This window comes from Nicotiana sylvestris, chromosome 9 (assembly GCF_000393655.2).
Source record: "Nicotiana sylvestris chromosome 9, ASM39365v2, whole genome shotgun sequence".
In the NCBI taxonomy this organism is placed as follows: Eukaryota; Viridiplantae; Streptophyta; class Magnoliopsida; order Solanales; family Solanaceae; genus Nicotiana; species Nicotiana sylvestris.
Window position 1 is genome coordinate 64,106,666 of NC_091065.1, and position 72,089 is coordinate 64,178,754.

Below are 72,089 nucleotides of genomic sequence, written 5' to 3' on the forward strand. Positions count from 1 at the left end.
AGACACACCAAATAGATAGAGTAAGAGAGAGTTCACAAAATAAGAAGAAAATACTATGTGAGGTAAAATATATAGAGTTCGAGCGGTATTGTAGTGTTGTGAAAAAAAATATTAAAAAGGGGTTATTTCATTTTGGCCAGACTTTTAGAAAGAAATTTTTTTTTGAGTGAAAGCAAAAGTAGTTTTTGAGAAACACAAAAATGTAGTTTTTTTCCGAAAGCACTTTTGAGAATACTTAGAAGCACTTTTTAAAAGTTTCGTCAAACACTAATTGCTGCTCAAAAGTACTTTTCAAATTAATTAGCTAAATACAAATTGCTTTTCAACCAAACAACTTTGAGATTTTTTTCTTTAAAAAATAAGCCGATTTGAAAAGTTTGACCAAATAAACTTTATATTTTGAAGTATTAAACATGTCATATCATTTTTATAAGCGGTTTACGGAAGGTCAAAATTATAAATTTAGGGCTTTTTTGATACGAGGTATAAGAAATAATTAATTCTGAAATTAAATTTGATATGAGTTATCTCATGTTTGGTTGGAATAAAATCGGAGTATAACTAATTTTCGGAATTAAATTTGAGATGAGATTATCTACGTTTGGTTGGAATAAAATCGTGATATAACTAATCTCGAAATTAATTATTCCAGGATTTTAGTATTTTTTTTTATCTGATCTCTATAAAAAAACAATATAACTAATCCCAAAATAATAAATTATGGAATAACTTATTTCTACCTCTTAGGCGATATAAAAAGATTCTAAACACATTAAAAGTATTAGAAATGAGCTCCACTCAATTACTACGATAGAGTGACCGGGTAATACTTTATTTACCGCTACCGTAATTCGGTGAGATAATATAAATTTTCCTAACAGCTTCGGTACACCTTTTTTCGCAATTTCCAAACAGCGCCGGTATCCATCTCGAGCTCGGCTGAGAACAAGATGCAGGCAATCACGAGAAAATTAGGGCACCAATCTCTGAAACATTCACCTGCAATTTCATCTTTCAAGTCTCTCTACCCCCCCTCTGATGATCACTGTATGTATCGTTTCTCCCCTCTTTACGCATTTCTAGGGCAACTAAAGTTTTCATTTTTTCTATGAATTTTCCTAAAAGCGGTGATCTCTTATCGGATTGAGTTCTAGTGTTTTTTTTAAATTGTTGAGCGCATTCTATTATTTCAGATTGTGGTTCGCGGTTCGCATCTAATGTTGCCACCAGTGGTGGCGGACATCTAGCTCGCAAGGGAACTGGTGGAAGATCATCTGTTAGGTAAAATACCATACGTCAAACCTTTTTCTTTTTATTTCTGGGTTTTATTCTTGTTTTTAATCTTATTTCATATGTGTGTATAGATGGTACCAACTTGTTGAGACAGTGGTTTAATCAAATTGGTACATTTGCATTTGGTCGAGTGTTTTCCTGTGTAGGGATATGTTTAAGATTTGATCTCTAGATTTAGATAACTGCTTGCTTTTGATAACCTTTGGATAACTACTTCTTGTCCCAATTTATGTGATGCACTTTCTTTTTAGCCTGTACGAAAAAATGATACTTTTCTATGTTTAGAAATAATTTAACTTTAAATTTATCAATTAAAAAAGAAACAATTTAACTTGAAACTTCCATTTCACCTTTAATGAGGCGATTTATAGACACAAAAATATCTATGGTTTGTTTAGACCACAAGTTTCAATAATCTTCATTCTTTCTTAAAATCCGTGCCCAATCAAAGTACAAGAACAACAAAGCCAGTGAGTTCCCACAAGTGGGGTCTAGGTAGGGTAATGTGTACGCATACCTTACCCTTACCTTAGGAGGATAGAGAGACTGTATGCGATAGACCCTCGGCTAAAGACAAGATGAAAAAAAACAGTGACAACAAGTGATAACAACAACAAGATATTAAGAAAACTAAGGCGAAAGAAAGCACTCAAACAGTAGGTTGTACCAGCAATTCAAGAATAAAGAGATACCATGCTAACACTAATACTACCGGTTTGAGGAAGAAAAAGGGAAATGCTCGACTGCCTACTAACCTTCCCCCTAATTCTCGACCTCCACACCCTCCTATCAAGGGTCATGTCCTCGGTAAGCTCCAGTTGTACCATGTCCTGCCTAATCACCTTTCCCTAATACTTTTTCGGCCTACCTCTACTCCTCCTCCTATCCACCAAGGTCAACCTCTCATACCTCCTAACTAGGGCATCTGTGCTTCTCCTCTTCACATGTTCGAACCATCTCATCCTCGCCTCCTGAGTCTTATCCTCCACGAGGGCCACTCCCACCTTTTACCGAATAACTTCATTCTTAATCTTATCTAATCTGGTATGCCCGCACATCCATCTGAACATCCTCATTTCGGCTACTTTCATCTTTTGACTATGAGAGTTCTTGACTGGCCAACACTTCGCTCCATACAATATAGTCGGTCTAACCATGAATTTGTAGAACTTACCTTTAAGTTCTAGTGGTACATTCTTATCACACAAGACACCAGAAGCAAACCTCTATTTCATTCACCCTGCTCCAATACGATGTGTGTTATCCTCATCCATCTCCTATTTTCCTGTATTACTGTCCCAAGGTACTTGAAATTATTTCTCTTGGGAAGACCTATGCATCAAACCTCATATCAATGTCCGCTTTCTGAACTTACATTCCAAGTATTCGGTCTTGGTCCTGCTCAACCTGAAACCTTTAGATTCTAGGGTATGTCGCCAAACCTCCAACCTCTCATTAACACCACCTCGCGTCTCGTCAATCAGAATCATGTCATCTGCAAATAGCATACACCATGACACTTTTCCTTGAGTGTGACGCGTCAGTGTGTCCATCAAAGTACATCACATAAAATGGGACGGATGGAGTATTTGTCTTACGAGTCAAATTATGAGTATTGAATTGAAAGGGGCCTCAAATAGAGCAAAATGGAAATATGGAATTTATATAGCGACCGTAACGTTTGGGATGAAGGGTAGGATAGTAGTTTTTGTAATCTTATACTATTCCACTAAATTTGATACATCATTTTTCGTTTCTTAATACTGTGATGGATTTTTGTCTGTCGTTTTTACTCACTGTCATTTTAACTTGCTTGTTTGGGATCAAGTCATAGTTGTTGTATGATTTGGGATTTCATGTTCTTTTTGCTTATTGGTTCTCTTGAATACCTACATGATGAGTTGTAGCTTTTTCTTCATGTTTTTATTCGTGCAGATTCTTTGTTTCATTTTGATGTGTGCAATTAGAAGTATGTGTTTGTTAATTTTATATGTTCTGTGAATCCATTGTTTGTAGTGGAATCGTTGCTACAGTCTTTGGAGCTACTGGATTTCTTGGGCGTTATGTCGTCCAAGAGCTTGGTAACCTCATATTCCCTTCTCTTTAAATCGTATCATCTATAGGACGAAGTTACTTCAGCTAAATAGTGCTTGTTTTCCCTTTTTTGGTTTTTAGCTAAAATGGGCACTCAAGTCTTGGTTCCTTTCCGTGGATCTGAGGATTCTCCTCGTCATCTCAAGTTAATGGGCGACTTAGGACAGGTATACTGACAGTTGTGCTGCCATAATAGATCTTCTTTTATTTTATTGTTATCTGTTCTTTAAGTATTTTTTTAAATGTTTGAGCTTTATCTTAAGCGAACAGACATGAGTTATGATTACTTATGAAAGTGCTTCTCATTTTTATGAGGTTTCTGCCTCTCTTTGTTTAACTTGCCCAGATTGTTCCTATGAAATACAATCCCAGGGATGAAAATTCAGTTAAAGCTGTGATGGCAAAAGCTAATGTTGTGATCAATCTCATTGGTACGTCTTCTAGAATTCTTAGTTCGTGGTCCACAAAGATATCTTTTTAATTATTGCGGTAATTTTAACTCTATGGTTCCAGGAAGGGAATATGAGACCAGAAATTACAGCTTTGAGGAAGTCAACCACCATATGGCTGAACAGCTTGCAATGGTAGGTTCTGTTGCTATATTGCTTTATTCTGTACTTAGATTAGGTGAATATCACTGAAGTAAGCTTCATGTTAATTTTGAAAATACTGTCCGTTGCATTTTTTGGGTGACCTGTTTCTGTTTCTTGATAAGTAAAATGTTGTCCAATGCGTCAACTTGGGTATTAATACTTGAAGACAATCTAAAATTAAATCATCAAGTTATTACAACTTGTTCCTTTGGTTTCTGAGAGTGGTATCATCATCTTCTCTTTACAGATCCTGTGGTTCTCAATACTGTTGTTTATCTTAACTTGAACTTTGGTATTATTTGGACACACCTCTTTTTCTTCTGTTGTTCAATGTTTCTCTTTTCCCCTTTTGTATGTCATTGTTCAATATAACAGATTCACAAAGATAAAGTTCTGTGTACGCGTGTGCAGACTGACAGTGCATCTGCCTATCTGCTTATCTGCCTTTCTGATCCTAGTTTGTGCGCTTTGTGGAAAATAGAATTCTTCTGACCTAGCAAAGAACATGAATTTTCACTTAGTTTCATTAATAGGGTGGGAATTATATGTTTGAAATATTATTACCTTTCTCATAAAAAAATATATAATAAAAAATGTAATCTGGAGATGATAAGATTGATGGTGATATGATCATTGCCATGATATGAAATGATGAATCTGATGTTGCTTGCTTACTTTATGGTGTGCATATTTCAGGTGGCCCAGTTTGTGTCTAAGACCAAGTCCAAACCAATCATAATGGCTTCAAATTTTAAAGCCAAAATCAAACCAAGAGTAGTGAAAACACGCTGTCTTTGATCAGTTTTTAGAAAATCAGTTTATTATATTATATTTTGTTTGGAAACGATTTTTGAGCCAAATTACTAAGAACATAACTATGGATGTAAAGAAGATTCACTTTTTAATCAAAGAGGCTTTAACGAGTACAACTAAAATATGATAGTTAAAATATGCATAATAACAAATTCCTCCAACAACTCGAAAAGCTTTGATCTAGTGATAAAAGCGCAACACATGCTGTGCGGGTTAGATGCATGTCACGGGTTCGTATCTGTTACAGATAAAGGCTTGGTATCTAAGTGGAGAAGGGTAAAGGATGATCCACTGAGCTTCGAATCGTGCGCCACGCGCCACTAACCCTTGATGATTTCTCAGTTATAAAAAATGGAGAGAAACAAATTCCTTCAACTAAAATGTTTTGTTGTGAATTCTCCACTTTTTGTTAGATTACTTATAGATGGGAGATTCTCTCATTATTAATAAAATTATTTACCTTGTAAAAACATAAAAATCTTCGGAACCTAAAGTTTGCCATTACCTAAAGTAATGTAAATTTTGACAGCCTCAAAAAATATTATTTTCTCAGATGGACATAATATGAGTTGTTTGTAAGGAATCTCGATGTTACACTATTAGCTGCAAATAAAGGAAGAAACAGTCTTGAAACAAAACGGCTTATAGGGGAAGAGAAGCCAAATGAACACGTTAAGATATCTAATTTGCTAAATATAAACGAATTTTGGAATTATATATATATATATATATATATATATATATATATTTAATGTAGCCAAGGTAATGTGGCACCTCTCTTAGGCCAAGAACTCTATTTATCGTGGTATGAGAGAAATGCCACATCATTTTGGTTATGTCTACATATATATAAAAAGAGAGAGATTTCATGAAGACAATTGTTTGGGTATTACCCAAAAGTAATGAGAAGTTCAGTAACAAGGATACTAAGAAGAATTTATAAGAAGTGTATACAAAAGTTTGTTGGTTGTTTCATTTTCAAGAGCAGTCTAACTAATTTTGGAGAAATTTCAAGTTTGATTTGGATTCAGTTGGTTCTTGAAAATCATTTGCAACCCCTTTTGTCACACTATTTTTGCTTAGGATAGAGTGGGTATGAATATATCCTATGTGCGGTGAGGAAGCAAAGGAAAAGAAGAAAATGGAAAGGGTTGCATATGCCCAAAAAGCTTAACAAAATTTTATGCAAGATAGCAAATATTTGGATGGACCATAATATGAAAATTTTGTAATACCGAGGTTACATTATTAATTGCAAATAAAGGAAAAAAAATAGTTTTGAAACAAATACGACTTATGGAGAGAAACCAAATGAGGTTACATTATTAATTGCAAATAAAGGAAAAAAACAGTTTTGAAACAAATACGACTTATGGAGTGAAACCAAATGAACACGTTAAGATATCTAATAAACTAAGTATGAATAAGTTTTGGACTTTCTATTAATCTCTCTCTATATGTGTGTGTGTATTATATAAAGCTCGTTATAACGAAGGTGATGTGGCACTTCTTTTAGGCCATGATTTCTATTTATCTTGTCTGAAGAACGGTGCCACATTACCTCGGCTATGACCAGCTCTTTGTATATATGTAAAGACTAGAGAGAATATATATATATATATAGAGAGAGAGAGAGAGAGAGAGAGATTTAATGAAGATAATTGTGTGGTATTACCCTTTCATAATTATTTACGAGAAGTTCAGAAACAAGGAAACTAAGAAGAACTTGTAAGAAATGTATATAAAAAGTTGGTTGTTATTTTCAAGACTAGGGAACCTAATTTGGGAGAAATTTCAAGTTCAATTTGATTCAGTTGGTTCTTGAAAATCATTTGCAACCCCTTTAGTCACGCTATTTTTGGTTAGGGTAGAGAAAGGGATGTGTCTATCCTATGTGTGGTGACGAAGCAAAGGAAAAGAAGAAAATGGAAGGGTTGCATATGCCTGGAAAATTTAACAAAATTTTATGCAAGATGGCAAATATTTGGATGGTCATAATATGAATTGTCTGTAATGAATCTCAAGGTTACACTATTAATTGCAAATAAAAGAAGAAACAATTTTGAAACAAAATGACTTATGGGGGAAGAGAAACCAAAGCAACATCGCTAAGATATCTAATAAATTAAATATACATGACTTTTGGACTTTTTATTAATCTCTATATATAAAGTTAGTCATAGCCAAGGTGATGTGGCACCTCTCTTAGGCCAAAAACTCTATTTATCTGTCCTAAGAGAGATGCAATATTACCTTGGCCTTGACCAGCATTATATATAGAAAGAGAGAGATTTTATGAAGATAATTGTTTGGGTATTACCTTTCATAATTATGTACTAGAAGTTTAGTAACTAGGAAACTAATAAGAATTTGTGAGAGACCTATACAAAAATTTGTTGGTTGCTTCATTTTCAAGACCAGACCAACTAATTTCGGAGAAACTTCAAGTTCGGTTTGGATTCAGTTGGTTCAGGAAAATCAGCAACCCCTTTAGTCACACTATATTTGGTTAGGGTAGAGGAGGGCATGAGTCTAACAAAGAAAAAGAAGAAAATGTAAGGGTTGCAAATGCCTTAAAAAGACAACAAAATTTATGCTAGATGGTGAATATTCAGATGGACATAATATGAATTGTTTATAATGAATCTCGAGGTTACGCTATTAATTGCAAATGAAAGAAGAAACAGTTCTGAAACAAAACGAATTATGGGGGAAGAAAAACCAATTGAACACGTTAAGATATCTACTAAATTATATATACATGAATTTTGGGTTTTTTTTGTTAATTTTTACACAATTATATAAGTGTGTGTGGGGGTATATAGGCCAAGAACTCTATTTAATTTGTCCTAAAAGAGGTACCACATCACCTCGGCTATGGCCAACTTTATGTATATATATAGAGAGCAATTTGATGAAGATAACTGTTTGTTTGGGTATTACGATTTCATAATTATTTACAAGAAGTTTAGTAACAAGGGAACTAAAAACTTGGTGGTTGTTTCATTCTCAAGACCAAACCAACTAATTTTGGAGAAATTTCAAGTTTAATTTGATCCAGTTGGTTTTTGAAAATCATTTGCAACCCTTTTAGTCACACTATTTTTGGTTAGTGTTGAGGAGGGCATGAGTCTATCCTATATGCGGAGATTAAGCTAAGGAAAGAAGAGAATTGAAGGGTTGCATATGCTTTCCAACCCGTTTAAATTAAATTCACGTTTACTTTGCTTCTGGTTCTACCAAACAACACAAGTAGGAAGGGTTAAATGCTTTACCAGGAAAAGTAAATTACCCAGTCCCCTTATGTCATCCCCTCGTAGGCAGTTTACCAACCGCAGAACAATTTTGTTAATCAATAGATCATCATCATTTCCAAATCTCAAAATATGTTGTAACTTTACACCCTTATTGTACTAATTGAAAACAATTGTTTTTTCATGACATCCTAAATGGGCTAGAGAGTATCGGTTCTCTTAGAATTAAATGTCTGCATCAATCTCTTGCCATTGCCATAACCAACCATGACACTGGCGACCTTGATGTCTTAGCTTCCATTTTCACGTCAAATGACGTGCAAATTAGTGATCCTTTCTTCTGTCAGCTTTGTTGCTATAATAAGATGCTCTGAGGTTTGCGCCAGAGATGGATGACTAGGACTTAACATATACTCTGGTTTAAAGTACTGGAAATGACAGAGAGAGAATTAAATGATCTACTACATTCACTATTGTCTGCTCTTTCTTTTGAAGTTGTTCATGAAGAGTGTTTTGTCTGTACTAGCATGTACTTCTTTTGTCTGCAATGTTTCTGGTTGCATTTGATGATCTGTGACATTCACCGTTTTCTGCTCCTTTTGAAATCGTTTGTGAAGAGTATTTTGTCTGTAGTAATATGTACTTCCTATGTTGGCAGATAGCCAAAGAACACGGTGGTATCATCAGATTTATTCAAGTTTCTTGCTTGGGGGTGTCTCCTACATCCCCATCTAGAATGCTCAGAGCTAAAGCTGCGGCGGAAGAAGCTGTTGCACGCGAACTTCCTGAGGTGAAACATAGCCAAATTATGTTTAATCTATTACATGTACCTTTCAGGCTGAAATTATGCTCTTACTCTTCCCCCTACCCCCACCCCCACCCCCACCCCAAAAAGGAGACGTGTATCATATGGACAGCCTTATTAGAGGCTCGTACAATGTGCACTTAAGCCCTGAAGTTCAGTTAAAGCCTGGTTTTGTGCTTAGCCTCACTTGAGCGGCGCTTTATGAAGGTGCAAATGTGTGCACCTCATCAACCACTGGCACTGTCTTTGAGAAGGCAGTACTAGAAAACAAAATAGAACTGCATCTTTAATTTTTTATGAATTAAGCTCATTGATGGCATCAAGAAGATGCAAAAGTAGAATAAAAGAGAATCCAACGAAAAATGAGTGATCTCCAATACATGAGAAGCTAATATAAGACCAGGGAGCTGACGAAGTTCAAAGAATTGTCAGGGGAATCTACAGGGGACAAATTGTGCCAAACTAAAGAGATACATTAAGCACCTAGCTTTAATAGAGTGATTTGGAGTTGATACACCATCAAAACACCTTCTATTCCTTTCTGTCCACAAACACCAAAAGAAGCTAACAGGGATCAGTCTCCAGATTCTCCTGATGGCTCTATGAACTTTTTTTTGATGAAGTAACTTGTTGATGGCTCTATGAACTTTCCGTGCCTCCAGTTTTCAAAGGCATCTTGATATCAAAAGTTAAGAAAAACATTCTCCACAAATCTGAATGCATCTTTTCATCTAAATAAATAAGTTTAAAATGGCTTTTAAGCTTGATTGACATAATGTTTACTTTGTATATTTCGCTTAATTATAATTATTCAATTCTTTCATCCAAAGTTGTTATTGTGTTTGCAGTTATCTTTCCTTGCTTTGCTTGTATCTATTTTTATTTAATTTCGCTTCGGGAAAGCCCCAACAAAATTTGGCGCTTTCCTGTGCCTTTCGCTTTTGATTCTTTCTCTGATTTCAGGTTGAACTTATCAGTTGTATTACTTCCTGCACCCATTTCGACCCCTAGAGGCCCAAGAAGAAAAAGAGGACAAAAAACTACAGTAAATGACTAGAAATAAGAAGTAATAGAAAATGAAATCAAAACTGCAAGACAATTTGTCTGAAGAAAAAGAATTCTATTAGTTACATAACTGAGATCACAATAATTACAAAAGGTGATTTTTTTTTTTCTTGATCAAGGAAATGTATTTTATTAAATAGGACCGAGAAGGTACACAAAAGAAGATGACTCCAAAGAATTCTAATTAAGTTATAAAGAAATTGTAGATCTCAGAGCAGGATCTGGTGTTCCTGGAGAAAGGAAATGGAGAATTGGTTAATAGTAAGTGGGAAATTTGGTTTTTGTTGTGGGGTGGGGAGGGGAGGGTTTCTTTTGGGGGGGGGGGGAATCAAACGGCAGTAGGGAGCAACAGTCGGGAGTTGGTCGTGAAGACCAGTGGGGTAGAGTAACAACCAGGGATGGGGATGAGGGTGAAGCAGTTTTGGTGTATAACACACCACCAACTTTATGGCCACTGGATGGAAAAATTGTCACCACAGTGAGATGCTGGGCCATAGTGGCTTGAAACAGAACATGGGGGAAGCAGAGAGGAATAGGTGAGGAGGAAAATGAATTGGAAGAAGTTCCAGTTGTATACTGGGAAGTTTTTGCACCACGTAAACATAATTATTATCAGAAAAGGAATTTGAAGAAGTTTTCCCCTAACCTTGTATATGTGCAGGTAAAAACCATTTCCCTTTTGCTTGCTTATAAAAAGAAAGGAAATTGTCATAGCCTGATGGATATCTTAGGTTGCTTTATTTAGTTTGATTTCTTCAAGTTACAACGTGCTTACTCCAGTCTCAAATGTTTTAAATTTAAATCATTGTTCTGGGGTGAAGTTGCTGATCTGCTCACTCATCTTCAGGTGACCATAATGCGTCCAGCAGTGATGATTGGTACAGAAGATAGAATTCTGAATCCATGGGCACACTTTGCAAAGAAATATGGTTTTATCCCTCTGTTCGGAGATGGTTCGACAAAGTATGTGTCCGCAACAATTTATTGTCATTCTGGGAGAATTTATTTAGCATCTATGGCTCATGCTCTTAGAAATGCTTTTGCAGAATTCAACCTGTATTCGTTGCCGATGTTGCTTCTGCAATTGTTGCTTCTTTGAAAGACAATGGTATCAGCATGGGAAAAGTTTATGAACTTGGTGGCCCAGATGTTTACACTATGCATGAATTGGTCAATATCTGCCCTATTGTCCTCTTTCCTTACTGCTTTTCCTGTTTTTAGTATCTCATTCTTTAAATTAAATTGTTTAATGGAGTTCTGCTGATCATATTTTGCAACAGGCAGAGCTCATGTTTGATATGATCCGTGAATGGCCGCGCTATGTGAATGTTCCTTTTCCTATTGCTAAGGCAAGTTCTTAAATGGATGGTTTCTCTATGGCTCAATAACAACTTTTTGTCACTATTTATTTTCTCGAACCAAGTTTTCAAACACATCTGCTTCTATATTCACTTTATATGTTTCTTGTCTTGTAAGTGGGTCTATCTGTTACTTTAGGTGTCTCATTTTTGGTTTATGGAAGTTTTGGATTTGGAAACCTGCTCGTATCTCTGGGTATGCGAATGTTGTAGCTCTTAGCTAAGTGCTCCTTATGTTACCTGGTGCTGCCTGCTTATTGTACATGATGAAGTTGGATTTCTAGATACAATAGAGGAACTACACTTTTTGTAATTATGTCTTTTAGCACTGGCTTAGTGCAAGTACTTATAAAAATTTTAATTACTTATAAATAAAAAAAGGTGCTCCGTATGGTACCTTTTAGGTGGCACTTTAGGTTTCTCCATTCACTCTAAGTAGTAAAGAATTTATAGGAACCAATATCAGGATAGATGCTATAGTCCAACTGCATATATGACAAAGCATATTAGGTTTCTCCATTGCAGATCAGATGTAATGGACCCAATAGTCTGTCTTTCAGAACTTGAGATGAAGTAAACTCAATTTGACTGCATTAACAGTAAGAAAAATTTAATCATTTTGACTGCATTAACAGTAAAAAAATTTAATCAATTTGACTGCATTAATACAACAATAGCATGTAAATGTGATATATGGAGCATGCTATTTATTAACTTGGTAAACTTGCACAACCAATTTGACTACATCAATCTAGCAATATGTGACACATGGAGCATGCTATTTATTAACTAGGTGAACTCTACGAATTTTTCTACTTATTATTAAAAAAATTGCCAATATTCTTATATTAGCGCATGTACAAGGACTATTTTATTTGCAGTTTGAATTGAAGCAGAGATGTAAATATATTTTAAACTTTAACAGCAGAGTTTGGGGTAGTTGGTGATAGAAAAAATGTCGAAGGTATGGTAAATGGAAGAATGGATCAAGTAGATGATATCTAGTCGAAATTAAAGGAGTAGTTGTTACACTCACAGCATTTGGTGTTTGACGGGAGTCCTTTTATTCTAGCTAGAGAATTGTAATTTGGTGTAGGAATAAGTGTGAATTTCGAACCTTTAGCTTTAGGGAATTCCCATTTTTGCCTTTAAACAAAAATTATTTGGCATTGGCCTGAAGTAGAACTAAACATATTGGGAGATACAAGGGATTCATATAGCCAATTCTAACTAGTATGGAGTTGAGCCATAGTTGATTGGTTGATTGACTGTGTGGAAATTTGTTTGGGGTAGGGGTTTTTTTTTGGGGGGGGGGGGTCATTGTGAGTTTTTATATAATGCGTTAAAAAGTCAAGAGAATTGTCAAGAACATTGTGTTGAATACCTGAATACTTTATGAAAAATGTTATGTAGAATATTCTTTTTTTTAATCAGAGTATTCTTCTTTTTATTAGAATATTCTTAATGGTTATGTTATAAATTGAATGTTGAGAGGGTCATTATGAATCCTCTTAAAAAAGAGAATCATTAAGAATATTATGTAGGGAGATCTTGATGATTATGTCAAATTGATAAATTTCATTAGCTCCTAACATTCTTGCCTACATCAATGATCAAAGTTCTGCTTCAGTGATCAACAAAAGTTCTTAATGTTCTTTTGATAACGCTGTTGTCTGCGGCAGCTAGCACGACTACTTCAAAGGACACCGACATTCTTCCACCAATAGAGATGCTTAGGTAGATTGGAAGGAAAAAATAAACCACCTAGATTTTTTTGAGAAAAAATGAACCATGGGATTCCATGGTTTTTCATTCATGCTTCATAGACCGTTAGGCCATACTACAACAACAACAACAACAACAACGACCCAGTATAATTCCACAAGTGGGGTCTGGGGAGGGTAATATGTACGCAGACCTTACCCCTACCCCGAAGGGTAGAAAGGCTGTTTCCAGGAGACCCTCGGCTCCAAAAAAGCAACAGGAGACGATATATTAGTACCATAAAAATGCATAATAAAATAACAGCTTTATAAGAGATATGAAATACAGAATACGAAATACGAAATAGATGGCTGGTATAGTAAAAACTAGCAGGTAAAACCCTGCATCAATAGACGACCAATGACATTCTTAGTCTAACTCCTAACTGGCTAGTCTCACTCTATTGTGCTGTAGAAATATTCACAACTTTCCCCTAACCTACAACCTTAATGCTCGACCTCCATAATTCCCTGTCAAGGGCCATGTCCTCAGTAATCCTAAGTCGCGCCATGTCCTGTCTGATCACCTCTCCCCAATACTTCTTAGGTCGCCCTCTACCTCTCCGCGTGCCCACTACAGCCAGTCGCTCACACCTCCTCACCGGTGCATCAGTGCTCCTCCTCTGAATGTGCCCGAACCATCTGAGTCTTACTTCCCGCATCTTGTCCTCCATGGGGGCCACGCCCACCTTCTCTCGAATATCTTCATTCCTAATCTTATCCATCCTTGTATGCCCGCACATCCACCTCAACATCCTCATCTCTGCTACTTTCATCTTCTGGATGTGTGAGTTCTTTACCGGCCAACATTCAGTTCCATATAACATGGCAGGCCTAACCACTGCTCTATAAAACTTACCTTTTAGTAACGGTGGCACTTTCTTGTCACACAAGACTCCCGACGCTAACCTCCACTTCATCCACCCCACCCCTATACGGTGTGTGACATCCTCGTCAATCTCCCCGATCCCCTGAATAACCGATCCAAGGTACTTGAAACTACCCCTCTTGGGAATGACTTGAGAGTCAAGCCTCACTTCAACTCCCGCTTCCGTCGGCTCAACTCCAAATTTGCACTCGAGGTATTCCGTCTTCGTCCTGCTCAACTTGAAACCTTTAGACTCAAGAGCATGTCTCCAAATTTCTAGCCTCTTGTTGACGCCGCCCCGTGTCTCATCAATTAGAATAATGTCATCAGCAAATAGCATGCACCATGGCACCTCCCCTTGAATATGATGAGTCAGTGCATCCATCACCAGGGCAAATAGGAATGGGCTGAGCGCAGACCCTTGGTGCAACCCCGTAATAACTGGAAAGTGTTCAGAGTCGCCTCCTACTGTCCTAACCCGAGTCTTAGCTCCATCATACATGTCTTTAATCACCCTAATATAGTTACTCGGGACCCCTTTATCCTCTAAGCAGCTCCATAAGACCTTCCTAGGAACCTTATCGTACGCTTTCTCCAGATCAATAAACACCATGTGGAGATCCTTCTTCTTATCTCTGTACTGTTCCACCATCCTCCTAATAAGGTGGATAGCTTCTGTGGTAGATCGCCCCGGCATGAACCCGAACTGGTTGTATGAAATAGACACCGACCTTCGCACTCTCATTTCTACCACTCTCTCCCAAACTTTCATGGTATGACTTAGTAATTTGATGCCCCTATAGTTGTTACAGCTCTGGACATCACCCTTGTTCTTATACAACAGAACCATTGTACTCCACCTCCACTCTTCAGGCATCCTATTAGACTTGAATATAACACTAAACAATCCAGTAAGCCATTCCAAGCCTGCTCTACCCACACACCTCCACAGTTCAACCGGAATTTCGTCTGGCCCGGTAGCTCTGCCCCTTCTCATCTTACGCATTGCCTCCATGACTTCATCGATCTCAATGTCCCTACAATTACTTAATTCATGGTGACTGTCGGCATTCCTCAATTCCCCAAGTATAATATCCTGATCCCTTTCTTCACTTAGAAGTTTATGAAAGTAGGTCTGCCACCTCTTCTTAATCTGGTCATCTCCCATCAAAACTTTGTCGTCATCATCTTTTATGCACCTCACTTGGTCCAGATCCCGAGTTGTCCTCTCTCTCGCCTTAGCGAGTCGGAATAACTTCTTCTCCCCACCTTTGTTCCTTAGTTCCTCATACAGACGAGCAAAAGCTGTCGTCTTAGCCTCCGTCACTGCCATCTTCGCCTCCTTCCTAGCTACCTTATACCTTTGACTGTTCTCTCTCTTCTCCTCCTCGTCAGTGCTCCCTACTAACCGCAGGTAAGCCGCCTTCTTTGCTTCCACTTTACCTTGGACAACTGCATTCCACCACCAATCTCCTTTGTGGCCACCATTGTGGCCCGTAGATATCCCTAACACCTCTCTCGCCGCCTTTCTTATACAGTCCGCCGTCGTCGACCACATTGTGTTTGCGTCCCCACTACTTCTCCAAGCTCCCATTGCCGATAACCTTCCTTCCAACTCTTTAGCTTTATCCTTAGTTAAGGCGCCCCACCTAATCCTGGGGCGTCCTTGTACTGACCTCTTCTTCCTCCTTATCCTAATACAAATGTCCATCACCAAAAGCCTATGCTGCGTTGAGAGGGTCTCACCTGGGATAACCTTGCAGTCCTCGCACAACCTTCTGTCGCATCTCCTGAGGAGGAGATAATCAATCTGAGTCTTCGCCACCGAACTTTGGTAAGTAACCAAATGTTCATCCCGCTTCGTAAAACTCGAGTTCGCAATGACTAGATCGAAAGCCTTGGCAAAGTCCAACAGCGAAATGCCCCCTCCGTTCCGCTCCCCGAAACCAAAGCCGCCATGCACCTCAGTGTACCCACCTGCGGATGACCCGATATGACCATTGAAATCTCCTCCTATGAATAACCTCTCAGAAGGCGGTATACTACGAACAATCTCATCCAACTCCTCCCAAAAACGCCTCTTAATATCCTCATCCAAGCCTGCTTGCGGTGCGTACGCGCTAACGACATTTAAGGTACCCTCACCCACCACCAACTTAATAGTCATTAGTCTATCATTCACTCGCCTGACCTCTACCACAGACTCTTTAAGATGGCTATCTACCAGGATACCCACTCCATTCTTACCCCTCAGGACACCAGAGTACCACAACTTATACCCATCCACGTTTTTCGCCCTCGATCCGACCCACCTAGTCTCCTGGACACACGCTATATTAATCTTCCTCTTCTGAAGGATTTTCGCCAACTCTATGGATTTACTCGTTAGTGAACCTATGTTCCATGACCCGATTCTCAACCTATAGGCTCCCTTGCCCCCTCTACCTCCCCTGCTACCCGTCCCACCCCCTGACCCCAGCCTCACACTCTGCCCCACCCGAGGACATGCCCTTATTCTATCATCCCAGACTGCAGCCACTACACCTACAACAATCTAGAGAAGACTCGCTAGTGCACAACGGACAACAAATCAAACTAGGAGGAAACAAGTGGTAACTAGTATCCTAGTTGAAAGGTTTAACTATTGCGAAGTAAAGTACCAGTAATTTAGCTAACACCAAAAGGGAAACAGTAAAACAGGAGGTACCAACTCCCGATAACAAAACCTGTGGCTGATTTGCTGTACTCGAAATAGTTGTACGCTCACGCACCACTTCCTACCGCCCTTTGCTGACACTCGCCCAGGTTGCTCTCCTTCGCCAGTGCTCGTGCGCCCAACTTGTCTCCAATACTTCGAGAATTCCTGAAAACACAGAAAATACCACGACCCAAAAACCCGAAGGAGCTATCACCGCTACCACTGGTATAGCCCCAACAATATAAAATGTACAAAGAAAGGAGAAGAAGAAAACAAGAATATAAGGGGGTGGGGGCAGATTTGGGACGCAAAAGGGGTGGGGCAAGAAGACCCGATACAGTCAGTTAAAAAACAGCATGTACTCCTTTAGATATGTCTACTTGAAACACCCAGAAAGAAATGACTAAAAATTTCAAGAACCGTTTCACAGTCCCTTGATTTTAAAAATGACCTTCAACTTAAAGCCCAGAACAAGAAAACTATAAAACTCATTTTTTGTAACATACCAGCAAAAAAAGTTGAATTAATCCTGAAAAGTCAAAATTCTAAATAACTACACCATAAAACAACAAGAACAAAATTGATATTGAAACAAAAATATTACTACAACAAAAAGCTTTAAAATTTTATTTTAACCATGAAACAGAGTATATAGCACGCATTTTCACCAAAATATAAACATAAAACTAACACAAATATCAAGAGACCAATCTTCACACTAACACAATAGAGCATTAAAATATATCTAAAAACGGAAAAATAAGTCAAATCTGAAATGATAAAAAAAGAAACTCAAATATCAGAGTTCGATTTTGAGCAAAACCCAGAAAAGAAAATTCGACTTTGACCGAAACCCAGATGAGAAAGTTCAATTTTGAGCAAAACCCAGATAACAAAATTCGATTTTAAGCAAAACCCAGATGCTAAAATTCAATTTAGAACAAAACCAAGATAATGAAATGGAGCTTACCGGGTTTTTCAGGCTTCGATAGTGAACCAGATCTAGGGTTTCAGCAGGAGGGAGAGAGGAGAGAGAGAAAAAGGTAAATCTTACGGTAAATCTTACGGTAGGCCATACTCTTGGTGCAAAAAAGATTGATAATAATAATAATAATAATAATAATAATAATAATAATAATAATAAAATTATTATGTTATTGCAATTAGGCATCTCAAGGACTAGAAAACTTTTTATTTATTCTCGTAGCTCAAAAGTTCTTTCTGTATGAGGAGCTCTATTAAATATTATTCATAACCAATTCACAACGAGAGGGCTGTGTGTGTGTGTGTGTTGCTGTGGCTGACAGAGTGTGTCAGGGTTCATACAATCTTGGTAAGACTTACATAGTTCCTCCTACAGAAGGGCGACCATACATCATCCCACTAAAGTTATTCTTTGTTTTTATAGTTTTATCATTCTTGCTATTTGGTGACTGTTCCAATGGCAATCTCCTCTTCTTGTGTATGTCTCTGATGTTCTCCCTTGTTCCAACTAATTCTCATTCATTTTACCAAGCCGAACACAATGGTGAAAATTTGTCCCTGAAGTCATTGGTCATACAGCTTGAAGTCTCTGGCTCTCAGCTCTAGTGATGTGTCTGTCCCATGTGCTTTTACACAGCATCAATTGTGTAGGACTAGAGTCATCAGTGCTCTATCTTTTCTTAGTGATATTCATGTTATCGTCAAATCATCACTAGACAATATCGTGGATTCAATGATCTGGTCAATCTCTTAGTAGTCTTGTCTGTCAACTGCTATGCATGTCCCCTGCACAGTATATCTCGTAGATTTATAATAGTACGATGGCCAAATCAGCGTCGCAGATTAAAATTATTGTGGTGTCCGTTTCTGATTGACAAACTCAGTTGCTTCACCACATCGAGCTTTTGGAGGCATGTTGAAGGTCAAGAGAATTTTGAAGAATGTTGTGTAAACTATTAGTAGTGTATATGTTTTAGTTAAAGTCAAAAGAATCACTAAGGATTTTTGTGGAAACTTCTTAAAAAAACATTTAGAATCTCAATAATTGGAAATTTTCTTTGGTTCATGTAAATCAGCTTCTTGTATGGGGAGGTTTCTTGTATGTTGTTAATTACCACTTGCAATTAAGAGTTTTCTCCCTTCTCTTTTCACAAAATGCAAAATAGCTCTCGCTCCTTTTCAAATTGAATACTCCTAAGTTTTATGATCGATTGTGCCAAAGAAAGTCCAATCTCCAAATAAAATATTTCGCATGTTATTACCTGCACTTATATACTTAATGAGTCACGATCCTAAAGCAGTTTTGGTCAAAAGTATGCATCCTGTTTTAGTTTGTTAAGTATTGGTTTCCTTTCATTGCAATAGTGTTTAGGGCACAAACAATTGTTTGGGGATAGTGTTAACAGACTTCCAGAGCCAAAGGAACTAGGGCAATTCTGTTTTATTTTCTCTCTCTCCCTTTCTTTTATCGTCTAATTTTGTAAATTAGGACATCTTGTCCTCCTTGGCATTCTTCATTTGATTTCAAGTTAACTAATCTCTATGAAAAAGGAAAAGAAAACATTTTCTCATTAGCCTGCTTCAATTTGTATTCCAACTAAAGAAATTAGAACAAGGTTATCATAAGGGAGGAGGATACAATAAGATCTTCAACTTCAAAGCCGATTAAAGCATTTTTCCGTATCTCGTTTGAATTGTTGAAGTTATGGAGGTGTTCTTCCGCGTTCTCGTCTCAACTTTGTTGTGCTTATTTGGTCACATGGCATTCAGTGATATGCAACCGGTGGAGGTGCTTGTTCTGTCCTTGCTGATAGTTCAGGATAGCATAGGGATCCTTGCATATGAATCCTGTCTGACATATTTACATTTTGGGCTGTTTTTATTTCAGGCTATTGCATCTCCTAGAGAATTTTTGCTTAACAAGGTTCCAGCTCCAATGCCTACCCCTACGATATTTAATCTGGATGCAATTGAAGCCCTTGCCACGGACAACATTGTGTCAAAAGATGGTTTGCCTTCTTATCTTATTTAATGGTTGGTTTTCTTTTGGCCATCTCATACATACGCATCCTCACCGTTCAATTTGTGGTTATTTTTCAGCTTTGACTTTTGAAGATCTAGGGCTTGCGCCACATAAAGTGAAGGGATATCCGGTTGAGTTTCTTATCCAGTATCGTAAAGGTGGACCAAATTATGGGTCAACTGTTAGTGAAAGAGTGTCTCCTGAATCTTATCCATGAAGTTCTTTGGTCTAGCATGAACGCCATTTGGACCTTATTAGGAAGATTGGTGCAGGTAGTTGTTTCCTATGTTACAAGTTCCTAACTGAGAAGTGTATTATTCTGTTCTTAATTTTTTCTGCCTGCATTGTAGACATTTTCATTGATCAATATATACATTTGTCACCAGTTATTTCAGCTTCTTTTACAAGATTTCTGGAGTACAGCCGCGACAACGGGAAAATAAATGCAAAGAGAGTTTTTCAGCAAATGCAAGTTGTGTAATGCTGAGACCTACACTCTTTTTGGGAAAGATGGAGTTGACTATGATTTTAGGTGTTTTTTGTGCCGTTGTCTCGAGGAGATTGTATTTTCTTTTTCGAGTTCACTTCTGTGTTCTCCCTTCTGTATTTCACCTAAGTAGTAACCAAGAAAAGTTGGAACATGATTGTAGTGTCAGGGTAAAAAAATATTATTTCAGTGTATTCCTTCTGTCCAACTTTTGCCATTGCTGTTCTTCTATTTGGCTGTTCAAATAACCGTGTAAGTCTCCTAAATAAACAGAATACATACTTAAATCCTTTACAATGCCAATGATGTCTTCCTGGTGGGAAATGTTTTTCTTTTCAGCCTATGTAGATGGGAAGTGCAGCCATTTTTCATGAACATTTATTTATGCGTCTTGTGCGTTCGACAACTAGTTTAAATCTGAACGTCAGATGCTTCACTATTTATACCTTTAGCCTGTATTCTCTCATCAGATGTGAATCCTGGAAGAAAGTATTGATAAGAGTGTTGATCAAGTTATTCCAAAAGGAGCATATGCTTTTCTTGTTGATTTAGGAAACTACTTTGCAGTTCATCCTGCAATATAAAACAGTCTAAAATTAGTGACCATTTGCTTCTGCAAAGTAGAGACAATTGCTATCTCTTGTATTCATCGAAAGAACTCTTCATGTCAGCTGAAAGCCGATCATTCGAACATGTCAAATTGGAAGGAAGAAACGTAGGTGCGACGATGGTCGCACGTCGTGGTGGCTGTCCCGGTGAATCACTTGGCTGCTGCTGCATAAACATCTACATAAGCAATAACATTCAGGGAGTCAATAATTCCATCTTGGTTGGCAGCAAGGTGAAGATGGGGGATCCAGGTGTATGCTTTTCCATGAAAGATGTGAAATTTGATAGAGGGTTTCGACAGGGGAAGAAGAGGGACAAGAAGATAAAGGGTACACATCTACTAATCTTATTGATGTTGCTATTCGCGTTTGTTGCAATTTTGTTTCTAGTGTCATGTTTAGCCATGTGATCTATTCCTTTGTTGGCTTGGGGGTTGTCCGTAGGGCCCAGATATAATTCGAGTTTTGTAGGTTCAACTAAATTTATTGCTTTCGCTTTATATATAGACAAATACTAGATCTTGAATTCGTATGTGGACTCACTTGTCGACATCATAGTTGGTACTGAAAATCAATCTACAACCAAGTTTTTTCAGTTACCATGTGCTCATGCCTTCTTTGTGTTCGTGGGGCAAATTGGATCTGGTTTCTGTCTCTTTCTCTGTGTTGAAAAACTTGAAATTTTCAAGAGAGAGAAATTGTTCCAAAGATAATATCATGGCTGATCAATGAGCCTACCAGATTACGAATATCATTAAAGGAATAATTAGTTTCTGCTGTAGGGGACATTACTAGCTAGAAAGGACTTAACCTTTGCTCCACGGGAAGTACGTGTCATCTGTGTTCTGTGGAGAAAAAAATACGTGGCTTATATTATCAGATGAGCCCAAAATTTTCGATAGAGAGGCAAAGGAAAAGACAAGGGTTGGTGTGAAGAGGAGCAGTGTTCGGGGTGGGGGATGAAAGCACATGTTGGCTTTCGAAAGAGTAAAAGGCACAATACTATTACACACCAACTCAAAATTTTAGGTAGCGTCTTGACATGGATTTGATTGTAACCTGATTTTTTTTTGGTATGTTACGTTGAATTATTATTATTATTATTTTTTTTTCAAAAATTGATTATATTCCATGAATAAGTAATGTTTTTAATTTTTTTTTGAAAAAAAGTAACCAAAATCTATGGTCAAACCGAAGCTTAATTTTTTTAAATATTTGCTGTCTGAAATCAGCCGAACCGACTCATAGTGACAGTGCATCTAACGGCGATAATTGGGATAAAACTCTTGTTATCAGTGGCAGAGCGTCCACCACTTTTGTTTAAGGCGTTAATTGACACTTTTTCGGCGAAAATTTAGATTATGTACCTATTTTTTTTTCTTCTTTTTAGCATATATACTATTCCTGTTGAATCCTCTTGGATGTTTTATATATTTATTTTTTTATATTTTAATTTTTCTTAGTAAATATTTTGCTTCCGCCGATACTTGATATATGAGGTAGAGAAAGACAACACAATTAAAAAAAAAAAGGAGAAGAAGGATGACCATTACATGTTTAATTCCTTGGATGGTCATTCAAATTATAATAATATCCAACTAAAATCATTTTGATCTTTTTAGAACAAAAAAGTCATTCAATTATTACTTTTTGACTCAGAAAATACAAAGCACATATTTTCATACCATGTCATACCAAAACCTTATTTGTTAGTAATTCTCATTTAACTCATGACCTTTATAAATAACTAACCTACCCAATAAAAAAATATGAGTCAAATATGACATGACATATAAAATATGTGCTTTTTATTTTTTAAGTCGCAAGATAGTAATAGTTTAAGTGACTTTATTGTCCTAAAAAAAAAATAACTTCGATAGGATATTCACACAAGTAACGTGAATGAATGATCTCGATGGCTACACTAGTCTTTCCCAATAACCTCCAAGACAAGTAAGGTGTGTGATGCTCAACATCCAGAAAGGTATATAACTACACACCCATGTGTATAAAGTTCTCCTGCCCGCTTTCCTTGAAATCTGAGCTCTAATTCAATGTCCACAACTACATACCACCCTCCTTTCTTACTCCATAACCCAATTTAGTGCTATTTTTTTAAAAATATTGAACCTATTAAGTTTAAATTTTAAATCCGCTATTACTGATGTAAGAAGACAAATAAAACAACAACATACCTAGAATAGCGTGTACACAGACCTTACCCCTACCTTGTGAGGATAGAGAGGTTGTTTCCAATAGGCCATCGGCTCAGAAAAGCATAAGCACCACAATAATGAAAATATAGACAAGGGACAGTACCAAAAAGACATATAAAAGCAAAATAAAAACATCAAGACAGTAAGGTGATCAAACAATGAAAGAAAATAACGGTTGGTCATAAAAACCTACTACCAACAAAAAGCGAAACTGCGTGTCAATACTACTGTTATGAACACTCTAGACTACCTACTATACTACTCTAATCCTTGACCTACATACCTTTCTATCAAGGGTTATGTCCTCGGTCAGCTGAAGTTGCGCCATCTTGCCTAATCACCTCTCTCCATCTATTCTTAGGCCTACCTCTACCTCTTCGTAGGCCCTCCAATGTCAACTTCTCACACCTCTTCACCGGGGCGTCTATGTTCCTCCTCCTCACATGACCAAACCACCTAAGCCACACTTCCCACATCTTGTCCTCAATAGGAGTCACACCCACATTGTCGCGAATAATCTTATTTCTAATCCTATCTAACCTGGTGTGCATGCACATCCATCTCAACATCCTCATATCTGCTACCTTCATCTTCTGGACATGAGCGATCTTGACTGGGTAACACTCAAGCCAATACAAAATCGTTGGTCTGACTACCACACTGTAGAACTTACCCTTAAGTTTCGGTGACACCTTCTTGTCACCCAAAACACCGAAAACGAATCTTCATTTCATCTATCCCGCCCAATACGATGTGTGACATCTTCATCAATTTCCCCATTCCTCTGAATAATAGACCCAAGGTACTTAAAACTCCCTCTCATAGGGATGACCTGCGAGTCCAGCCTCACCGCCCCTTCCCCTACTTGAGTCTCGCCACTGAACTTACACTCCAAGTATTCTGTCTTGGTCCTGCTCAACTTGAAACCTTTAGATTCCAGATTCTGCCTCCATATCTCGAACTACACATTCACACTGTCTCGAGTCGCGTCGATCAATACTGTCACGACCCAAACTGCCATGTTGTGATGGCGCCTATCGTTGTACTAGGAAAGCCAACTCTTTATAAAAAACAACACAATATTTCATCTTAAATATAAATTCAGGCTATTTAATAATAAAACTCCATAAGAAAAATTCTAAATAACAAAAATGTGGAAAGAAAAACCCGACATCGGGGTGTCACTAGTCATGATCATCTACTACAATTTGTCCAAAAATACTGAGACTAACACGGTCTGGAAAGTAACTACAAATAACTATAGAGAGATATGAGGGAGAAGAGCAGGGCTGCGATCGAAAGCAATTACCTTGCTAACTCCAAGAAGATCTATAACTGGAATAGTCAACAGCCACTACCGGGTCCTGATACACCTGGATCTGCACACAAAGTGCAGGGAGTAACTTGAATATGCCAACTTAGTAAGTAACAATAGTAAATAAAGCCTGGATAGTAGTGACGCGCAATAAAACATTAGAAGTTCATATTATGAAAGTTCAGCAAAATACATCAGGCTTTTAAAATCAGGTTTTGGATCAAGTCATCTCATTTAAACCCAATTTTGGTAAAAATCATTTAAAGATATTTTTTAACAGTTGTCAACAAAATCTCAATGCAAAGGTGAGCAAAATTATGAAATCATAAACTACCCCTCGGGCAAAACATCACTCATATACAATTCCTCGGGCAAAACTCACAGTCACTCGTATACAGTCCCTCAGGCATACCTCACCATCACTTATGCCTTCCAGCCAGTCAACACTCGCATTCAGTAGGTACCTGCGCTCACTGGAGGTGTACAGACTCTAGAGGGGCTCCTTCAGCCCAAGCGCTATAACAAGCCAACTCGTGGTATAAATCAATTAGGCCCTTGGCCTCACTCAGTCATGAATCAGTAAAACATGCTGCGGCGTGCAGCTCGATCCCATAAATATTCTCACAAATCAGGCCCTCGGCCTCACTCAGTCATAAATCTCTCAAGCCACTCGGGCTCTCAGTAAAAATAGGGTACTTAGCCCAAAACAACATTTATATGCATCAAAACAGAGTAATAAAGACTGAGTTATGAAATCAATAAGTATAACATGACTAAGTATGGATTTTCAATCGAAAACAATGAGAGGATAACTATAAAAGACCTCTAAGGTCCAAACAACACTGACATAAGGCCTAAACATGACATCCAGTCTGATTTACAGAAATTCTTTCTAAACAAGTGAGAAACATGTAGTTTCAACAAAATATTCAACTTTACAGTAGATACAGGACGAACCAAGTCACAATCCTCAACGGTGCACGCCTACACACTCGTCACCTAGTATGTGCGTCACCTCAAAATAGTAAAACGATACGAAATCCAGGGTTTCATACCCTCAGGACTAGATTTACAATCCTTACTTACCTCAAGCCAATCAAATCCTACTATGCGATGCCCTTGCCTCTTGAACCGGCCTCCAAATGCCTCGAATCTAGCCATAAGCAATTCGATACAATCAACACAAGCCAAAGAAATCAATCCCATAAGAAAATACTAAGTTTTAGGTCAAAAGTCAGAAAGTCAACTCAAAATCGGACCCCGGACCCACGTCTCTAAATCCGACAAAATTAAAACTCGACAACCCATTCAATTATGAGACGAACCATACTAGTTTCACTCAAATTCGACTTCGAATCAGCTTTCAAATCCCAAAAATTGATTTTTATGAAACACCACCATTTTTTCCAAATTCCATCCCAAATCACGAATCAAATGATGAATTCAATGATATATTCATGAATATTATCCAAAATCGAGTTAGAATCACTTATCCTGATGAATTTCTTGAAAAACTCTCAAAAAATTGCCTTAAACCGAGCTCCAGCCCAAGATGTGAAATCAAACCTAAAGCCTCGCTTATATAGTGTATTTAAACCTTCAGTGTGCGGTCCGCATAATCTTGCCGCAACCACGGGTCCTGAGACATTTTCCTTTCGCGGTCCGCATAAAACTCACTATGGCCGCACACCCCTGACCGTGGTCCGCACCAATTTTATGCGGTCCGCACTTCCAAGACAAGATACCAGATATCAGAGATCTGCCAACTTCCAAAGCCAACTAATGATTCGATAACCACCCGAAACTCACCCGAGGCCCTCGAGACCTCAACCAAGCATACCAACACATACCATAACACCATTCAAACTTAGTCAAACCTTCAGATCACCCAAAACAACATTAAAACACCAAATTACTCTCGGATTCAGGCCTAAGAACTTCTAAACTTCCAAATTCTGTAAACGACGCCAAAACTTATCAAATCACGTCTGAATAACCTCAAATTTTGCACACAAGTCAAGTATGACACCACAAACCTATTCCAACTTCCGGAATTCCATTCCGACCCCAATATCAAATTTTCCACTGCCTACCGAAATCTCTAAATTTCCAACTTTCGCTAATTCAAGCCTAATTCCACCACGGACATCCAAATCACATTCCAGACGCGTTCCAAAGTACCAGAATCACCTAACGGAGCTAACTGTACCATAAAATTCACATCCGTGATCGTTTACACATAACTCAATATCCGGTTAACTTTTCCAACTCAAAACTTCTAAATATGAGACTAAGTGTCTCATTTCACTCCAAAACCATTCTGAACCCGGACCAACCAACACGATATGATAAAAATATTGATGAAGAACACATAAGGAAGAAAAAATGGGGGAAACAGGGCTGTAACTCATGAAACGACCGACCGGATCGTTACAAATACAATATCATCTGCAAATAGCATACACCACGACATCTCCCCTTGGATGTGGTGCGTCAGTACGCCCATCACCAGAGCAAATAAAAAAGAACTGAGTGCCGACCCCTGATGCAACCCTATCATAATCGAAAAATGGTCCGTGTCTCCACCCACCGTCCTCACTCGGATCTTTACTCCATCATACATGTCCTTTAATCAACCTAACGCAGGAAATAAGAACACCTCTAGTTTCCAAACATCTCCACAAAACCTCCTTCAGAACTTTATCGCACGCTTTTTCTAAGTCGATGAACACCATATTCAAGTCCTTCTTTCTCTCCCTATTCTGTTCCATCAATCTCCTAACAAGGTGGATGGCTTCTGTAGTCGAACGCCCCGGCATAAACCCAAATTGGTTCTCGAAAATAGACACACTCCTTCTCACCCTTAGCTCTACCACTCTCTCCCAAACTTTCATAGTATGGCTAAGCAACTTGATACCCTGATAGTTATTGCAATTTTGGATATCACCATTGTTCTTGTATACAGAAACCATCATGCTCCACCTCCACTCTTTGGACATCTTCTTCATGCTAAAAATGATATTAAATAACCTAATGAGCCACTCCAAGCATGCCTTGCCCGCACTCTTCTAAAACTCCACCAGGATTTCATCCGACCTGGTCGCTTTGCCTCTGCTTATCTTACGCATAGCCTCCTCAACTTCATCAACTCTAATCCGCCTAAAATACCCAAAGTCACAGCGACTCCCGATCACCCAGGACAATGCTCCTGTCCCCCTCCTTGTTCAAGAGACTATGAAAGTAGGTCTGCCATCTTTCTCGCGCCTTGGCTAACCTGAACAACCTCTTATCCCCACCTCGGCCCTTGAGTTCCTCATACAAACGACGAAAAGCTGCAGTTTTGGCCACCGTAACTGCTAGTTTTGCCTCTTACTTAGCCAACTGATAATGCTCCCTATTCGCCCTCTTCTCCTCCTCATATACACTTTCACTAGCTTCAGATACACTGCTTTCTTAGTTTCCACTTTTCGTTGTACTTCTTCATTCCATCGCCAGTCTCCCTTGTAACCACCAGAGCAAGACTTTGAGACCCCCTAATACTTCTCTCGCGGCTTTCCTAATGCACTGCACAGTCGTGGTCCACATAGCGCTTGATGTAAGACGACAAAATCAGAAAATAAAACAAACTAGTATAAGATCAAGTAATTCTAGTTGCTCTACTATCCTGCTTTTTAATGCACTAATCAAATTTTTTCCCCTTCAAACAGGGGCTTCAGTACATTATTACTAAATTATGGTTAAGTAATACATTCAGACATTTCTATAACAACATCCCTATACAATAACACTTCTCTATAAAAGTCAAGTTTTTTCGGAACCAAATTTTATGTTATGTTATAATATATGTTATCTGTAACAACACTTTACTATAACATCCAAAAAATATTTGGAACAAACGAGAATATTATAGAAATGTTTGACGATATATATAATCTTCTCTACTTTGTTACTCATACATAGTAAATTTATGTGATTTAATGCAAGTAACATGCACCTGTATGTTTTTCCTAATTTGAACTTGAGCTTTCAATTATGAAGTCAAGACAAGGCATTTCAACTTGATTTATGACAGTCGTAGTCAATAGGCCATTCCATGATGAATAGCAACATATTTATACTCTTATTTCTTTCAGACCAGTCAACTGTTGACATTGACCAAGTATTAATTAATAATCATGTCACTACCAATCAATTAATTAAAAAATCCAATCGGGGACACCTGATAAGGAAAAAAGACAAGGAATTAAGTACAAGAATACTAATCATTGTGCGAGCTTTTAAATATAGTTAAACATATTCCAAAATTAGATTAAACTAATCCAGTCCAGGCTTTTAAATATAGTTAAGAAATACTACTAAAAATTTACAACTAGCGCCGGCTTTAATTAATCGACATTAAGGACCCATGAAAGCAGCCTTCACCAATCACAGAATACACGTGTAAAAAGACTAATTTATTATTTTTCACCTAGCAAGACTAATTAAATCACCAACCTAAATGGTGTCACAATATTTGCTTAATATTGATGTTAACTATCTTCTCTTTTTCGTCCATTGTAAGACACCTGTCATAAAATTTGTTAAAGTGGTCACCGACACAGCAAATAATGTTTGGAAACAGACATGAGACACGAAACATCTTAGTACTTCCATCATTTTCCTCGATACTATAACAGTTAATGGCCCCCCAAAAAGCGTTTTTATTTTTCTAGCCCTCATTTTCATTTTCTTCTTTACCCTTATAAGTTTTGGCTTCATGCTTCCCTTCTAATTTTGCTGCTAGTTTAGGTAAAATTTTCCCTAAGTTGGAATATATATATAAAGCTCTAAAACTGTTTGTTTCTTTCCCTGAAGATTCGCTTCATATTTCAGTTAAGTCCCTTTTACATCTTGATTTTCTCCATCTGTTGACGTGCTAAACCCCCCGCAATTCACTGATTTCTCTCTCTGATAAGTTTATGACTACTACTAGTCCCTTTTTTTTTCTTGGGAAATATAGCACTATTTTAGTTTTTTATTCTTTAGTTTTTTTGGGTGTTTTTTGAACTTGGGTTTTAGGGTTGTTGTTGTGCTTGAGATTTAGCACCATTTTAGTTGATTCTTGAGATTTTCTGAAGTGGGGTTTTAGGGTGGTAGTAAAGATTCTGCCTTTTTCATCATTTATGAGATAAAAGGTTGAATTTTGGTGTTTTATGTGAGTATAATATAATATAATATAATATAATCTGATGAGGCGCCGGTCCCCCACGTCCCAATCTTCAGATGATTCAATGGAGAAGGGACAAGGCAAAAATCATCACCCTAGGGTTTGGTTATTAGCTTCATTATCAGGTTTGTTTTGGTTCTTGTTGTTGTATTTCCATTTTGTGGTTCTTGGGGATAATCATGCACACAATTCACCTAGTTTGGATCCACTTTCTCTCAATTCGCAATCAATCAGTACCCCTCAATATGTTCCCATTAATCGTCCTATCAAGCTTCGTCGTGCTAAGATTGAAATTCATCGTGAGTTAGCACGTCCCAATGCATCCTTGAGCAATGCACAACCACCTAATAATTCTCGTCGTGATCCTGCTGAGAGTTACCCTTTTATGAGAGCATTGAGAACTGTAGAGAATAAAAGCGATCCCTGTGGTGGAAGGTACATTTATGTGCACGACCTTCCTCCAAGATTCAATGAAGATATGCTTAAGGAGTGTAAAAGTCTTAGTCTTTGGACCAATATGTGTAAGTTTACCACTAATGCTGGGCTTGGCCCACAAATGGAGAATGCTGAAGGTGTGTTCTCCAATACTGGTTGGTATGCAACCAATCAGTTTGCGGTGGATGTCATTTTTGGCAACCGGATGAAACAGTACGAGTGCCTCACGAACGATTCCTCCCTGGCTGCTGCTATTTTTGTGCCTTTTTACGCAGGTTTTGACATTGCTAGGTATCTTTGGGGTTACAATATATCTATGAGGGATGCTGCTTCTCTTGATTTGGTTGATTGGCTACAAAAGAGGCCAGAGTGGAGTATCATGGGGGGAAAAGATCACTTTCTTGTAGCTGGTAGGATAACATGGGATTTCAGAAGATTGAGCGATTCAAATTCGGACTGGGGCAACAAGCTTCTTTTCTTACCCGCTGCAAAGAATATGTCGATGCTCGTTGTTGAATCAAGCCCATGGAACGCAAATGATTTTGGTATCCCATATCCGACATATTTCCATCCAGCAAAGGATGCAGAAGTGTTCAGTTGGCAGGACCGGATGAGGAAGCTGGAGAGGAAGTGGCTTTTCTGTTTTGCTGGTGCACCACGTCCCGGAAACTCTAAATCGATCAGGGGGCAGATCATTAACCAATGCAAGGAATCTAAAGTCTGCAAGTTATTGGAATGTGGTCAAACAGCGGAGAGCAAATGTCATTCTCCCGGCAGTATAATGCAGATGTTTCAGAGCTCCCTTTTCTGCCTGCAGCCTCAGGGAGATTCATATACAAGGAGGTCGGCTTTTGATGCTATGTTGGCTGGTTGTATACCTGTCTTTTTCCACCCGGCTTCTGCCTACACGCAGTATACATGGCATCTCCCGAAAAACTACTCAGCCTTCTCTGTTTTGATTTCTGAGAATGATGTTCGTAAGAAGAATGTAAGCATAGAGGAAAGGTTAAATCAAATTTCTCCTGAGAAGGTGAAGGAAATGCGGGAGGTGGTTATAAGTATGATTCCAAGGCTGATCTATGCCGATCCTCGCTCTAAATTGGAGACTCTCAAAGATGCATTTGATGTGGCAGTTGCGGCGGTTACCAGTAGAGTTACAAAACTAAGAAGAGACATCATCGAAGGTCGTAAGGATGATAACTTTATCGAGGAGCTCAGTTGGAAATATGCATTGCTGGATGAAGGGCAACGTGAGATTGGACCTCATGAATGGGATCCATTTTTCGAAATACCAAAAGATGGAAGTGCAGAATCTGATAGTTCATCAGCAGAAGCCGCTAAAAACTCTTGGAAAAACGAACAGGGACAAAATACATGATGTGGGTTTTTCTTCTTCTTTGACAGTCTACCACTCATCGCCATGACTTAGAATGAGAGAACTGGCTACACATGAAGTTTAGCTTCAGAGTAGAATCAACCTTTTGATGAAATTATAAGAACTTTGTGCAAAGGAAAACATATAGTAATACATTATCCTGCGTCTAATATAAATGCTGTTGCTGTTTTATCCAATTCTATGTTATTCGTTAGTCAGTAGTAGCAATAAAATCCATGTCAATACTTTTGATTACCAAATTATGTCTACTCAATTAGGAACTTCTGTCATTTGATATTGGTGTTATTTCAGTCATGCCTTTTAGTTAATTGTTGGGACAGATTGCCAGGTTGAATAAGCTTCATTTTGGCTTCTGTTAGATCATGTTGGTTATAAGACAGTGGGTACTATAAACGCGTATTGCGATAGTTGTTGGAGAAGAATTACGGTGTATATTTTTGTGGTTTGTGTAGTTGGTTCTTAGATTTGTTGGTTATCTTGCAGCTGAAGTTCTGGATATTTAATAGTCTGGTGTGGAGCAATAGGTATGCTGCCCCATGTAAAAGTTTGTTTATACTGATAAGTAGTAATATTTTTTCTCCTTGTTGTGCCATACTCTGTTATTTAACTGCATAAAAAGGCAATATCTTTCCTGCCTGGTAAGAAGTTGGTGTCAGTCCATCTTAAGAAAAGAACTTGCATATTCGTCGATCTCATATGAACTGAATTATATTTTGCTGCAATGTATGTGATGACTATTCTGGAAGCAACACCGAAAGTGCATAACATTCAGTTTACTTGGTACCTTTGCTAGAGGTAGCAGGTATTGGTGGAGTAGTCGAGATGGGTGCTTATTTAAAAAGTGTATAATATTGAGATACATTCTCATAGATCTTTCTTGCTTTATTAGTTTTTTCAATGTTTGTGCATGTATATTTGATTGTACTTTCAAAATGTGATATCATGAATGATAGAAAAGTTTGGTCATCGTAGGAGGATGACATGGAAATTCGGCCGTGTGGGTCCAAAAGCTACGCAATGTACAAAAACAAAATAGATGAAGAAAGAAAAGTGGTTGCAACTAGCAAGGGTTAGAATGAAGCAGCTGTGATCATGTTATATGACTTTGTAAACCAGCTAATGGTTACGCACATAGTATAGTATAGTATAAGAAAACATTGAGCTTATACCACCAAAATGGCTAACGTAAGAAAAACGAGTGAAGACTTGCCTATTCTGCCGTGTCACCTATCAATCAATATGACCATATATTCAGCAATACTATTACTCTATTAGTCTTTAGTTGCAGTTGGCTCCGTCAGGAGATTACGATTTACATTCCTAACGCGGTCGCAGTGAAGGATGGCTAGTTTAGCTGATTTTTCCACATACACACACACAAAGTGTAGGAGTTCCAGCTATATGACTCCCAAAAGAACTATAGAAAAAGGAAAAGGAAATATAAACAAATGGTTTTAAATGCGAGATATAACTGTACGATAAGCACAACTGTATAGTTACGTTATGAAAATAAACAAACGGAGGTATGACTTTGGTTAAAATAGCACGGTTTAGCCAGTTTTCGGACTGGTCATTCAAAAATAGCTAGCATTTGCCAAGTTATTGAAAAATAGCCACTATTTTGCTGCAACAGAGACCGGTCCAACATAATATGCTGGAGTTCGATGCACTTGTGTATGAACTTCCAGCATATTATGCTGGACCGGTATACTTTGCTGGCTCCAGCATAATATACTGGAGACTGGAGCACCGGTGCTCCAAACTCCAGTATATTATGCCGGACCGGTATATTATACTGGAGTTCTAGTATAATATACTGGAACTCCAGTATATTATGCTGGAGTATTTTTCCTAATTTTGAACAGTGTATTCGTTCAGATTTATCTTTACATGAAAAGTAACTAAATTTCGATTACTTTTGAAACTGTGGCTATTTTTGAATGACCACTTGTAAATCCGGCTATTTTTTAATTTCTCCCATGATTTTGACTTTAGCAAATTGCGGCTATGACCTATTCTTCAACTCCGTGTTACCTCAACTCATTCTGACATAAGTAGAAATTATACCCATATTTAATCCACCAAAAATTTAATCAAATACACCCATCTAACAATCATAATGCGGGCACATAAAATACCAAATAAAAACAACAACAATTATGCATGAGTCCCAAACAAATTGAAGTCAGCGATATGAATCCTCGTTCCTTTCTTTAAGCTCAACTCTTATTATCATCATTATCAAAATAAAATTACTTAATTAAAATAAATAAATAAAAGTTCTCTACTGTAAGGCCCCGTAAAAGTTCGCCAGGGATCTAAGGTTTTATAGTGCCAAGGACAAGCTTAATGAATATAATGCTATGGTTGATGTTGCCACATGTTTGTAATACCTTATTGGGTTATGAGATGTGTTATTGGTTTCTGTGGCTCTTTGACAGGTGGATAGGCCTGAATACAAAGAAAATTCTGTTGAAATTTCTGGAAATCTGAGAAATTAGCCAAAATCCGAGAACAAAATCCGAGACATTGGTGATTGAGTGAGGAGCTAAGTCATGCTCGGTGTCTATAGCAGACTCTAACCCTCATTCGAAGACGAATGATCCTAAGCGGGGGACAAAGTAGGCCCCGTAAAAAATCGCTAGGGATCTAAGGTTTTATAGTGCCAAGTACAAGCTTAGATATTCGGAAGGTTGTAGGATAGCTTGTCGCGTACTGATTTGTGGATTGCCCAATGCATCACGAAGTGGGCAGGAGAATCGGCTTGAGAGGATGATTTTGTGGTAAATTATGTGGACCGCAAATCAGCTCCGTTGACCGTAGAATCATCGCAGAATGGGGTCAGAAGCATGCCAATTTTGGGGGTATTTTCGCAGTGGATTATGCGAACATATATTAGTTTCATTGACCGCAAACCCGCAACGGAAATGGTCAGGCCACATGGAAATTTTTTGAAGGAGGATGTGCTGTCCAATATGCGGACCGCAGAATAGAAGTGCGAATCGCAAAATCACCCCAGATCTGACCAATTCAATTCAAAAATTTGGAGGACTATTTCGCGGACCGCAAAAGCGTTATATCGTCCTTTTCACGAGTGTAGATCTGTTTTGAAAGGGGTACTTTTGGAAAAAATTTATTCAATTTTATTTCTAATATAAGGCTTGGAGAGTATTGTAGAAGAAGATTTTCATCTATTTTGAGAGAGAGAATAGTTCTAGAGAGAGAAGGAGGAGCTCCAACACTTTTACACATCAAGAACTTAACTCGATTCTTGGAATTTAAAGACAAAATTTACAAGGTCTTTTACTATCAAGGTAAGATTCCATCCCTATCTCTCATGGAATCTTCAATAATGGAAATGTTAGATAAAAATCGGAGCTTATAGGATATTGATTGAAATCCCTAAGCTACCAATCTTGAGTTTGGGTATATGGAGAGTAGGAATAAGGTGTTATTTGATGAAATTATTGGGTAGGTGTAATTTGGATGACCATGCATGTGTCATTGAATGTCACATACTACCCAAGGGTGAACGTCTTCATAGAAGGGGGAGTTGGGAGTGAAGAAACACCATTACTAGAGGTGGAAAGGGGCTATGTCCTCTTGGTATTTGATCACATACCTAAAAGACTTAAAAAAATAATAAAGAAACCCTCTCTAGTGTTGGTTCAATTGAACTTCGGTGATGTTGATTGAAGTATTACAAGTAGTGGAACATAAGGAACCCTAAGGAAGCTCGATTAAGGTATGTCTGACTAAGCTCTTCCCATAGAATTGGATTCCATTCTTTATAAACTCCAAGTATGTTTTGTTTAAGTTCTCATTTCCCCCCGTTTAAATTACTTCAAATGGTTGAATTACCAAGTGCTTATGATTCGATTCATGTTACATTTGCTTTCATTGTGCTTTCCTCTTTGAAATTTATTTTAATTGTTTAAACTTTCATGTACTTGTGTGTTTGTAGCTATGACTTTCCAATGTTTTAAATACATTTTTATGATTTTCGAAAATCCATGGCATGTGAGTGAAATAAAAGAATGAAGATGGTATGTGTCCACTTTTGCCAAGAATGAGAAAGATGATGTATATCCAAAAGTGACGATAAAAAGAAATGTATTATGAAATGCTTTAAAGAAATATTTTTGGGACTATTATTATGTAATCCCAAAGGTATAGATTGCAAGGACCTATGCCCGAAACTACATATTCCAATCTTCCATTGGGAATGAGTCCTTCGCACTATGATGAGATTATGCCCCTTAATTGGGATGACTATATTTCTAACAAAGTTACGTCGATGCACACGGTATTGTGGTGATAGGGCTGAGGTGGAATGTCATACCGTGCACATGATGTTTATATGTTCCTATGTCGGTAATTAATACTCTCCCAAATAAAGTGTTAATGTTTATTTGGAGGTTTTACTTATGTTACACTTTTTCCTTATACTTTAACATATCATATTCGTTTCCATTAATTTTCTCCATATTGTCACGTGTTCTCTCCTTATGTTAACATTCTATTTTATGTAAGGATACTTAGCTTTACATACTAGTAATATTCCATATGTACGAACGTCTCCTTTTGCTGGGAATGCTGCATCTTTATGGATGTAGGTGGTACCTTAGCAGGTGGCACATATTCTTGATAGGATTGTACCCTCTCTTCAGTTGATTGTGGTGAGCCCTACTCTATACCAGGGCCCTCATGTTGTATCTTGATATTTTTATATTATTTTGGGTATGGTCAGGGCCTTGTTACGACACTTTCTTACTTTACTCATGGCATCTTAGAGGCTCTACATAATTATTTTGTGATTTTACTTCCACTTAAAACTGTGGGCTTGTATCAGAACCTCAGGTTTTAAAATATCCTAGGATGTCTCGGATCCATGTCTAGTAGAATCTTTCTTATCGATGTGTAGACAACCACATCTATAAGTAGGAGGTTACTTGGGAATTTAGGAACATTACCCTTCTTCGATACCCTAGATCGTGCGATAGAGCTTGACCATAAAACTGTCTTTATAACTCTTGCATTATTTTAATTTTTAGAATATGGTCCCTAAGAAAAAGGCAAAGGGTACCCAAAGGATAGGTGCCACCCCAAGAGTGGCAGTTAATGTAGTGCCCGATGGTACGAGTATGCAGACAAAGAGGGAAGGCACACCCCCAACACCTCCTACTTCTAGTACCCCGCCGAGACTCTGACTGAGAATGTACAAATGACTCCCTTAACTGATACTCAAGCTCCACCTCCAGATTCATTATTCGGTCCTAGTATTTCCGATGGAGACATCAGGGGAGCCATTCATTTGTTGACTCAGATTGTGACTTCCCAAGATCAAAGATAGAATGCTATACCTACATCTTCTAGCCATCTAGGGATTAAACTAGCTCCAGGGTGAGCATGTTCCTTCAATTGGATCCTCCGGTTTTCACGGGTGCTAAGCTCGTGGAGGACCCACAATAATTTATTGATGAGATGCAAAAGACTCTCTATGTTATGCATGCCACTGAGACAGAAGTAGTGAAATTGGCCTCTTATCGCCTAAAGGAAGTGGCATACGCTTGGTGTTGCCTATTATATGCGTATGTGGCACTATTATATGAAATTTTTAGATCTTTCGAGGTATGCTCTCTAGATGTTGCCTCCTATGGATACTAGGGTGCGTTGGTTTGTGCATGACCTTAGTTGTCTGGTCATCAATAAGACCACTACAACCACCTTGAATTATGTTATGAATAATGGAAAGATGGTGGCGTTTTCTCGAGCCATGGAGACCCGAGAGTTGAAAAGAAGGATAAAATGAGACAATAATAAGAAGGCTTGGTTTATCAGTAGTTCTAGGGTTTTTTTACGGTGGTGGTGATGGTGGAGAGACATTGTTCAGGAGGGGGTCATATGGTCCTTCATAGTCAGTCGCTTAGTGTTTCGCCAATACACTATCATGAGGGCCAAGTTAGTAATGGGCTCATTTCAGGCCAAGGCAAGGCAATAAAGGATCTTTTTAGAAGGTTCAATCAAGCAAGAAATTTCAGCCACAACCGAGACCCTCATGTTCTAAATGTGGGAGGAAGCACCCTGGGATTTACAGCACGGGCTAGGTGTATGCTACAAATGTGGTCTTTGGGGGTCATATCAGAGGGATTGTCTTTCATCCTGACAGAATACTACTTGTGGTATGGTGCAACCAGCTAGTTCAATGACTAGTACTTTCGCAACACCTCCCCATTTTGGGTCACTCCAGTATCAACAGAGTGTGGTTCAACTAGAGATGATACACTGGGTTCGGGAGGACCCAGTAGTGTAATGATCCGGTCGGTTATTTTAAGTATTATAACCTCGTTACCTCAATTATTTCTTAATTTATGTTTATTTGTTGTTGTATGACTTGTCGGGGTGGTTGGTTTGGTTCCGGGGATATTTCGGAATGAATTGGGACACTTAGTCCCAAGGTTGGAAGCCTAAGTTGAAAAAGTTGACCAGATATTGACTTATGTATAAATGACTCTGGAATAGAGTTTGGATGGTTCTGATAGCTCTGTATGGTGATTTTGGATTTAAGATTGTGTCTGGATATTGATTTGGAGGCCCGTAGATGAGTTTGGCTTGAATTGGCGAAAGTTGGAAAAGTTGAGGTTTAGAGAGTTGAGAAGTTTGACGGAGAGTTGACTTTGTGGTTACCTGGCTCAAATTTTGATTTCGAAAGTTAGAATAGGTCCATTGTGTCATTTATGACTTGTATGATAAATTTGAGGTCAATTAAAGTTGGTTTGGTATGTTTCGGCATTAGTTTTGGAAGTTAGAAGTTCATAAGTTCATTAGGCTTGAGGCTTCTAGCGAGTTTATATGATGTTTTAGGATATGTTGGTATGTCTGAATGGGGTACCGGGGGCCTCGAGTGTGATTCAGATCTTGTTCGACTCATTTTTGGACTTGTTGGATTACTTTCATGACTGTTGCTGGTTTCCTTGTACGTGATCGTGAGTGGAAGTACGCGATCACGAAGGGTTGTTTGGGTGACTGAGGAATCTATTCTACGTATTCGTGAGAATGGGTCTGCGATCGCGAAGCTTGGGGAGTAAGTGCTACGCGAACGCATGGTGGGTGCCGCGTTTGCGATGAAGGAAGATGAGGCCTGGGGGGTCAGACACGTTGCTCTACGCGATCGCATAAGTTTGTCTGCGATCACGTACCTTTGGGGGAATTAGTCAGTGCGTTCGTGATTGGAGCTATGCGTTCACCGGAGGGTTATTTTGGCAGCTAGTATTTTTTTGCTTCGCGATCGTGAAACATTTCCCGTGATCGCGAAGAGGAGCATCTGGGAAGAATATAAGACTTCAAAAACGAGGGTTAGAGTATTGTTTCACATTTGAACTTTGGGAGCCCGGATTGAGGCAATTCTTGGAGGGATTTTCAAGGAATTGATTGGGCTAAGTGATTCTAACTCGGATTTGGTTAATATACATGAATCTATCATTGTTTTTACTATTTAATTAGTGTTTTGGGTTGGAAAAGTTGGGGAAAATTATACAAACTTCATAAACTATGATTTGTGGATTTGAAGGTCGAGTTGTAAGAATTGAGTAAATTTACTATGGGTGGACTCGAAGTTGAATGGATGTTCGGATTTTGTTAATTTTGTCAGATTACGAGATGTGGACTCGGGGTTGACTTTTTGACTTTTGTTAAAAAACCTAGCTTTATCATATGGAATTGATTCCTGTACCTTGTGTTGATTGTATTAAGTTGTTTGTGTCTAGATTCGAGTCATTCGGAGGCCGATTCACGAGGCAATGGCTTGTTGGAGTAGGGATTTGCGCGATTTAAGGTAAGTAACACTTCTAAATTTGGTTCTGAGGGTATGAATCCCTAAAATATGTTTTATGTGGTTGGTGTTGAGGTGATACACATGCTAGGTGATGGGCGTGCACCGTGGTAATTATGACCCGGTCTATTCCGTGAAACTGTATAGTTATCTAATCTTGTTATTATTCTTCTCCATGTGTTAGAGAAATTGAGCTGTGAATCATTTTAGAAATCAAGTTTAGGCTATATGCTGGCATTTTTTGGGACCCACAGAGGCTGTTTTGTTGTTGGATTATTTGCTTAATTGCAATTATGTACTCAGTCACATCTATCATTTGCATATCATATCTCAGTCTCCATTGCTATTTATTGTGACACCATATTATCATTGTTTGTGCTCATTGTCATGAGATTTGTGAGCCCATAAGACTGGAGAGATTAATGACAGAGTGAGGCCGAGGGCCTGATTGTGAGTGATATTTATGGGATCGTCCTGCACGCCGCGACATATTTTATTAATTCATGCCATGATTGGCTTATATTAGCGCTTAGGGTCTAACATACCAGCAGTGAGTGCAGGTACACTGAGTGTAAGTGCCGAGTACGAGTGATTGAGAGTGCTGAGTGACTGGGAGTACTGAGTGACTGAGTGTGCTGATTAAGGATGAATACTCCGAGAGTATCTATATGACTTTATCACTGTGTTGCATTACAGTTGATATGCATATTTGACATGTAGATATAGAGATGTAACATTCCTCATATCAGTCACACTTGGCATATCTTATCCGTGTTGAACTTATAGTTTTAAAATTAAAAGCATGTCTATATTTCTGTACTGTGTACAAACTGATTATGAGAGTTCTCTAAGTTATTACTGCCATTTTCCTATCATATTTGTATTGTTGTAATCTGGATTTGGACTGTACCTTTCTAAGATCATCACTGCTTTCAGCCCAAGGTTAGTCCTATTACTTATTGAGTGCATTGGGTCGGTTGTACTCATACTATACTCTCCACTTCGTGTGCAGATCCAGATACTTCTAGACACGGTGGTTGCTAGATTTAGAGCTGCATTTGTTTGGAGACTATTGAGGTAGCTGACTTGGCATCCGCAGACCTCGACTTTCCTTCTTTTATTTTATTTTAGCAAAATTCTATCTTTTTAGATAGTTATGTTCGAAGTTTTGAATATATTGTCATTTAGATGCTCATGTACTCAATGACACCCGGATTTAGGGGGGGTTTGTATTGAGTTGCGGTATTTTCCTTATCGGTTATTTATGAGAGTTATTGCTATTAAGCCTATTTCACCTTGTTTTCAATTTAAAAATGTGTAGTTATTTGTGGATGTCGGTTTGCCTAGTACCATGATAAGCGCCATCACGATATGTTGAGTTTCTAGTTGTGATAAGTTGGTATCAAATCCTAGGTTACATAGGTCTCACAAGTCATGATCACATTTAGTATAGTCTTGCGGATCAATATAGAGATGCCTGTACTTATCTTCGAGATGCTACCGAACCCTTAGGAAAACTTCACTTTCTTGTATTCTTATCGTGCGGATTTGTTGATTTTGGAAACTAAACTTTTGCTATTCTATTCTCTCACACATGGTGAGGACACGTGTTATCGGATCGGGCAGATGGCCACTAGTACCACCAGATAGTGCCACGAGAGGCCGGGGCCACAGTAGAGGCCGAGATGCAGTTCATACCGTAGTTAAAGCAGCACATGCAAACCCACCAGTGCTCCAGCTCAAGAGCAGATCCCAGATGTGGTTGAGCCGATGGGACCAACTTAGGCACCAACTGTGCCCATTATGATTCCAGGCTTTTAGGAGGCTCTGGACCAGATATTGACTGCATGCACTATCCTTGCTCAGGCGGTTTCAGTTATATCCGCACCAACCACTTCTCAGATCGGGGTAGGTGCTTAGACTCCAGCTGCCCGTACTCCAGAGTAGGTAGTTTAGGGACTTCAGACACCAAGGGTACTACTAGCCTAGCCGGTTGTAGTTACTCAGGCCCAGGTGGGTCCCCTATGAGTGACAAGGAGCAGAAAAGGCTAGAGAAGTTTGGGAGGCTCAGACCTCCATCATTCAGTGGGGCTGAGTGAGAGGATGCTCAAAATTTCTTAGATAGATGCCAGTAGATTCTTTGCACGCCGGGTATTTTAGAGACTAGTGGAGTCTCATTTGCTACTTTTTAGTTGTCGGGGACAGGCTTCAGATGGTGGGAGGCCTACGAGTTGAGCAGGCTAGCCACTGCTATACCACTTACATGGCACAAGTTCTCCGGTCTCTTCTTAGAGAAGTTTGTCCCATAGACTTAGAAGGAGGAGCTGCATAGGCAGTTTGAGCAGTTATGCTAGGAAGGTATGTCTGTGACCCAGTACGAGATGAGATTTTCAGAGTTGGATCGTCACGTGATTTGGTTGGTTCCCATAGAGAGAGAAAGAGAGAGAGAGACAGAGGATTATGAGGTTCATTGATAGCCTCAACTATGGATTGCGCTTTGTCATGATTCGGGAGATTGTTGATATTGCTTGGTGGATAGAACATGTCGGAAGCTAGGAGCGTGAGAAGAGGGAGGCCAAGAGGTCTCGTGGTTCGGGTGATTTTAGCCGTGTTTTGTTCTGTGGGTCAGTTCTACCCCAATAAGAGTCGTCCTTACAGGCCCGCTCAAATGACTCATCTGGTTCATCGTGGTGCATTAGCTAGCCATGGTTCATATATTGCTCGTCCGGTCAGTAATCTCTTAGTGCCCTCCCCCAACTCAAATTTTATCTCATGCTACATCAGTTTAGGGTTCATTTGTACCAGGTCCTTCTTGTAGCTATTTAGGCTGTCAAGGTTCAATTCAGTCTCCACCACCATCAGGAAGTTTCTTCGAGTGCGGAGAGTTTGGACATTTGTGGAGGCAATGTTCTCGTCATTTTGGAGGTCCAATTCAGCAGAGGGGTCAGGTTATGTCTTCTACACTACTTACTTCACCACCCACTCAGTCATCTTGGGGTGGGGCTCAGGCAGCTAGAGGTCACCTTAGAGGGAAGGCCGATTAGGTGACGGTCAGGCTCGATGCTATGCTATCCCTACCAGGCCAGACACCTTTGCTTCATATGTAGTGATCACAAGTATTGTTTTAGTATGCCACAGGGGTGCTTCCACCTTATTTGACCCTTGTTCCACTTATTCATATGTATCATCCTATTTTAATCATTATTTGGATATGCCTCGTGAGTCCTTAGTTTCACCTGTTCATATATCTATGTAGGTGGGCAATTCTATTATTGTGGACCGTGTGTATCAGTCATGTGTGGTGACTATTGGGGTATTTGAGACTAGAGTTGATCTCTTATTGCTTAGTATGGTTGATTTCGACGTGATTTTGGGTATGGATTGGTTGTCCCCATGCCATATTATTCTGGATTGTCACGCTAAGACCATGATGTTGGCGATGCAGGGGTTGCCTAGGATTGAGTGGAGAGGTTCTCTAGACTATGTCCCCAGTAGTGTGATTTCATATCTTAAGCCCCAGCGGATGGTTGGGAAGGGGTGTTTGGCATATTTTGCTTTTGTGAAGGATGTTGGCGTTGATACTTCTACCATTGATTCTGTTCTAATAGTGCAAGAGATGTGTTTCCTGTAGACATGCCGTCACGCCCCAAACTCGGGGAGTACGACCGGCGCTCAACCGAGTGAAGCCGGTTAAGCAAGCCTGTTGATTACTTTCAACCCAAACTCACCCATGATTTAAAGAGAATACATAATATTCTTAATTAACCAATAAGGAGATCATGTGAACAATACTAAATTCATTACCATTATGTAAGTTTATATGAGTCCACCAAACTATAGAGTACCTGGTCCTCTATGAGTTTTTACTTAGAATACTAATGAAACAGTAAGTAAATGAGACACGAGATTTTTACGTGGAAAAATCCCACACAAGGGGACAAAAACCACGACCTACACTTATAGGCTTTCAACTTCACTAACTTGTAAACACTCTATCACAAGCCACTTTGTAATGACTCTATTACAAAGACTTCAACTCAACTAACTTGTGATACTCTTACCACAAGCCACTTTGTCACTCACTAATTACAAAGACTTTAACTTATTACTAACTCTAGTCACAATACAAACTCAGAAAGTTTATGGTTTTACACGGGGGTTCCTAAGCAACGCTTCTAGCTAAGCAATTTAGGAATTAAAATAAGAACAATCACAAAGTTACAACTCAACTAAGGACAACAAAATACTAGATTTAGGAACTGGTCCGTAGTAGCGTTTAACTTTGTTCTTCAAGCTCTTGAGAATTGAGTTCACTGTTTTTAGAAGGCTTGAATGCTTGAAGTGAATTATCAAGTGTTCAAGTGATGTTTTGTTATAATGCTCTTGTTAATACACCCTTGATGACATCACTTGAATGATGTAATCACTCGGTAGGTCAAAGGCAAGTGACTGCAAAACTGCTACACTGGGTGCACTGTTTCTGTGTCAGTCACTTTCCAGCTATGCATAGTTAACTTTCGTACTGCTGTCAGGGAAACACAAGCAATCAGGTCCTTGACTTGTTTGTTCATTTTCTACATTTGCAGTAGTTCACATTAGCTGGAGTCCATCCTGGAATCCGTTCATTTGTAATGTGTACCAAGTGTGTCAGATTCCCTATCTGGTTCTTGACAGTAAGTTTGTTAGACCATCAAAACATAAGGCAAAGACATTGAAAACCCATCAATTTCCCCCTTTTTGATGATGACAAACTGAGACATTGATACCATGTATTTAAAGCAAAGAAAACCAGATGAAGTAACAAGAACTTCACAAGTTCCCCATGACTTTATGCTTATCCCTTAATCAGATCCTTGATTCAACTTTATGCTTTCCCCTTAATCAGATCCTTAAGGGTGATTTTCATAGCCAATTGATGAGGAATCAGGTGCTCAATTGGGCTTCAAAAGCCCCAGCTTCACCCTGTTTCTTTCAAAATGTTCTCTACTCAATGCTTTGGTGAAGATATCTGCAATTTGGTTTCGGTGCTGCAGAACTTCATGCAGATCAGCCCTTTCTCCACATTGTCCCTCAGAAAATGATGTTTCTCATCAATATGCTTGGTTCTTTTGTGTTGAATTGGACTCTTAGCCATGTTGAGTGCACTGGTGTTATCACATAGAAGATGCACACACTCAGTAAACACCCCAAAATCCTCTAGTTGTTGCTTAATCCATAGGAGTTGAGCATAGCAGGATGCTGCAACTACATATTCTGCTTCAGCTATTGAAAGAGCCACTGAGTTTTGCTTCCTTGTGCCACAAGAGATGAGACATGATCCTAGAAAGTGAGTCATTCCAGAAGTGCTTTTCCTTTCCACAAGATAACATAGTCAGCATCAATATATCCAATAAGATTAAAACTTTCACCTGAGGGGTAATACAAGACCAGGTCCTGTGTACCCTTAAGGTATCTCAAAATTCTTTTGGCAGACTTCAAATGAGATTCCTTGGGATTTGATTGAAACCTTGCACATAGCACCACACTAAAAACAATATCGGGTCTGCTGGCAGTGAGATAGAGAAGAGACCCAATAATGCCTCTATACATAGTTTGATTCAAAGGAGATCCAGTTTCATCCATGTCCAGTCAAGTAGCCGTTGCAATGGGAGTGCCTATCACTTTTGATGCTTCCATATCAAACCTCTTCAAGAGCTCCATGATGTAATTCTGCTGACAAATGTACATACCCTGGGTGGACTGCTTCACTTGAAGACCCAAGAAGAAATTCAGCTCCCCCATAATGCTCATTTCAAACTCACTTCCCATGAGTTTTGCAAACTCTTCACAGAGAGAATCAACTGTTGCCCCAAAAATGATATCATCAACATATACCTAAACAATGAGCAGGTTCTTTCACCGTTTCTTTAGGAACAAGGTGTTTTTAGTTTTCCCTCTTTTAAAGCCATTTTCTAAGAGGAACTTTGACAGCCTTTCATACCAATCTCGAGGAGCCTTCTTCAACCCATACAATGCTTTGTCCAGTTTAAACACATATTCAGGGTGTTTATGACATTCAAACCCTGGAGGTTGCTTCACATAGACTTCTTCCTTAAGAAGTCCATTTAGAAATGCACTTTTGACATCCATTTGGAACAAGGTGAATTCCATATGAGATGAAAAAGTGATTAGGATTCTAATAGCTTCCACACGAGTGATCAGAGCAAACATTTCATAATAATCAATACCTTACTCCTGATTGTAGCCTTGAACCACTAGCGTGGCCTTGTTCCTTTTAATGTTTCCATGTTCATCAAGCTTGTTCCTGAATACCCACCTGGTTCCTATAATAGTTCGATCTGAGGGTCTAGGTACCAGGTTCTAGACATTGTTCCTTTGAAACTGATACAACTCATCTTGCATGGCTGTAATCCAATCTGCATCTTTCAGGGCTTCCTTGATATTTTTGGGTTCTATTAGGGAGAGAAAGGCTGAGAAGGCAAGTGAATTTCTGGCTTTTGACCTGGTTTGTACTCCAGAATCTAGATGAGTAATTATGTTGTCAAGAGGATGAGAACTTTTGTGTTTCCAGTTAGACATTTGAGGTTCATTTGTAGAGGAGGTGGGTATATTTAACTGGTTCTCTTGTGTTCTTCTCTCAGGTACTAGTGGAGTCCTGGACTGCATCAATCACTCTTTCTTCAGTTTCAGTGGTTGTAATTGAGGTACCTAGTTTTATTGAAGAAGAGGCAGCATTGTCTCCACTCGACTCTTTCACTTGGCACATCATATCTGCCTTTCCATTTGTCATGTCAATGACTTCACCAGGAACCAGTAAGGGCTCTCCATCTTGATCATCTTTAGCACTTTTCTCACAGGAAGGATAGGACTCATCAAAGACAACATGAACACTTTCCTCGACATATTGAGTCAGCTTGTTGTATATGTTGTAAGCTTTTCTTTGAGAAGAATACCCCAGAAATATTCCTTCATCACTCTTGGCATCAAATTTACCAAGCTGATCCTTTCCATTGTTGAGAACATTTTGCACCCAAATGTTCTTAGGTAAGTCAGCTTGGGTTTCCTTCCATTCAGAAACTCATAGGGGGTTTTGTTCAGGAGAGATCTGATCATGCACCTGTTCACCAAGTAGCAGGCAATGTTTACTGCTTCAGCCCAAAAGTTCTTTGCAATTCCACTATCGATCAACATTGTTCTTGCCATTTCTTCAAGAGTTCTATTCTTCCTTTCCACTACTTCATTTTGCTTGGGGGTTCTTAGAGCTGAGAAGTTGTGAGTAATGCCATTTTCATTGCAGAACTCATCAAATTTGGCATTGTCAAATTCTGTTCCATGATCTGATCTAATACATGCGACTCTGGACTCCATCTTCATCTGGATTTTCTTCTCAAAAGCCACAAACACCTCAAAGGTTTCATCTTTAGTTCTAAGAAATAGAGTCCATGTGAATCTGAGTAGTCATCCACAAATATGTATAATATGTATCTTTTTCCTCCCCTGCTTTACACTCTCATAGGGCCACACAAATCTATATGCAAAAGATCGAGTGGCTTTGATGTGCTTACATCCTTTTTAAACTTAAAAGAGGACTTCACATGCTTTCCTCTAGCACAGGCATAACATACTTTATGTACTTTGAACTTTGACATGGGTAGACCATGGACCAGGTCCTTCTGAATTAATTTTTTCAAAAGAGAGAAGCTTGCGTGCCCCAGTCTTCTGTGCCATAGTTCAACATCATCATCAACAACTTTTAGACAACTCAGATCACCACTTTGTATGGACTCAAAATCAGCAACATAGATGTTCTTGTATCTTTTGGCCACAAGTACCACTTCACTAGTTACCAAATTAGTAACTGTACATATCTTGGACAAGAACTCCACCTTGTTTCCTTTATCACAAATCCAAGAGACACTAAAGAGATTGTACTTTAGACCATTGACATAGTACACATTCTCAATAGAGTGAGTAAGTAATTTCCCAACTTTTCCAACTCCAAGAATGTATCCCTTTTTCCCATTGCCAAAGGATACACTCCCTCCTTGAAGGGATTTTAGTGAAAGAAAGTCCATGGTGTTCCCAGTCATGTGCTTTGAACATCCACTATCCATGAACCATTGTTGATTGCTTCCTTTCATTGTTCCCTGCACAAGGAGATCAAGAGTTAGTTTTAGGAACCCAAGCAAGTTTGAGTCCCTTGTAGTAGGCAAGAGGATGAATAAGAGCTCTCTTAGTCCATGCAGGTAATATGCGCTTTTTGTGGGTAGAACATGGCCCTTTTTTAGTAGTTACATTTTCAGCAAACACTTTGTTTTTCTGAAAGGACTGGACCCTGGCTTGGAAATTTTCCTTGAAATGCCCATTGTTCCCACAGTGGGTAATCATCCAGTTATCAGGTACAATAACATACTTGCTCTGGGAGTTGTATGGAGCTTTTTCCCTCTGGAGGCCTATTCCCTGCCTGTTTTTACCATTATTAACGTATATGGCAGTGATAGCTTCTGAGGACCAGGTCCACTTTAGGGACTTTTAAAGATCATTTTTTATTCTTTCTAGTTCAGTCAGGAGATGCTTGTTTTTCTCAGATTCAACACATAGAATAGTTCTCACAGCCTTCAACTCGTTTTCAAGCCTAATGTGTTCCTCACTTGCTATCTCTTATCCTTTTCTAGGATTTCTAGGTTTTGACCCAGTCTCCAGTCCCTCTATTGTTTCCCTTAGGTCTACAATCACTACCAAGAGATCATATCTTTCTTCCTCAATCTCAGTCACTCTTTTCATCAAGGCTTCTCTTTCTTTCTGAAGTTTCAATAGTTTCCTTATGGTCAACAACTACAACCACTAAGTCATCTCTTTTATGTTCTATGTTAGCAATTTTTTTAGTTAAAACAGATTTTTCTTTCTCCAGCTCACAAATGTTTCCTTCACAACAACACATACTACTAGATCATATCTAGTTTGTTCATCTTCTCCTATCTCTAAGGTCAAGGCATCTTTATCCTCCACAAGACTATGATAGGCATCAATCAATACACTAGCTAAAGACATGAGTTTCTTAGGAGAGTAGGATTTCAGATTTCTCTGAACATCCCTGAAAATTACCTCACTGTTGTCATCGACTTTATCATTATCTGATTAGGACATCAAAGCAAAAATTGAATCATATTCATTTTCCTCACTTTCAACTGCCATCATGGAGCTGTCACCAACATCCGTTTCATTTTTAGACTCACTAGAGGAGTCTCCCCATGCTGCAAGAGCCTGTTTCACCACATTGTCAGTAGATCTCTTTCTTTTGAAGTCCTTGTCAGGAACCGGATTCCTCTTAGCTTCTTTCTCAGGGTTGTACTTGATGAACTCTCGCTTTAGGAGAGGACAATCTTTGATGAAGTGCCCAGGCTTTCCGCACTTATGGCAGAGATCATAGTTCTTTGGTTTGCTAGAGCTGCCCCTTTTCAGCATTCCTCTATTTCTTCTGACCATCTTCTAAAATCTTTTGGTTAAGTAAGCCATGTACTGTCCTCCTCACTTGAGTCATTTCTATCAACTTTGAGTACCAGGTTCTTTTCTTTCTTTGGTTCTCTTCTTTCACTGTCTATCTTCCTCTTCATCTCGTAGGTCTTCAGATTTCCAACCTGCTCGTCTATGGTCAACTCTTGTAGGTCCTTTGCTTCAGTAATAGCATTCACCTTGCTTTCCCGAGAACTGGGCAAGATACTAAGAATTTTCCTCACTAGCTTGTTCCTAGGAATGGTTTCACCAAGTGAGTGTAACTCATTTATGATGGAGGTGAATCTACTATGCATATCTTGAATAGATTCATCGTCCTTCATCCTAAAGAGTTCATACTCGGTAGTGAGCATATCAATCTTAGATTGCTTTACTTGAGTAGTTCCCTCATGTGCTATTTTTATAGCTTCCAATATCTCCTTTGCAGTTTCACAAGCAGAAATTCTATTGTATTCATCAGGTCATATTCCACATACCAAAATCTTTTTGGCACAAAAATTCTTCTCCACAGCTTTCCTGTCTGCATCGGTGTATTCTTTTCTGGTTTTTGGCATTGAGAATAGAAGTTCTACAAGTGCCTTTGTTGGGATGTAAAGACCATCACATATGACATCCCACAACTCAGAATCCTCAGCCATGATAAAATCATGCATTCTTGTCTTTCACCACCCCATAGTATTGCCCATTGAACCTGGGTAGTATGTATGTAGATTGCCTTTCTTCAAAATTTGGTGGAGCAGCCATACGGATCCTTCCTAAGTTTTAGACTGATAGGAGGAACCCGCTCTGATACCAATTGTAAGTTTATATGAGTCCACAAAACTATAGAGTACCTAGTCCTATATGAGTTTTTACTGAGAATACTAATGAAATAGTAAGTAAATGAGACACATAATTTTTACGTGGAAAAATCCTACACAAGGGGACAAAAACCACGACCTATACTTATAGGCTTTCAACTTCACTAACTTGTAAACACTCTATTACAAGCCACTTTGTAATGACTCTATTACAAAGACTTCAACTCAACTAACTTGTGATACTCTTAGCATAAACCACTTTGTCAGTCACTAGTTACATAGACTTTAACTTATGACTAACTCTAGTCACAACACAAACTCAAAAAGTATATGATTTTACACGGGGGTTCCTAAGAAAAGCTTCTAGCTAAACGATTTAGGAATTACAATAAGAACAATCACAAAGTTACAACTCAACTAAGGACAACAAAATACTAGATTTAGGAACTGGTCTGTAGTAGCGTTTAACTTTGTTCTTCAAGCTCTTGAGAATTGAGATCACTGTTTTTAGAAGGCTTGAATGCTTGAAGTGAATTATCAAGTGTTCAAGTGATGTTTTGTTATAATGCTTTTGTTAATACACCCTTGATGACATCACTTGAATGATGTAAGCACTCGGTAGGTCAAAGGCAAGTGACTGCAAAACTACTGCACTGCGTGCACTGTTTCTGTGGCAGTCACTTTCCAGCTATGCACAATTGACTTTTGTACTGCTATCAGGGAAATACAAGGGATCAAGTCCTTGACTTGTTTCTTCATTTTCTACACTTGCTGCAGTTCACATTAACTAGAGTCCAGGATGGAATCCATTCATTTGTAATGTGTACCAAGTGTGTCAGGTTCCTTATCTGGTTCTTGACAGTAAGTTTGTTAGATCATCAAAACATAAGGCAAAGACGTTGAAAACCTATCATATTAGTTACTTTCTTTAATAAGCCTCAAAATACACCTACTTTCGTGGTTCGAAGTGGAACAAGTGATTCAATCACAACACAACTTTGCTTGACATTCCCATCACCCATATACAACCCACACTATGTCTAGAGAGCCTCTAATAATTACAAGGAGTACAATAGTAGTGCCATCAGCAAAGCTCCGGCTATACCTCAAAACGTAATAATAAAATGAGCAAAAGATACATGACCCCGGGATGAAGTGGGGCTCACCAAGTCTGCTGGGAAGAGGGTGCACGACTATCACTGATCAACACCGCCTGCTATGAATCCACCTGCATCTATTTAAAGATGCAGCACCCCTAGCAAAAGGGACGTTAGTACTGTCGAATATTACTAGTATATATGACTAAACACCCTCCCAAAATAACGAACAATAATGCAAGTAAGGACAATCATAATATCAGTTCAAGCCTTGAACAGTTACCAAATATCAAATTAGGGATAAGATAAGTTTTCAATTAAATTTTCCACATTTAAGTTGGGAAATCTTTAGTACCGATATGCCACTATTCACCATTTCGATTACAATTCCCAATATAGTCACCACCATATGTATGGCATGATTTCCGATCACGACCCATTCGGCTAGGCCATCTCATGTGAGACATCAATTGCAATCACAATTTTAGTTACAATTTCCAATACAGTCACCACCATATGTACGACATGGCATCCGATCACGACCCGATCGGATAGGCCATCTCATGTGAGACATCAACCACAATCACAGTTCATTACAATTTCTAATTCAGTCACCACCATGTGTACGATATAGCGTCCGATCAAGACCCAATCGGCTAGGCCATGAGACATCACCCCTTTTCTATCAATCATTCTATTTCATACTCCTTGAACACATCTTCATTTTATTGGCACTAGTGGTCATATTTATATTATTTCACTTGGGACGTTGGCCGTGTTTCATATTTCATGCTTCATATTTCATATTTCATATTTCATATTTCATGCTTTATATTTCATGTTTCGTATTTCATGTTTCGTATTTCATGCAACCCTTTTTCACTTTCAACAATCATCATAGATTTTCAACAACAAGGCATTTCTATTCATAACATTTAAGCACAGATATGAGCAAATGAGAGTCTTAGGCATATCAAGATTTCCTACACAATTGTCATTAGCTTTCATTTGAAACACAACTTCATGTCAAGCCATTTAAGCATGCAACCCATACTTTGAACACATTCTTCAAATAAGAGTACAACATAACAAGAACATTTAAATTACATATTGAACATCGATGTCTTTTTGATACATGATTATTCGGGATAATCAATTCACAGTGAGCATCTCGGGACTTATATGGATATTGTGGGGTTCAATTCTAATAGAGGATTTTAGCCAAACATACCTTGCTTGAGCTTTTCTTAAATTACTATAATGTTCCGGAAATCCTAGCAGTCCCAATCTATTTCGAGAAATAACAAAATTGAACTCAAATTAGGAAGATATTCATGGTCTCAGCTCATTTGAGAATTTTATCAAACACTAGATGTGCAAATTTGATTACAAGATTCTTTCACAAGATTTTCTTCATTCCACAACCCAACCTTTACCCATTTGAGCTAAACAATCTTCCCACAAACCTCATTGGTACATGCATGTATAAATAATACTCTTACACCCAAGAATTACACTCCTAATTAACCATCTTCAACCCAAATATAAAATTGAAAACTAGGGTAACCTCACCTCTTAGATGAAGATCTTGTGAGATTTCCTTGTTGGATTTCAAAGCTTGGACAAGATCTTGATGAACAAAGCAAATGAGCTACTTCCTCTCTCTAGAACTCTCTCACTTCTCTCTAAAAATATCATATATTCCCTTAAAAAATGAGCCCTAAGGGGTTTTAATCAAGATAAGGTCAGGTTATAACAATAGAAGAATGGATACTTCAAAATTCCAGACAGGGCTTCAGACCAGGCTAGGCATGCTCTATAGCGAGCTATATACTAGGCTTTGTGAGCTCTATAGCAAGCTATAGACCAGGATTCGCGAGGGATATAGCACGGGCTAGCGCGCTACAGACCTGGCTTCACGAGGGATATAGCATGGTCTAGCACGCTACAAGCCGGGCGACGCGAGATTGAAAAAGTTCAACTCCCCAATGCACTATTCAACCCAAAAACTTCAAAAATATAATATATTAGCCTACCTTGGCACACGCAACCTTAAATTACTTGGAAATTTTTTTCCGGTGCCTTACACCTGCCAGGCATGCCACCTGACAGGGACATTGATTTTGGTATTCATTTGGTTCCAGGCACTCATCCCATCTCTATTCCTCCGTATTGTATGACACCAGGAGAGTTGAAGGAATTTAAAGATCAGCTTCGAAAGCTTCTTGATAAGGGGTTCAATAGTCCTAGTATGTCGCCTTGGGGTGCATCGATTCTATTTATAAAGAAGAAGGATGGTACTATACGAATGTGCATTGACTATAAGCAGTTGAACAATGTTACAATTAAGAACAAGTATCCTTTGCTGCACATTGATGACTTATTTGACCGCTTTAGGGAGTTACAATGTTCTCTAATATTGATTTGAGGTTTGGGTATCACCAGTTGAAGATTCGGGACTCGGATATTCTGAAGACGACATTCCGTACCCGCTATGGTCACTATAAGTTCCTTGTGTTGTCTTTTGGGCTAACCAATGCCCCAAAATCATTCATGCATCTAATGAACAGTGTATTCCAGCCATATCTTGATTCATTTGTGGTAGTATTTATTGATGAAATCTTGGTGTAATCATATAGCCAGGAAGAGAATGCACATCATTTGAGGTTTGTACTACAAAGGTTGAGGGAGGAGAAACTTTATTCCAAGTTCTCCAAGTGTGAGTTTTGGCTCAGTTCGGTAGCATTCTTGGGGAACATGGTATCCAGTGAGAGGATTAAGGTAAATCCAAAGAAGATAGATGTAGGTCAGAGTTTCCCAAACCGTCTTCAGCTACTGAAATTTGGAGTTTTCTCGGCTTGGCCAGATATTATCATTGCTTCGTGGAGGGTTTCTTGTCCAGCGCCTTTGACCAGGTTGACCCAGAAAGGTGCTCCATTCAGGTGGTCAGATGAGTGTGATGAGAGCTTTTAGAAGCTCAAGACTACCTTGACCACATCTCCAGTTCTAGTTTTACCTCAGCATCGGGTTCTTATATAGTGTATTGTGATACTTCTCAGATTGGAATTGGGTGTGTATTAATGCAAGAGGTAGAGTGATTGCTTATGCTTCACGCCAGTTGAAGCCTCATGAGAAGAACTACCCTGTTCATGATTTAGAGTTGGTAGTCATCCTCCATGCATTGAAGATTTATAGGCATTATCTCTATGGTGTGTCATGTGAGGTATTTATATATCACCGAAGTCTCCAGCACTTGTTCAAGTAAAAGAATCTAAATTTGAGTTAGCGAAAATGGTTTGAGCTACTAAAGGACTATGATGTTACCATTTTGGATCATCATGAGAAGGCCAATATTATGGACGATGCCTTGAGTAGGAAGACGGTAAGTATGCGTAGCCTTGCATTTATTCCTGTTGGTGAGAGACCTCCTACATCAGATGTTCAGGCCTTGGCCAATCAGTTCGTGAGGTTAGATATTTCAGAGCCTAGTTGGGTTCTAGCTTGTATGGTTTCTTGGTCTTTCTTATATGATCGCATCAGAGAGTGTCAGTATGATGACCCCTATTTGCTTGTCTCTAAGGACATAGTTCAGCACAGTAATGCCAAGGAGGTTTCTATTGGGGATGATGGGGTGTTGCAGATGCATGGTCAAATTTGTGTGCCCAGCTTAGATGGGTTATGTGAGTTGATTCTTGAAGAGGCCCACAATTCACGATATTCCATTCATTCAGGTGCCGCAAAGATGTATTACAACTTTAGGCAGCACTATTGGTTGGGGAAGATGAAGAAAGATATATTGGGGTTTGTAGCTCGGTGCTTAAATTGTCAGCAGGTGAAGTACGAGCATTAGAGACCGGGCGGTTTACTTTAGAGGCTTGATATTCTAGAGTGTAAATGGTAGCATATCACCATGGACTTCATAGTTGGGCTCCCATGGATTTTGAAGAAGTTTGATGCTATTTGGATAATCATGGACCAGTTGACTAAGTCCGCATTTCATTCTAGTTGGGACTACCTGTTCTTCGGAGCGGTTGGCTGAGATCTATATCCTCGAGATTGTTCGTCTTCACGGTGTGACGGTTTCCATCATTTTAAATCCGGGCACATAGTTCACATTGCAGTTTTGGAGGGCAATGTAGCGAGAGTTAGCACACGAGTCGAGTTGAGTACAATATTCCACCCTCGGACAGACGGACAATCCAAGCTCACCATTCAAATATTGGAGGATATGTTACACCCTTGTGTCATAGATTTAGGGGGTTCTTGGGGTTAGTTTCTACCACTTGTAGAGCTTGTTTACAAACACAACTACCAGTCGAGTATTCAGATGGCTCCGTATGAGGCCTTGTATGGGAGGTGGTGTCGGTCTCCAGTTGGTTGGTTTGACCCCGCTGAGGCTAGGCTATTGGTACTAACTTGGTTCAGGATGCTTTGGACAAGGTTAAGCTGATTCAAGATCGGCTTCGTAGGGAACAGTCTAGACAGAAGAGTTATACTGATAGGAAGGTTTGTGATGTTGCTTACATGGTTGCAAATTGGGTCCTCAGTATATTGGGCCTTTTGAGGTGCTTGAGAGGATTAGAGAGGTGACTTACAAGCTTGCATTATCACCTAGTCTATCGAGTGTTCATCAAATGTTTTATGTTTCCATGCTCCAAAAGTATTTTGGTAATCCGTCTCATGTTTGGACTTCAGCATGGTACAATTAGATGGAGATTTGACTTATGATGTGGAGTTGGTAGCCATTTTGGATCGACAACTAAGAAGTTAAGGTCAAAGAATATAGCTTCAGCGAACGTGCAGTGGAGGCGTCACCCAATCGAGGAGGATACTTGGGAGATCGAGTGGGAGATACGGAGCATATATCCACACCTATTTGAGAATCCAAGTATGATTCTATATCCTTTCGAGGATGAACGTTTGTTTAAGAGGGGGAGAATGACGACCGAGCCGGTCGTTTTAAGTATTATAGCCTTGTTCCCCTATTTAATGCGTAATCTATGTTCATTTGTTGTTATGTGACTTGCCGGAGTGGTTGGTTTGGTTTTGGGGATATTTGAGAATAAATTGGGATGCTTAGTCCCAAAGTTAGAAGTCGAAGTTGCAAGTGTTGACTGGATGTTGACTTCTCTGTAAATGACTTTGTAATGGAGTTTTGATGGTTTCTATAGCTCCGTATGGTGATTTTAGACTTAAGAGTGTGCCCGGATATTGATTTGGAGGTCCGTAGATGATTTTGGCTCGAATTGGCAAAAGTTGGAAAAGTTGAGGTTTGGAGAGTTGAGAAGTTTGACCAAGAGTTGACTTTGTGGTTACCGGGCTCGAATTTTGGTTCCAGAAGTTGGAATAGGTCCGTTATGCCATTTATGACTTGTGTGCAAAATTTGATGACAATCGGAGTTGGTTTGGTATGTTTCGACATTAGTTTTGGGAGTTAGAAGTTCATAAGTTCATTAAGCATGAATCAATGTGCGATTCATGGTTTTAGTATTATTTAATGTGATTTGAGGCTTCAAGTGAGTTTGTGTGATGTTTTAGGATATGTTGGTATGTTTGGATGGGGTCCCAGCGTCCTCGGATATAATTTGTATCATGTTTGGCTCACTTTTGGACTTGTTGGATTGCTGTCATGACTGTTGTTGGTTCCCTCATACGCGATCATTAGTGGAAGTCCACAATCGCGAATGGTTGTTTGGATTACTGGGGAATCTGTTCTACACCTTCTCGAGAATGGGTCTGCGATCGCGAAGCTTGGGGAGTCAGAGCTACGCGAACGCCTGGTAGGTGTCACATTTGCGATAAAGGAAGATGAGGCTTGGGGGGGGGGTCATGCACGTTGCTCTATGCGATCGCATGAGTGTGTCCACGATCGCGTACCTTTAGGGGGGTTAGTTAGTGCATTCGTGGTTGGAGTTATGCATTTTCCAAGGGTTATTTTTGTAGCTTGTATTTTTGTACTTCGCGATCGCGAAGAGGAGCATCTGGGCAGAATATAAGACTTCAAAAATGAGGGTTAAAGTATTATTTCACTTTTGTACTTTGGGAGCTCGTATTGAGGCGATTCTTGGAGGGATTTCAAGGAATTGATTGAGGTAAGATATTATAACTCAGATTGGAGTAAGTGAATCTATCGTTGTTTATTCCATTTAATTAGTGTTTTGGGTAGGAACAATTGAGAAAAATTGTAGAAACTTCATAAACTATGATTTGAGGATTTGAAGGTCAAGTTATGATCGGAATTAAGTAACTTTGGTATGGGTAGACTCATGGTTGAATGGTATTCGGATTTTGCTAATTTTGTCAGATTTCGAGATGTAGGCCCGGGGTTGACTTCTTGGGTTGACTTTTGTGAAAGAACCTAACTTTATCATATGGAATTGATTCCTATAGCTTGTGTTGATTGTATTAAGCTATTTGTGGCTAGATTCGATTTGTTCAGAGGTCGATTCGCGAGGCAAGGGCTTGTTGGAGTAGGAATTTGCACGGTTTGAGGTAAGTAACACTTCTAAACTTGGTTTTGAGGGTATGAATCCCTATAATATGTGTTATGTGGTTGGTGTTAAGGTGCCACACATACTAGGTGACGGGCGTGTGGGCATGCACCATGGTAATTGTGACCCGATCGGTTCTGTGGAACTGTGCGGTCATCTATTCTTGTTATTATTACGTATTATCCATGTGTTAGAGAAATTGAGCTATGAATTATGTTAGAAATCATGTTTAGGCTATATGGTGGTACTTTTGGGATCCACAAAGATCATTTTGTTGTTGAATTATTGGCTTAATTACAATTATGTACTCAGTCATATCTATCATTTACATATCATATCTTAGTCTCTGTTGCCATTTATTGTTTCATCATATTATCATTGTTTAGGCTAATTGTCATGAAATTTGTGAGCCTGAGAGACTGGAGAGATTGATGACTGAGTGACACCAAGGGTTTGATTGTGAGTGATATTTATGGGATCGTGTTGCACGCCACAATAGGTTTTATTGAGTCATGACATAATTGGCTTATATTAGCGCGTGGGCAGGATCCGACCCTTCGGAGTCTGACATGCCAGCAGTGAGCACATGTACCTACTGAGTGCGAGTGTCTAGTGATTGAGAGTGCTGAGTGTCTAGGACTACTGAGTTACTAAGCGTGCTGATTGAGGTTGAATACTCCGAGAGTATCTATATGACTTTATCACTGTGTTGCATTACAATTGACATGCATATTTGACATGTAGATATATAGATGTAACATTCCTCATATCAGTCACACTTGGTATATCTTATCTGTGTTGAAACTTACACTTTTAAAATTGAAAGCATATCTATATTTCTGTACTGTGTACAAACTGATTATGAGATTTCTTTGACTTATTACTGCTATTTTTCCTGTCATATCTGTATTGTTAAAATCTGGATTTGGATTGTACCTCTCCGAGATCGTCACTGCTTTCAGCCTAAGATTAATCCTGTTACTTATTGAGTACATTGGGTCTGTTGTACTCATACTACACTCTGCACTTCGCGTGCAGATCCATAAACTTCTAGATACGGTGGTTGCTAGATTTGGAGCTGCATCTGTTTGGAGACTATTGAGGTAGTTGCCTTGGCATCTGCAGACCTCGACTTTCCTTCTTTTCTTTTATTTTAGCACTGTTCTATCTTTCTAGACAGTTTTATTCGAAGTTTTGATTGTATTGTCATTTAAATGCCCATGTACTCAGTGACACTCGGATTTTAGGGGGTTTTGTATTGAGTTACGGTATTTTCCTTATCGGTTATTTATGAGAGTTATTGTTGTTAAACCTGTTTCACCTTGTTTTCAATTTAAAAATGCGTAGTTATTTGTAGATGTTGGCTTGCCTAGTACCATGATAGGCGCCATCACGATGTTGAGTTTTGGGTCGTGATAGGTAGATTTTATGCTATGATGGGTCGCTAGAGTTCAAAGGTTTCCCAGATGTTGTCACAGGTATATTGGTAGTTCAGTATCATGATGTGTATGCTCTCATAGATCCAGGTTCTACATTATCTATGCTACTCCCTTTGTTGCACTAATATTTAGGATAGAATCTGAACATCTTCATGATATTTTCACCGTATCTACTCTAGTTGGTGAATCTATTGTGTCCATGTGGGTCTATAAGGATTGTGTTGTCATCGTACATGGACAAGACACCCTAGTGGATCTCATTGAATTGGTTATAAAGGATTTTGATGTAATAATGAGTATGGACTGGCTTTATTCGTATTATTCCAAGCTTGATTGACGAACCAGAATAGTTAGGTTCGAGTTTCCAGACGAGCCAATCAATGAGTAAAAGGGAAGTGCTAAAGGTTGGTTTATTTCTTACCTTAAGCCAACAAATATGATTACCAAAGGATGTATCTACCACTTAGTACCTTACTAGACAGGGAGATTGACATCGGGATCAATGTTTTGCGGGGTACGTAGCCTATATAAATTCCACTCTATAGAATGGCTCCGACATAACTGAACAAATTGAAGAGAGTTGAAAGACTTGCTATAGAAAGTTTTTATCCGTCCAAGCATGTTTCATTGTGGCGCACCAGTTCTCTTTGTCTAAATGGTTTATTGAGGATGTGCATCGACTACTGACAGTTCAACAAGGTCACAACCAAGAACAAGTATCCGTTGCCTATGATAGATGACTTGTTTGATCGGTTGCAGGGCATTATGTACTATTCCAAAATTGATTTGAGGACTCGATATGGGCACTTTGAATTTTTGGTGATGTCTATCGTGATGACCAATGCCCCAATGACTTTTATGGATCTTATGAATCGAGTCTTCAAGCCTTTACTTGACTTGTTTGTGATTGTATACATCAATGATATCCTTGTGTATTGAAGAAGTTGGAAGGACCATGTCGGTCATCTCAGGGCATATTGCAACTCTGGATCAACATAAGTTGTATGCAAAGTTTTTGAAATGTGAGTTTTGGCTTGCATTTGTCACTTTATTAGGTCATATGGTTGCTAGAGAGGAAATCAAGTTTGATCCTTAAAAGATAGCAACTGTGAAGAATTGACATAGACCTATGACTCTGATAGAGATCTGCATTTCCTTGGGTTTAGATTCATATTATAGGAGGTTCGTTAAGGATTTTCCTCTATCGCCTCACCGTTGACCAAGTTAACACAAAATGCAGTTAAATTTCAATGGTCAGATGCTTGTGAAAGAAGCTTTCAAGAGCTAAAGTCAGGGTTAACCACGTCACTCGTGTTAATCTTACCGGAAGGTTCAGATGAGTTTTTGTATATTGTGATGCTTTGAGGGTTGGACTTGGGTGTATATTAATGCAACATGGCTGAGTGGTCGCATATGCTTCAAGGTAAGTTAAGAACCATGAGAAGAATTATCCAACTCATGACTTGGAGCTTGCAATGGTGGTGTTTGCATTGAATATTTGGCGTCATTACTTGTATGGGATCCATGTGGACATGTTCACAGACAATACGAGTCTTCAATATATCTTCAAGCAGAAAGAGTTGAATTTGAGGCAAAAGAGATGGCTTGAATTACTTAAAGACTACGACATCAACATTCTCTATCATCCGGAAAAGGCTAATATTGTGGATGATGCTCTTAGACGAAAATCCATGGGTAGTTTGGCTCTCCTGAAGGCATACCAAAGTTCGATGGCCAAGGAAGTTCTCCGGTTGGCTAATTTGGGAGTCCGACTTGCAAACTATGGTGAAGGTAATGTGATTGTGCAAATTGCAAAATAGATCTGACTCTCCTTGTTGGTACTGGAGGTTAAGGAAAAATAGTATGATGATCCATTTTTGGTGCAATTGAAGGAAGGAATTCATAAACACAAGACCATGGTGTTCTCTCTTGGTATGAATGACGGTATGCTAAAGTACCAAGGTATATTGTGTGTGTTGAATGTAGATGGCCTCCAAGAGAGAATAATGACCGAGGCTCATAGTTCCAATTATTCCGTGCACTCAGGATCTACAAAGATGTACCATGAACTTAAGAAAATCTACTTGTGGAATGGCATGAAGAAGGATATAGAGGACTTTATGTCTAGATGCCTAAATTTCTAGCAAGTGAAGGCCGATCATCGAAGATCCAGTGGTTTGGCATAAAATATTGAAATTCTAATATGGATGTGGGAGACGATCAACATGGACTTTGCAGTTGATCTAACTCACACACCCCACAAGTTTGAATCAATGTGGGTGATCGTGGACCGACTCACAAAGTCATCACACTTCTTGCCTGTTAAGTCCACTAACACAACAAAAGACTATGCTCAATTTTATATCAAGAAGATAGTTAGATTGCATGGCACTCCAGTTTCCATCATCTCGGACCGAGGGGCGTAGTTCACCACTAACTTTTGGTAGAAATTTCAGCAAGTTTTAGGTAGTCAGGTGAATCTTAGTACAACCTTCCATCCTCAAACTGGCGGGTAAGCCGAGTGAACTATATAGACACTTGAGGACATGTTGAGTGCATGTGATATTGAATTCAGGGGTAGTTGGAATGATCATTTGCCGCTTATAGAATTTACCTACAACATCAGTTATCATGCAAGTATTCAAATGGAGTCGTTCAAGGCTCTATATGGTAGTAGATGTAGCTCCACATGTGATGGGTTGAAGTTGGAGAAACGGAGTTGATAGGGCCAGACCTTGTGCATCAAGATATGGATAAGGTCAAGATCATCAAGGAGCGACCGAAAATTTCTCAGAATAGCCAGAAGTTCTATTCTGACGTACGATGTGGAGATTTAGAGTTCAAAGAACATTATTGGGTGTTCCTAAAAGTTTCTCCTATGAAAGGCATAATACGATTTGGGAAGAAAGAGAAGTTGAGACCGAGGTACATTGGACCTTATAGGATTCTGGAAAGGATTGGCCAAGTGGCTTATAGGCTTGAGTTACATCCAGATCCTTAGTGCATCATGTGTTCCACATGTCTATGTTGAAGAAAGCAATGAGGATCCATCACTCATTGTCCCTGTGGAGACTATTGAAGTTAATGAAGGTTTGACCTATGAAGAGGTTCCTATTTCCATCCTTGATAGACAAGTTCGTAAGTTGAGGAACAAGGAGATTGCCTCCGTCAAAGTGCTATGGTAAAACCAACAAGTCGAAGAGGCTACCTTGGAAGCATGAAAAGATATGAAGAAAAGATATCCTCATTTATTTGTAGAGCTAGTTGGCCATGTTTAAAAGATATTACTCCATCCATTTTAATTTATGTGAATCCATTTGACTGGGCACGAAGATTAAGAAAAATGAGAAGACTTTTTAACTTCTGGTGTAAAATGAGGCATATATATTTTGCGTGGCTATAAATCATTGCATAAAGGAAAATTTCTTCCAAATAGGGAAAGGGATCATTCTTTTTTGTATGGATTAAAAATAAAATAGGCTCACATAAACTGAAACGGAAGGTATAGAAGTTTCTTTTCTATGCATTATGTCTTGAAATTTTAAAGGTTATGCTCATGTGACCCTAATAGCTATGCAATGTATGTAATGCTATGGTTGATGTTGACCCATATTTGTAATACTTGCCATGGTTTATAGGATGTCTTATTAGGATTGGTTTATGTGGCTCTCCGATAGGTAGATAGGCCTGAATACAAAGAAAACTCTATCGTAATTTCTGAAAATCTAGGGAGTTAGCTGAAATCTAAGACATTGGTGATTGGGTGAGGAGATAAGTCATGCTCGATGTCTTGACAGACTCTAACCCTCATTAGGGGATGAGTGATCCTACTAGGGGGGAGGGGAGATGTAAGGCCCCATAAAACTTCTCCAGAGATCTAAGTTCAATAGTGCCAAGTACAAGCTTAGATGTTCGGAAGGTTGTAAGATAGCTCACAATGCATTGCGAAGTGGTAGGAGAATCTCCTTGAGCGGATGATTCTACAGTCAATCATGTAAATCGCGAATCAAGTTTGTTGACCGTAGAATCATCGTAAAATATGTCATTAGCATTCCACTTTTGGGGGTTTTACGGTGGATTGTGTAGATCACATATCAGTTTTGCAAATAGCAGATCCGTCGTGAAAATGGTCAGGCCATCTAGGAAAATTTTGAAGGAGAATCTACGGTCTAGTGTGCGGACCGCATAATAGAAATATGGACCATAGAGTGCTGCAGACCCGACCAGTTCAATTCACAAATTTGGAGGACAATTTCACTGTCCCTTTTGCTGACCGCAAAAGTGTTATGCGGTCCTTTTTGCGATTGTAGATCTGTTTTGAAAAAATATTTACTCGACTCTATTTCTAGTATAAGGCTTGGAAGGAATTTTAGAAAGAGATTTTTATCTATTTTGAGAGAGAATAGTCCTGGGGAGAGAAGGAGGAGCTCCAACACTTCTACACATTAAGAACTTAGCTCGATTCTTGGAATTTAAAGACACAATTTTTAAGATCTTCGACTATCAAGGTAAGATTCCATCCCAAGCACTCATCCAATCTTCAGTAATAGAAATGTTAGATGAGAATAGAATATTGGAGCTTATGGGATGGTGAGTGGAAGCCATAAGCTTCCAATCTTGGGTTTGGTTACTGTGGAGAGTAAGGAGAAGGTGTTGTTTGACGAAATTATTGGATATGTGTAATTTGGATGACTATGCATCTGTGATTGAAGGTCACATACTACCCAAGGGTAAACGCCTTTATAGAAGGGTAGTTGGGGGGGGGGGAGAAACACCATTATTAGAGGTGGTAAAGAGCTATGCCCTCTAAGTGTTTGATAAAATGCCTAAAAAACTTAAAAAAAAAAAACTAAAAACAAACTTACCAATGTTAGTCCAATCAAACTATTATGATGTAGATTGAAGTATTGCTAGTAGTGGAATATAGTAGAAACTCTAAGGAAGCTTGATTAAGGTATGTTTGGCTAAGTTCTTCCCATATAATTGGATTTCATGAACTCCTTATAAACTCCAAGTATGTTATGTTCAAGTTTCGATTTCCCCTTTGTTTTAAATTGCTTCAAACGGTTGAATTACCAAGTGATTATGACTCGATTCGTGTTACATTTGCCATTGTTATGCTCTCATCTTTGAAATTTATTTCAAGTATTTAAGATTTTATGTACTCATGTGTTTGTAGCTATGGCTATGTCTTGAGGCAGTCACTGAATACAGATTGATCCGAAATCTGATTCAAATTCAATATAGAACCTATGGATATATAACAAATGTATTGAATCGATTATTTTTAATGAATAGATCCGATTGGAACTTTGAATATGGAATTCAAAGGGATCAAATAGGAAAGGATACTCTGAATCATAGAACAATAATTAAATATACAATCGACTAATATTTATCGAATTTGAAAAAGAGCTAAAAGAAATAGTTCGAGCCTCTTATTTTGATTTCTCGAACCGAGGGATCCATGAATCGAGATCCTGATGTATATAGATACAAAAGGTCCAATGGGAGTAAAAATTTACAAGAACATTTGGAACAGTCCGTTTCGGATCAGAAGAGCCGTTTTCAAGTAGTGTTCGATCGATTACGTATTAATCGATATTTGATTGATTAGTCTAATACATTTTTATAACTTTAGAAAATCCATGGCATGTGAATGAAATGAAATAATAAAGACAGTATGTGGCCACTTATGCCAAGAATGAGAATGATGATGTACTTCCAAAAGTGACAACGAAAAAAGGGTTTTATGAAATGCTTTAAAAAAATATTTTTGGGAGTATTATTATGTAAGAGAGTAGGTATAGATTGCAAGGACCTATACCCGAAAGTACACGTGTCAGTGTAGGAAGACGATTACGAATGAGTTGCTTCCTAATATGATGAGATTATGCCCCGTAATTTGTATGAATGTATTTCTAGCAAAGTTACATCGATCCACACGGTATGTGGCCACTTATTCCAAGAATGAGAATGATTATGTACTTCTAAAAGTGACAACGAAAAGAAGGGTTTTATAAAATGCTTTAAAAAAATATTTTTTGGGGTATTATTATGTAAGTGAGTAGGTATAAGTTGCAAGGACCTATACCCGAAAGTACATGTGTCGGTGTAGGAAGACGATTAGGAATGAGTTCCTTCGTACTATGATGAGCTTATGCCCTGTAATTGGTATGAATGTATTTCTAGCAAAGTTATATCAATCCACACGGGATTGTGGTGAGACGGATTAGCCGATCAGGTTGATATCGGATGCCATGTCGCACATACGGTAGTTATATGTACCTATGTCATTAACTAATGATCTCCCAACTAAATTATTAATATTTATTTGAAGGTTTACTCATGTTACACTTTTTCCTTATGCTTTAACGTGTCATTTTCATTTCTATTGATTTTTCTCCCTATTTCTGTATGTTCTTTCCTTATGTTGATATTTCATTTCATGTGAGGGTGCTTAGCTTTACATACTAGTACTACTCCATATGTGATGACATTCCTTTTTGTTGGGTTGCATCTTTAATTGATGCTAGTGGTACCTCAACAGGCAATACATATTCTCAATAGGAGGTACCCTCCCTTCATCTGATTGTGTGAGCCTACTCTATACCAGGACCCTCATGTTGTATCCTGATCGTCTATATATTATTTTGGGTATGGTCGGGGTCTAGTCACCGATACTTTCTTACTTTACTCATGACAGCTTAGAGGATCTGTATATAAATTGTGGATCATGTATGTATTAAAATTAAAAATATTTCTTTGTCATTTTACTTCCACTTAAAACAATGAACTTGTATTGTTTTGTCTACTATCAATGGAATTCCTTATGTAATGGAAACCAACATCGCGTGGTTCTATATTCCTTGTGGAATACTACATATTATTTCTAGGTACGATGTAGGGTTGCTTGATTGGGTTACTTTTGTTAAGCGTAGGTCTCACTCCTTAATGTTGGGGAGTGACATCTACCAAGTCTAAAATATATTTCTAATTAGTAGATATCACCTATATGGATCTTTCTTTTTTATTATGGTCTATTTTTATCTAAATCTACAATTTATATTGATTCCAAAGATTTGTAGTATTTCGAGAAAACTTCCCTGCATGTGATTTTTGGTCCACCCAATATCCTTTTACACCTTCCCCTTCTATAGTATCACACCTACGGATCAATGCATTTGTAGCTTGATGCAGACATGACCATACCATCTCAAGTGGCCTTCTTTCATTTTACTCTCAATGCGTGCTGCTTGCACCTTCTAGCAAATGTGGTCATTTTTAATCTTATCTAATCTTGTGCGACCATACATTATCTTAGTATTCACATTTTTGTAATACTCATCTTGTGTATATGTTAGACGTTAGCACTCAAATATTCACTATCATATAACATAACAAGTCATATAGTTGTTCTATAGAACTTGTCTTTCACTTTGGTAGACATCCTTCTATCACATAACACCGCAGTAGTATTTCTCTATTTCAACTGTTCGATTCTAATTTTATTAATAACATCTTCATTGGCCATTCTACTTTCTTGAAACAATGAACCTATATATTCAAATTGTTAGTATTTTGGCAGCGCAATCCCTATAGACTCACCTCAACTTCACTCTTCTCTTGCTGACTAAACTTGCAATGCATATATTCATTCTTACTTCTATTTATCTTGAACTCGTACTATCTAAGATGTTTCTCCATAGTTCAAACTTTTTGTTAGAACCCTCACTAGTTTCGTCAATTAGCACAATATGCAAATAGTATACACCATGAGATCTCATGTTGTACTATGTTGGTTAGTTCATCCATAACAAGGTTAAATAAGTAGCGGCTCAATGCAAAATCCTGGTGTAAACCCACTATTATGAGAAACTCCTATTTATCTCCTATTATTATTTTCACGCTAGTGAAATCTTCTGCATACATGTTCTATATGAAATTTATATATTTACTATAAATTTTTTCTAGTGACATCTTCTGACAGGTGCTATATGAAATTTATATATTTACTATGAATTTTTTCTTTCTCATCGCCCACGAAAGGACCTTCTGCGACACTCTATTTGTCTATCATATACTTTCTCTATATCAATAAACACTATATGTAAACCTTTCTTTCATATGCGGTAAATTTCTATTAATTCTCTTATCAAGAATATGACTTTAGTTGTAGATCTACCCGATGTAATCTAAACTGGTTCTCTATCACTCTTGTCATGTTCCTAATTCTATGTTGTATCATTCTTTCCCTGAGTTTATTGCATTACTAAGGAGTTTAATATTAGGATAGTTTGCACAATTTTGAATATCTCCTTTATTCTTATAAGGTACTTTTCCTTCACTCTTTGGTCATCCTACCACTTCGTAGTATGGCATTGAAAAGTCACACAAAGAGGATACCCGAGAATTGTTTGGGACTACACAAATATTTCTCTTAATTCTCTGTTACATCATGTACATGGATGATTGTGTACGTATGTAACACATACATACATACACACATAATTGATGTGCAATCTAGGGATAGATACTAAAGTGGTATAATTACATATGAAGACAAACACAAGAGGACTCATAATCTATACCTTCTCCTTAGTCTTACCAGAGGTTGGGGTGGATAAAGATTTCATTCACCATCCCCTGAAGGTGGAGAAGACATGTTCAACTTGATCCTTAGAATCTCAAACCTAAAAGATGAGAGACCTTTCATAAACACATCTATTATTTGATCTTTTGAGGAGAGAAACCAGACTATTAAATCCTTCCGAGACTCTTTGTCCTAAACAAAATAAAAACTAATTTAAACATGTTTTGTTGTGCATGAAAGACTGGATTAATTCCACAAAATAGGATCTTGAGAGATAGACACCAATCTCTAACCGCAGAGATTGCACCTAAGTTAATTTAGCCGCAACACTAGTTAGATCTTTATATTTCAGTTCAGTAGATGACCTTGACACATTATGTTATTTCTTAGAAGACTATGAGATGAGAGCAATGCCCAAGTAGATGGCTTAATCTCCAATTGATTTTCTATCATCTATGGATCCAACCTAATCCAAGTTCGTAAAACTTGAAGATGAAGATTCTGTGAGTGAGGATGTTGAAATATGAAAATAATAAACTTATTTTTTATTTTTTCACAATTGTTTATATTAGTTCATGAACTAGAATATTAAGTTAGTACATGTATTAGAGTATGAACACATTGATGTACATTGGAAGATATAATGTCTAGAGGTGTCATCCATGTACTTTGGAACATGTGAAGTGTGGACATGATTAGTCTGTTTACATGCACCCTAGGCTAGATGCATGAAAGACTTTTCCTATAAATAGTCATGTATTCCTAGCCATTTGGAGCAAGTCAAGTTGAATAGAAATCATCCTTTCCTCCATTTTCTTCTTTGTAAGTTTTGAGTATTTTTTTTGTGTTCTCTTGCTCTACCAAATTTTCTAACATTTTGGTGTCAGAGCCAGTGTATTTGAGAGATAACCAAACTTGGAGAGAAAATGAAAAATAGTAATAGAACTCCATTTTAGGTTCCTATGCTTACAAAAGAGAACTATGGAATATGGTGTATTCCGATGAAGGCCTTGCTTGGTGCCTGTGATGTTTGGGAATCGGTGGAAGTTGGAGGTGATGGAGTGGAAGACGATGCTTCCATTAAGAAGAAAGATTAAAAGGCACTCACTCCCATCCATCAAAGCTTGAATGACGAGATGTTGAGAAGGTTGAAAATGCAACCACCTCAAAGCAAGCATGTGAGATTCTTCAAAATTCCTTTAAAAATTTGGATAAAGTGAAAAGAGTTAGTCTCCAAACCTTAAGAGGAGAGTTTGAATCATTTCATAGGGAAGAATCTGAATCCGTTTCAGATTATAGTTCAAGAGTTTTGGCTATTTTCAATCAAATGAAGAGATATGGTGAAGATCTGAGTGATGATAGAGTCGGTGCAAAAATATTAAGATTCTTATATTGTTGTGTATATTGAAGAGCCCAAAGATTTGGACACCACGACCATTTAAGAACTCACGGGGTTCTTTGCAAGAACATGAAGAAAAGTTGAAGAAACCGAAAGAAGAATCAGTTGAATAAGCATTGCAAGCAAAACTTTCTTTCGCGGAGAAAGATGAAAGGCATGGCTCGTAACAAAGAGGTCGTGGACGGGGACAAGGTAGTGGTAGAAAAGGAAGAGGTGGTAGATAACTACCAAATAAAGAAAATAAGAGCCAAGACTCTAATCAAGGAAGAGGTAGATGATGGAGGCAAAATCAAGTAAAGTATGATAAGTCCAATATTGAATGTTATACTTTTTATAAATTTAATTATTTTTCCTGGGAATGTAAAAATAATAAGGAGGAAAAAAAATAATTTTGTAGAGAGCAAAAATAAAGAAGTAGATGGCACTTTACTTCTCGCTTGCAAAGGAAAAGAAAGTGTAAAGAGAAATCAATGGTACCTTGACCCCAGTGCAGGTAGTCATACCTGTGAAAAAAAAGATGGAGCTTGAAGAACCGAATGGTGACAACTGGCAACATCACCTTGGGAGACTCTTCGCGGGTTAAAATTTAAGGCAAAGATACCATTTTAATTCGCTTGAAAGATGCTAGTCACAATTAACTTCTAATGTTTTATATGTACCAGAGATAAAAAGTAATATTTTAAGTTTGGGACAGTTTTTGGAGAAAAAATTATGATATTCATTTGAAAGATAAAAAGTTTTTCATGAGAGATAAAAATGGGAGATTGTTAGCCAAAGTTCCTATGGCTAATAATAAAATATTTGTTTTGAACCATCAAAGTGATGTTCCAAAGAGTTTTCTGTCATATGCCAAAGATTCATCTTGGATTTAGCATATGAGATTTGGTCATGTAAATTTTGATAGTCTAAGGTTGATGAAGAAATAAAACATGGTGAATGGATTTCCAACTATTGACCATCTGAGCCAACTTTGCGAAGGATGTCTCTTTGGAAAGAAAACAAGAAAAAGCTTTCCTAAAGAGTCTTTGACTAGAGCCCGATACCCATTGGAGTTGATTCACATGGATGTGGTAGACCAATCAAGCCATCTTAACTTGGTAAAAGTAATTATTTTTTTACTTTTAGTTAATCATTTTTCTAGAAAAATTTGGGTGTATTTTTTGAAGGTAAAATCGAAGGTGTTTGATACTTTCAAAAAATTCAAGAGCATGGTGAAATAACAAAGTGGCTATCAAGTTTACGGTCCGATAACGGTGGAGAATTTACTTAAGATAAATTCAAGTTTTATTTGTGAAAATAGTGGAATTTATCACTTTTTGATTGTTCCAAAATCACCACAACAAAATAGCATCGTGGAAAGAAACAACCAAACTATTCTCAACATGGCACGGAGTATATTGAAGAGCAAGAACATGGCAATGACCTTTGGTTTGAAGCAGTTGCTTGTGCAGTGTATTCATCAAATCAGTGTCACACAAAGAGTATTAGTGACAAAATACCTCAAGAGGCTTGGAGTGGTTTCAAGCCAAAAGTAGCTCATTTGTAAATTTTTGGGAGCATTGCCTATGCACATGTTCCATATGAGAAGAGGTCCAATCTTGATAATAAAAGTGAGAAGTATTTTTTCATAGGCTATGATCAAAATTCTGAAGGTTATAAATAATATAACCCAAGAAATGGAAAGGTCACCATAAGCAGAGGTGTTGAGTTTGATGAAGATAATGCTTGGGAATTGTCACGACCCGGATTTTTCACCCTCGGGAGTCGTGATGGCGCATACTCGTAGAAGCTATGCAAGCCGAATATTTCAAATTCATCTCCCTTTTTATTTAAACATATTAAACAATGTAAAATACTAAGTGATTAAACAACGGAATAAGATTAAACAATCGGAAATGCGGAAGCCAAAACTTAATATTCCAATCAAACACTGCTACATAAGTTGAAGTACAATACTACCCAGAATTTGGTGTCACAAGTCACAGACTATCTAAGAATACTACAAATAAGGTCTGAATGAAATACATAAGTCTGTCTCTGAATAAGTAAAAACAGAAAGAGAAAAGATAGGAGGAGACGCCAATGCCCGCGGACATCTGCAGGACTACCTCGGGTTGCCTGAGTGGACTGAAGACAGCGCCCTCACTGCGGTCCAAATGCTCCGGTATCAGTATCTGCACACAGTGCAGAGTGTAGTATCAGCACAACCGACCCTATGTGCTGGTAAGTGCCTAGCCTAACCTCGACGAAGTAGTGACGAGGCTAGGACCAGACTACCAAATAAACTTGTGTAGTTAAATTATATACAAAGGAAATAAAAGAAGATAAATTACAGTTAAAGTTGGGCGGGGAAACATGCTGCGGGGAGTAACAGATAACAGTAGAGAAATGCAAGGAATGCCATAAATAAATTACCAGCAAAAGATAAGGAAATAAGAATCAAGTACACATGTAATACTGTTGCAGGCGTGCAACCCGATCCTATTTCATATGATACCGTTGCAGGCGTACAACCCGCTCCCATTTCATATAGTACCGTTGCAGGCGTGCAACCCGCTCCCATTTCATATATTACCGTTGCAAGCGTGCAACCTGCTCCTATTTCATATATCACCGTTGCAAGCGTGAAACCCGCTCCGATTTCATATATCACCCTTGCAGGCGTGTAACCCGCTCCCATTCAATATATTACCATTGCAGGAATGCAACCCGCTCCCATTTCATTTATCAACACTAATCACAAAAGAATCCTGACAAGGGTACAATAATATCACAACATCCCAGCAAGGGAACAATAATATAATCCTCATATGAAGCACGAATAAACCACAACGGAGTCATAAAAATTACAATACAAGACTCACGGGCATGCTTGACACCGACGTATAGATACTCGTCACCATTCCTATACGTCGTAATCCACAATTAACACATAGCAAATAAGACACAACTCCTAATCCCTCAAGCTAAGGTTAGACCAAACACTTACCTCGAACTTCCACAGATAACTCAAGCCTCAAATACCGCTTTTCCTTTAGAATTCTCCTCCAAACAACTCGTATCTAGTCCAAATTGATTTAACAACATCAATAAATGCTAAAGAATTCATACTCAATGCTTAATTATAGGTTTTCTATCATTTTTCCCAAAAGGTCAAACATTGGCTCCGGGCCCGCTTGGTCAAAACTCGAGGTTCGGACCAAAACCCGATCACCCATTCACCCACGAGCCCGAATATGTAATTAGTTTCGAAATCCGACCCCAAAACGAGGTTTAAATTCCAATTATTCAAAAAGCCCTAACTCTACTCAAATCCCCAATTTTCTACCATTAAAACCCTAGGATTTTAGATAAACGTTGGTGAAAAACATTAGAGAGTTGAAAGAAATCAGTTAATGAACACTTGCTTATGAATTGGGAAGAAAATCTCATGAGAAAATCGCCCTAGGCTTCTATCTTTATGAAATTTTGAAAGAGAAAACGCTGAAGTTTTGTTTTAAAAGACTCCACTGCCCGACTCTTGCACCTGCGGTCCTTGGGTCGCACCTGCGATATCGCATGTGCGGAAAACAGACCGCTTCTGCGGAAATGACTAGGCCTGCTGGGGCCGCATCTACGAGGGGAGACCCACTCCTGCGGAAACGCTTCTGCG

At 38.5% G+C, this 72,089-nt stretch overlaps 3 protein-coding genes across 3 annotated transcripts; 2 read left to right on the forward strand and 1 right to left on the reverse strand.

Moving 5' to 3' along the window:
* The first annotated feature begins 885 nt into the window (after positions 1-885).
* On the forward strand, positions 886-20,422 carry LOC104215773 (NADH dehydrogenase [ubiquinone] 1 alpha subcomplex subunit 9, mitochondrial). Its single transcript, XM_070156134.1, has 13 exons — positions 886-1,047; positions 1,194-1,281; positions 3,310-3,374; positions 3,469-3,554; positions 3,734-3,818; positions 3,901-3,971; positions 8,706-8,837; positions 10,765-10,880; positions 10,964-11,087; positions 11,198-11,266; positions 19,477-19,597; positions 19,689-19,883; positions 19,998-20,422. Exons 1-12 carry the CDS (start codon positions 951-953, stop codon positions 19,826-19,828), a joined length of 1,194 nt encoding a protein of 397 aa, XP_070012235.1. The 5' UTR covers positions 886-950; the 3' UTR covers positions 19,829-19,883; positions 19,998-20,422.
* A 269-nt stretch (positions 20,423-20,691) lies between these two features.
* LOC104248767 (xyloglucan galactosyltransferase KATAMARI1 homolog) lies at positions 20,692-31,513 on the forward strand. Its single transcript, XM_070156133.1, has 2 exons — positions 20,692-21,036; positions 30,154-31,513. Exons 1-2 carry the CDS (start codon positions 20,763-20,765, stop codon positions 31,254-31,256), a joined length of 1,377 nt encoding a protein of 458 aa, XP_070012234.1. The 5' UTR covers positions 20,692-20,762; the 3' UTR covers positions 31,257-31,513.
* Positions 31,514-45,742: 14,229 nt separating this feature from the next.
* LOC138877675 (uncharacterized) lies at positions 45,743-48,591 on the reverse strand. Its single transcript, XM_070157301.1, has 7 exons — positions 48,288-48,591; positions 48,022-48,239; positions 47,845-47,907; positions 47,287-47,565; positions 46,612-47,117; positions 46,306-46,555; positions 45,743-46,108 (listed from the first exon to the last, which is right to left on the reverse strand). Exons 1-7 carry the CDS (start codon positions 48,589-48,591, stop codon positions 45,743-45,745), a joined length of 1,986 nt encoding a protein of 661 aa, XP_070013402.1.
* Positions 48,592-72,089: the final 23,498 nt, after the last annotated feature.

Excerpts from the sequence above, each read along its gene's own strand:
- LOC104215773 (XM_070156134.1), top strand. The coding sequence starts at position 951 with ATGCAGGCAATCACGAGAAAATTAGGGCACCAATCTCTGAAACATTCA. Across the intron at positions 1,048-1,193 it reads CCCCCCCTCTGATGATCACT|ATTGTGGTTCGCGGTTCGCA; the intron begins GTATGTATCGTT and ends CTATTATTTCAG. Across the intron at positions 3,555-3,733 it reads TAATGGGCGACTTAGGACAG|ATTGTTCCTATGAAATACAA; the intron begins GTATACTGACAG and ends TAACTTGCCCAG.
- LOC138877675 (XM_070157301.1), bottom strand. The coding sequence starts at position 48,591 with ATGGTCAGAAGAAATAGAGGAATGCTGAAAAGGGGCAGCTCTAGCAAA. Across the intron at positions 47,908-48,021 it reads TTGTTGTGAAGGAAACATTT|AAAGAAAGAGAAGCCTTGAT; the intron begins GTGAGCTGGAGA and ends TTGAAACTTCAG. Across the intron at positions 47,566-47,844 it reads AAGAAAGATATGATCTCTTG|GGAATAGGCCTCCAGAGGGA; the intron begins GTAGTGATTGTA and ends AAAAACAGGCAG.
- LOC104248767 (XM_070156133.1), top strand. The coding sequence starts at position 20,763 with ATGTCAGCTGAAAGCCGATCATTCGAACATGTCAAATTGGAAGGAAGA. Across the intron at positions 21,037-30,153 it reads GAGGGACAAGAAGATAAAGG|GTTTTGACATTGCTAGGTAT; the intron begins GTACACATCTAC and ends CTTTTTACGCAG.